We start from the raw sequence: 67,853 nt of genomic DNA, 5'->3' as shown, positions 1-67,853 counted from the left end.
TTATTTAAAAGAAAACTTTAAAAAGCATTTATAGTAGTTCAAGGGTTGAATTCAGCGATCGCGAAATGCTAAATCCAGAAAAATATCTAGTCTTCAAAATTTTAGTTTATTCAAAACCGTGTAATTTGTTTTTTAAGGAGCGAATCAACTTAATTTGTTAGCGAAAAAGTTATAAGAATTAATACAATAAACATATGACTACAAAAGTAATACAGGGTGGGGCAGAGAAACTTGCTTATTTGAAACATATATTATAACAAAATTGAATATATACAAATGAATTTTGTAATAGCATAATCAAGAACAAGTAAATTTTACAAATTGCCAGTTTTAAAGATGATATCACACAAATGACGTCTGTTATTGTCAATACATTGTGTCAGTCGTGTCCAGAAATTGGTGTCAACTCTTTCCAGCATCTCAATAGGAATGTTAGTGACAGCTTCACGAATGTTATTCTTGAGATGGTTCAGGTTGTTGGGTCTGTCATGGTACACGACAGACTTCAGATGTCCCCACAAGAAATAATCACAAGGCGCAAGATCAGGGGACCTGGCTGGCCACTGAAGATTGCCCCTCAAAGAGATCGCATGCCCAGGAAAGGCTTTGTTCAAGAAAACCATGGATGCTCTTGATGTATGCGCAGTTGCGCCATCTTGCTGGAACCAAACATCGTACAAGCCCATCTCATTCAGTTTTGGCAGGAAGAAATCCTGTAACATTGTCACGTAAGGCTCAGATATCACTGAAGCTGTCCTCTCATTTTCTTCAAAGAACCAGGGACCGATTATTCCAACTCAGGATATTGCGCACCAAACAGTCACATGTTGCTAGTGTAGAGGTCATAGGTGAAGTTCTCATGGGTTTTCAGTGCTCCAATACCGCATGTTCTGCTTGTTCACAGCCCCAGAAAGATGGAAGTGCACTTCATCATGGAAGAACACAAGCGTGTCATCAGGCAAGTTGAGAAGGACCCTACACGCAGCCTCACGAGCATCGAAGTCCCAAGGAATCAGTTACTGGGGGACAACAATTTTATAGGGATGGAACTTCAATTTCTCGTGAAGGATCCGTCTAACAGAACAAGCTGATAACCCAAGAGCTACTTTTACATGACTACTGCAAAGAAAAAGAAAAAAAAATTAATGCGGCTCATCATATAAACAAAACTTTACAGTTTGCGCTCTTGATTAAGCCTCTCCTTAAAGTTATCGTAGCAAATCACACTTCAGGAAGGCTAATAGCAATAAATAATAATAATAAATAGCAAATCACACTTCAGGAAGGCTAATTCAAATAAGCAAGTTCCTCTGCTCCACCCTGTAATACTCAAGTAACTAACTGCATTAGAAGAGTAATAACACTATAATAGTGTTATTACTTTTATAACGCACTTATAACTTTTATAATTCATTCTTTGTTCAAACAACACAAGTAATCCTAAATTTTAAGTAGAAAGCATCTAGAAAAATAGACTAGATATTCAAATAATATTTAAAACTTATTAAGGAACTTAAACAACTTTATAAAAACATGTTGATTAAAAAGTTTAGCATTAAAAAACATTATGGTTCGTAAAAATGCGCGTTAATTTTAAAATCAGTTAATAAAAACTTTTTATTGGTTGATTTTAAAATTAACGCGCGTTTTTACGGATCACTAGTAACGTTTTTCATAATGTTAAACTTTTTATAAATTACGTTTTTATAAAGTTGTTTTTGTGTATTTGTAAAAGTTTTTGAAGTTTTTAATAATATTTGAATATCCACTTTATTTTTTCTAGACGCTTATCTACTTTGATTAAAATTTGAAATTTGTTTACTAATGTTGTTTGGAAAAAGCAAACATAATATGTAGCCAAGCTCTAAGATACAATAAAATTACTTTAATTACAATCTATTAAAAGAGCTGCAGCAACTAGTACAAATTTTAGTTATATGAAGCTACCCTATTCAATCAATTAACAAAGGGTTTATAAAGCACTACGATATACATAACAAATTCGTATTTGTTAATTCATTTATAAAGCACTATTCAACAAGCGTCCCTAAACAACTTGGTAATTGTATAGTATGTATTTATATATTATTATTTCGTTATTAGGCTATTGCTGGTATGAATGGAATGCAATTAGGAGATAAAAAATTGGTTGTACAAAGAGCTAGTGTTGGTTCTAAAACTATGACTGCCCAGGTATTTATAACTTATGACTGTAACTATAAATGCTTATAATTATGTAACTATGGCTGCACAGGTATATAGGTAATTCAAATAGAAACTAAACACATTTGAATAACATCAGATTGATATGATATATGATAATTGACACTTTGTATGCACTAAACAAACTTTGTATGTACTAATTACATGAAAACCACACAAGTAAAAAAAGGGATAGTTACATTTGAAGTTCATATAATAATATATACAATATTTATATATTATTTGTAGTACTCTATTAATTTGAGTAATAAGCACAAAAGAAGCGAAAATTTACAAAAGTTTTAAAATTAGTTTTTATTTTTGAAATTTTTGTAAAATTTCGCTTCTTTTAAGTATCAGGTTGACATGGTAAGAAATTTTTTTTCATATAATTATTTTTACACCTTTACATCAAAGACTAAAATTGAAATGAAAGAGTTCAAAGCTAAAAAGTAAAATTAAAGAGAGTAAAAAAGTAAAAATAATGTCCATTCTTATTTTTTTATATCAGAAAAAGTCAATTTTTGTTATAAAAAAACTGATATCTGCAAACATGAAATGTGCTACTGCAAACATGAAATGTACTACTGCAAACATGAAATGTGCTACTGCAAACATGAAATACTAATTTCTGATTTTGCTACTGATTTTGTTGCAATGCTAACTCAAAGATATTTTCGACTTAGCAGATTTAAACAATTTTATAAAATATTTTTAATTAATGCAGTTCAAGTGAAGCACTTCATAACCATTCTTAAAGTATTATGCAAATAAAATATTTTTGTAATTATTTAATGTAGTGCTTAGAGTTGATAAATTATCAATATTTTCTGTGCAATTAGATTACTGGTAAAAACACTTGTTTAAATGTTGATATATTTTCAATTATGTAATTGTATCCAATTTATTATTTTATATTACATTTAATTTATTTAACATATTAGTTTTGACAAAGGACAATATAGATAATCAATTTTCTTAAACTTGCTGGATTTTTGAGTTTTTTTTCTTCTGTAAAATGACTGTTTCTGATTCTATGTAAAATTTTAGTTGCCAACTCCGATTGCCAAACTTTTATTGTACTGATTTCTATTGTGTTTCCTGTTGTAAAATTTCAATTCAAGTAAAAAATTTTTTCTAGCTAAACATTCCTGGTTTTGACTTAAGCAAAGAAATTACAGCAACAAATATTTTATGTCTTATGAATATGGTAGTAGCTGATGAATTAATTGACGACGAAGATTACGATGGTAAATATATAAATTATGTTGTTCTATTTATATGCGTAGGGTTGTATTTACTTTGTTTTGAATTACTTTTTTTTATTAAAGTTATGTTAATACGTAAGTTATAAAAATATTATTATATATGAAGGATTAGATTATTATCAAATGCACACCGCTTCTCACATTCTGCACTATTGCTCAACAATTTAGAAATATTAAATTTGTACCGAATAAATATATATCATCTGCTAATTTTTATGTATAAAACTAATAATAATACAATACCAAATATCTTCATACCATTATTAAATAAAATTTAACACAAATTCATTCAAGTAAAAACTTTGTTTAACCAAAAACTATATATGAGTCAACCAAGTTCTCAATAATTATTAGAGGACCTAATGTATGGAATAAGATAATTAGTAATGATATTAAAACATTTACAACTCTTGAACAGTTTAAACAAAAGCTAAAACTTTACTTTTAAATAATGAAAAAACAGAGTTTTTTTTAAATCTATCTATAAAAATGTTATATTTGAAAATTATCTATTAGTGCATGCTTTGTTTGTCTGGAAAGGTCTAAAGTCTTTAATTATATACATTATATTCAATTATATTATGAAAAAGTAATTATATAGATTTACAGCATTTATGTGCGCATGTATGTATATGTGTATATGTGTACATACGCATGTGTGCATATGTATATATGTGTGTATATATGTATGTATGTGTGTATATATGTGTGTATGTATGTGTGTATGTATGTGTGTATATATGTATGTATATATGTATGTATGTGTGTGTGTGTATATATATATGTATATATATATATGTATATATATATATATATATACATATATATATATATATATATATATATATATATATATATATATATATATATATATATATATATATATATATATATATATATATATACTTCTGATTATAAATTAACCTTTATGTTTTCATTTTTCACGTTTTCTTTTTTTGCTGTTGGTTTTGGTTTTCTTGAATGATTTATTAAAATTTTACTTTAATAAATAGCTTTGAAATTTGAATATATATAGCTTTGCATGACTATATGCTTTGCATGACTGTATGTTAATCTTCGTGTTATTGAGAATAAATTATTTCAAAGTTATTTTTTATAAAAGTTAAAGAAGTATCTTTAACTTTTATAAAAAATAACTTTGAAAGACTTAAACTATTTTGCATTTTATATAAACTTCTTTGAAACATTTTGCTTTTTTCTCTCATTTTTAATTTTTAATTTTAGTTACAATGTATTTATATAAATGTCTAGAAAAAACAAGGGACTTGGTGATAAGGCAAATCTGTTTTCTTCTCGTCCTTGCCATTTTTATATATATTATAAAACACGGAACTTGTAAATATTCGTACGGCTAAATGAAAGGGGGAGAAAAAAAAAAGGAGGTAAAGATTTCGGTTGACGGTTTCACATTTATTTAACTTTGAGAAATTTATTTTTTGATCATACGTTTTGAAACGTAATGCGTTTTAATCCAAGTCCATTTTAATACACTTAAACTTGTGAAAGTCTGACAGTTATTTAGTACAGTTTTTTTTTTTTAATTAAAAATTCATTTTCTTTTTATAGAAATCTTTGAGGATATTCGCGAAGAATGTTCGAAGTATGGGCGTATACGTAGTATGCAAATACCACGACCTAACCACGAATTTCTTGTTTCTGGGGTTGGAAAGGTAAGCGAAATAAATTTTTTAAGGCGTTATTTGATTTCTGTTGTTTGTTTTCAACATTGTGTTTTGGTTTAGGTTTTTATTGAGTATGCGACATCTGAAGAATCAAAAATTGCAAGTGAAGCACTTGCCGGAAGAAAGTTTGCTAATAGGGTTGTTGTTACTGCTTATTACGATCCAGACGCATATCATCAACACGACTTTTCTTAAAATTAGCGCGCATTATATCCGAGGTCTATATTATAAAGCGCTTTTTCAGCGCAAAATTTGTGACTAAATTACCAGTACGTTGTCCAAATCTGCTGGTGCATTGGTATCAATTTCGCTCATCGAATGAGTTAAAAAGCTCAAACAAATACTGCTGTTCCCTAAAAAGCATGTATATGTATATTTTTAGATAGTAAAGGTCTCTACCTTTCTAAATTAATGTTATTGTTGTCTTTTTTTAACTATATTACTAGTTTGATATATAATTTTGTAATTTCAGATAATATTATGAAAAAAATATTTCTTCGGGTTTTTTTAATATGTTTTCAAGTTATTCTATAAAGGTATAAATTCTGTTGTTTGTTTCTCTGAGTAAGTTGGGGCAACCGAAAAACAACAATTTTCATAAATTGCCTCAATACCACTTAGTGTATTCTATATAATAAAATAACATTAGGAATGGTAAAATTTTGATTAAAAAATTTTTTCTAAAATTCAAATAAGTGCATTTTTCAGAGTTTTTGAAAACTTTTTTTTTTTTTTTTTTTTTTGGATTTTTGTTTTTATATGTTCTCTAAAGTGCTTTTTTTTTATTTTTTTTGTTTTTTTTTTTTTCTTGAGTTATTTTATTGTATAGAATACATCTAGAGGTATTAAAATGCAATTTTTGAAAAATCTTGGTCTACTCTAATGTAAGTATATCTTGCGCTTTTAACTGTTCTCTCTCTGGAAGGGTTAGTCTTAATGAGGTTAGCAAAAATCAACTATATATTTGGTAATATCTATATAATTGCAGATATAGGTAAAATTTATATAGTAGGTTTCTTTTTTATGGTAGCTAAAGTTGTTCGTTAGCTTTGTAGTTGATATTGATTATGTATTTTTATGTTTCTGCGCATCATCTAACTTTTAAAAAGAACTCAATTTAAATTATGCCATCAAAAAGCCCCACTGAAAACGCTTTTTGAAAGGGCGCAACAACTGTTAAAAACTGACAAGATTTCATTACGTTTATATATTTCATAGCCTTCTTATTTTTTGTTTAAATTAAACTCCTTTAGCGCATCCAAAAAAAACTACTGACATCAATGACTTGCTGTTCGTTAAATAAAAGTAAAAAAAAAAAAACTGTTCTAAAGAACTTATCTAAAAACTGTTTATCAACTGATCAATTGACTAAAATAGTAAAAACGGCAACAACAAAAAAAACTGTTCTTCAACTATATGGTAGCATTCAAGTTAAAAATTTAAAAAAATAGCTTCCTAATATCAAATAATAAGCAGCTGTGGCGCAGTGGTTAGAGTTTGGCTCAGAACCCAGAAGTAAGGTTTGACGCCAGTTCCAACCTAATAAGCGACAGGTATAGAAGTGTGAACTTCCTTGTTAAATGCGGTGCTCTGTGATAAGACCAACTGCGAGCACCTTATTAACTAGAAGGAAAAAATGGCATCCAAAAAACTTGTTCTTTGACTATATAGCATTCATATTGGGATTTTCATCATGGTTAAGTAAGACTTTCAGTGAGCATAATGATAGAAAAAGTAAAATTTTGTGAATTGTTTTTATAGTTAACTATATATATATGTTATAGTTGCTAACTATAAAAAGTAAAGTTGATATAAAAAAGAAACTTTTTTTATCAACTTCTTTTTTTAAATTTAACTATTAAAAAGTCTCAAATGTTTCTTGCAGTGTTTCCAACTATATTTTGCTCTTTACACTAATCAAGAGCAATATCAAAATTCTAGCTGCACAAAATTGCATTTTAAGATTCCAACTTATTGTTGAAAAATAATTGAAAAAATACAGTTTTTTTCTTCTAAAGCAGGTTTTTTCGTATGTATCAACATCCTTTACATGTTATCCAATAAAGTAATTGTAACAAAATAGTTTGTTTTGGATTGAAGATTTAAGCTTAAAATACTTATAGATTTTAACAATTATTTTTAGGCATGTAGTCAAACGCACATAAACGTGTATGCGGATTTTGAACGCGTTAACGCTGCGCACGAAAAATATATTTATTATCAAATTTGAATTCTTTGACCCAATTCTTTTGACTTTTTGCCTGTTTTTTGATCATTCTGAGGCACAGTTTACATAGCGGTTGGAAATAATAAAAAAAAAAAGTTAATTCAAGATTTGCAAAAAATCCGATATAAAATGTTCTGATTATGAAAAAATATTGCAAATTGATCATATTTTCATATTCTGAAAGGGTTTTTTTAAAGACCATCATGCGTTTCTCCGCCGCTGCTCCAAGTTGTCATTTTTTATCGAAAAATATTTTATTTAAAAAGCGATAACTTCAAACTTTTATTTTATTTCTTAAACCACACTTGTGAACTTCCATATATTATATATCAATCGGAAGAATATTAAACAAGCTTTCAGAGTTTAATGTAAAATGTTTTATAAAATTCTATTTCTTGTTGTAAAAATGCTAAGGAAAATAATTTTTTTAAACTAAGGAATAATAGCATACTTGAATGTGACTTTTAATAAAAATCTTTTATTCAACTTTGTATGTTTCTGTAAGAATCTCAATATAGATTTCAATGCCGCCTGGACCCGCTCAAGAACTTCTATTTTCAATTTAAAAATATTTCTACTTATTATTATTTTTTTTATTATTACATAAAACAAGACAGTCATTTTTAGTCAGTGCTAAAAATCACGCTCCAATTTTATTTTTTAATAGTTTCCTTATCATTCATGAATTAAAATTATTAGATAAAAATCAAAAGGTCTTTCAGAATGAGAAAAAACATGCAAAATAGAAGAACTGTTATTATTTAATAATAATAGCTTCGAATTATTTTAGTGAAAAGTAAATTTCATTGTTATGACTAAACATTTATTCACTATCGGATAAATTGCTATCGGGTACTTTATCAACGCAATCTTATTGTCGATAAACATCAATTAGTTCGAGGAAAAGCTCATTATTAACATCTTTACTTCTTGTGGAATTTTTATTCTGTAAAAGTAAAAACACCTCTTCTGGTAGTACTGATTTTAAAGTCTGTACTACCTCTTCTGGTAGTACAGACTTTAAAACGTCTTTAAGTTGACAATTTCTGAGGTTGATCCAGACGATCTTTTCTGTGACGTTTGTAAAGACCATTTCCATCATTTTTGCCAAAAGTTCCAACTGGCAAAAATAATTCAACCATGATTTGAGCTATAACTTTATGAACACAAGTAAGAATTTTACACCATGAATATTTCTCATTAATGATTAAAAGTGTTTGTAGTAATAATTTTCAAATTTGATTGGATAAAATGGAGTTTGACAGGATAAAGATAAAACCAAAGGATAACAGGATAAAACCAAAGACATATATAAAAATATATATAAAAACATATATAAAACATATATAAAAAACAGGATAAAACCAAAGACAATAAACAAACCGAAAGTCGGAAGTAAACCAAAGTCGGTACTTGATAAATATTAATGCATATAAACACTGGTATAGGGACATGTTGCGGAGGGAGCAACATGTATATATACATGTATATGTATATATACATGTATATGTATATATAAATATATACATATATATATATATATATATATATATATATATATATATGTACATATATATATGTATATATTTATATATACATATACATATATATAAATTAGTAAAAACACTTATCTAATTTTTGATTACTTCAACACTGTGTTTCAGAATACACTATATTATTCATTAATAGACTATAAGATATATATCTAAATCCAAAATTTCAGATAATTTTGGATCAGAAAAAGCTTGCCATGCAGTATTGACATTATTAGATGAACCAGGGCCACCTGGATGGGATTTGTCTGCGTGTAAATTTTATTTTTCTCCAAATCTTTTTGTATAAGACGTTTTCAAGCTTTTCCAAAACCTTTATTTATTTTTCCTTTGCCTGCCATTGCCTAATATCCAATTTATACGACAAATGTAGGAGGTATTCTTAAAAACGGATCCAGCAATCAAGCGGTTTTTAACTTTACAACTTTATACTAAATTTAAATTCATCAACGGGTTTTAAATTTCATTAAAAAAAATTGTAAATTACAAAAATTATTATCATGCAAACTTTTCGACCCCCCCTAAATGTGGAGAATGTAAATTTGCATGGTAATAACTTTTGTAATTTACAAATTTATTATATGAAATTAAAAACCTGTAGATGAATTTAAATTTAGTATAAAATAGAAAAGTTGAAAATTTTACTACATAACTGCCCTCACCTTTTGGGGGGAGGGGGGCTAAAATTTTAGAGTATTTTTCTTCCCAGACCTCCATCTTCGCGATTATTTGCAAAGTCTCCTAATTTGTCATAGACATGAACATATTTAAGTTGGAAATTAGCACAATACGTGAAAGTGCCATATCTGAAACATTAAAAAATCCTGTGGGCGGCCCTATATATATGTATATACATATATATAAATATATATATATATATATATATATATATATATATATATATATATATATATATATATATATATATATATATATATATATATATATATATTGATAACAATTAAAATATAGGATTAACGAAAAGACTTAAAGAAAAACAAGATATATTACAATATGACGTAAAGATAAAATTAGTGTAAGATGTTAAAACTAGATGGAATTCAACATATGATATGCTTCATTCAATTTTTTCAAATAAAGATGCTTTATTATCTATGAAATATGAAAATGGTGATGAATGCATATTTTAATATGTGCCTTCACATGACGAGTTTATAATAATAAATGATTTTTGCAATATGTTAGAATCACTAAAAGATTTGACAAAAAGCTTAAGTGGTCGAAATTATTCTACAGTTTCCTTATTATTTCCAGCTGTTTATTGATAGTAAAATAACTTTTATTGAATAGTAAAATAACTAATATGGAATTCTCTACAGATCTAATAGAAGTCTTAAAATTTAAGTTACTAAATTCTTTAAAAAGTTGCCTAAATTATATTTTAACTGATGATATTTTTGTGGCAGCTACTTTTCTTGATTTTTGATATAAAAAATTTGAATTTGTAGAAGATATAACCCAACGTCTTGGTTTAATAATTCGAGCAAAAAATTTTATTAAAAGAGTATTAACACCGCAGATGCAACAAGTTAGTTTGTTATCGCAAGATGCAATTCATTTAACACCATCAATTCCATCAAACCAATTGTCAAATAATGCGAGTAATGGAAATGCACCAAGACATAAAAATATTACTTTTATTTCACAATTAACGAATAAATTTTTCATAAAGCGATGTACAAATCAACTTATGGATCAAATTCATCAAATAATCTTGTAATTCGAAAAGTATGATGGACATTTAATGATAGTTAATGAGAGAAACAAATTAGCTATAGAAGAAAATGGGTGTATGGCTTTTTATCAAACAGAAGATGACACCTATAAACTTATAACGCTAGTTTGTAAAATGATTTTGTGCTTAAGTGCAACTTCAGTTGCATCCGAAAGTTTATTTAGTGTAGCAGGAATTATACAAGATGAACAAAGAAACCGGTTACATCCCATGCTTTTGAGTATGCAGAAATATTAATTTCAACTTTCAATTAACTATTAATAATACAAATGATTTTTTTACATTGATTTTAGCAACACTTTTTATTATATTTGTCAAATAATTATCTTAATAACGAAATCATTATCTTAATAACGTAATAATTGTCTTAATAATAATTAAAAAAATAATTAAACTTTTACTAACATGTTAACATTAAATAACCAAATCTTAAATTTTAATGAAAGAGTTTTTTATTGCAAAAATTTAGCTGTTTTGAATGAGTCAGTTAAAAAAAAGAGGTCATTATCGAACTAATTTTTACTGTAAACTTGTCGTTAGTTTAACACAAAGGCAGTTTTTCTTCTGTTCCTTTCTTTATATTCATTACTTACCCGAAGTTGTAAGAGAGCAGTTAATTAGTCCCTGAGTCAGTAAGTTAATGGAAAAAAAGAGACGGCTTTATACGAATAAAATTGCGTGATTAGGAAACAATGCTTTTGTTGAAATCAAAAAAAGACATAATTTAAGTAATCAATCTTAAAAAATAACTACTACATAAAGTACGTACGCTTTAATTTTGATCCTCCCCTCCCTCGCAATTTTCAACATCCCAGCGTTATTGGGACTATACAACCGCTGAAAGTTTTAAAGCTCTTGCTATTTTGGAGAGCAGTGAAAATTTAGTTGCAAGATGTTGCAGCAAAAAAGCGGGTACGTACAATACAACCTTTTTCCAAAAATTTTACTAAGTTTTTTATATATATGAATATAAATAGTAAACCTCCATATCTGCAAAACCAAAGACAATAAACAAACCGAAAGTCGGAAGTAAACCAAAGTCGGTACTTGATAAATATTAATGCATATAAACACTGGTATAGGGACATGTTGCGGAGGGAGCAACATGTATATATACATGTATATGTATATATACATGTATATGTATATATACATGTATATGTATATATACATGTATATGTATATATACATGTATATGTATATATAAATATATACATATATATATATATATATACATATATATATATATATGTACATATATATATGTATATATTTATATATACATATACATATATATAAATTAGTAAAAACACTTATTTATAAATTTTTGATTACTTCAACACTGTGTTTCAGAATACACTAACAAAATTTTTATATATATGAAAATTTCTGACTGTCCTGATTTGAATGGTCTGTCCTGACTGTCCTGATCAGGTGCCAAAATGTCCTGATGCTAAAAAACCATAACAAAAAAGAAAAAAATATCATTTTGACAAAAACTAAAAAATAAAGCAAAGAGAAAAATGTTGACTTGGCAACTCCAACTTCTCCATTCAATTTTTACTATTTTCCTGCAATTTTAGGCAGTGCTGGCAGAAATGGCAGTGGTAGCAGACATGATAAGGCAGTACTTTACTTTTGTTTTGCTGGTTTGGTACTTTCCACTTTTACGAAGTTTCTACTTCGTATCAGAGGGTTTTTTAGTGTTAAAATTTTACTTTAACTTAAAGTAAAAAAAAGTCCCTTATTAAAGTCAAAATGTCAAAAAGAAAGTGCCATTTTAATGAAACTCTGAAGAATGAATTTCCTTTTCTGAAGAAAGTTTATAAAAGTGGTGAAAAAGTTAGATGCGGAGATTGTTTGACTGAATTTTCTGTTGCAAATGGTTTAAGGACAGACATCACCAAGCATTTAACAACGGAGAGACACAAAAATGCTTTGAAAGCATCAGCAAGTTCTGCATCAGTAACATCGTTCTTCAAGACTGATAGTTTAAGTGATAAAGATCTAGTTCTGGCAGCAAAGGAAGCTACTTTTGCTTTTTACACTGCAATTCATGATTTGAGCTTCAAAACTGCTGATTGCTCTACCAAATTAATTTCAAAACTTTTTGAACCAAAGTTTGGACTTGCAAGAACAAAATGTGAGGCTATTATTCTCAATGTTATTCTACCAATGATTTCTGAAGAAATTAAGGAGGAGTTGAAGAGCTGCTTTCATCACCATTGCAACTGATACATCTAACCGAAATGAACTGAAACTTTTTCCTGTCCTTGTTAGATATTTTGTGCCTGATCAAGGAGTAAAAGTTAAATTACTGGAATTTCAAAATGTACCTGGTGAAACATCAGAAATTTTGTGCAATGCTCTGCAATCTGCCATCAATAGCCATGATTTATCAAGGAAAGTGATTGGATTCTGTGGTGACAACTGCAATACAAACTTTGGTGGAGTAAAAAGATGAGGACAAAACAATGTTTACAGTCGGTTGAAAAAGTTTCTTGGTCGAGAGATTGTTGGGATTGGCTGTGGAGCTCACATAGTTCACAACTGCATTCAAACAGCTGTCGATGTTTTACTAATTGATGTTGAAGCTCTTGAGGTGAAAATTTACAAATATTTTCACATCAACACTGTCAGAGTTACTCAACTGCAAGAATTCTGCGAGTTTGCTGATGTTCACTACAAGAGAGTTTTGCAGCATGGAAGCACAAGATTCCTTTCTTTACTACCCGCAATTCAGAGAATTTTGGAAATCTTTGCGGGACTAAAATCTTTCTTCTGTTCTCAAGAGCAATCTCCAGTGATAAAAAGTTCTTTAGCGATGAACGTGGTGAAATGTATCTTCGGTTTGTTCATGGTCAGCTTCAGACATTCAACAAAACAATTCTGAGAATTGAAAAAACAAGAGCAAGTGCATGTGATACTGTTAATGAGATAAAAGTATTGCAGAATAATCTGAAGGAGAGATTTGAGAATAAGTTTATTCCACTGGAAGCTAAAATGATACTTGCAAAACTGTTTGAAGACGGAATTATTGACAAAATTGCTGTCAAAAAAGAATTTACTGGTTTTTACGAGAGATGTCTTTCTTATATTGACCTTTGGAAAGATTGGTTTGCTGATGCTGAAAAGTTCATGTGGATTCAAAACAGTGCAATAATATTTCCAGAGTTGGAAGAAACTGCAGAAAGAATTAACCAAAAAATTAGACGTACATCAATAAATACTGATGAACTATTTGATGAAGTTGTTTTGGTCAAGGCATACTTGTCAACTAATTCTGAAACTTGGAAATCTGATGATATGAGTTGTGAAGAAAAATGGGTCCTGACGATGAAACATTTTGGAGAAAAGGGCATTTCAGTAGCAAATTTTTCACTGGTGTTGGAATACATTTTCAGTCTTCCTGGAACTTCAGCTGCTGTGGAAAGGGTGTTTTTAATGATGAACAATATTTGGTCTCCTAAAAGAAGTTCTTTGCTAGTTTCTACTGTGAAAAGTTTGCTTTTTTGTAAGTTAAATATTGATCTCAATTGCTCACAGTTCTATGAAAAGATAAAAAATGACCAGTTGTTCCTGAAAAAAGAACACTCTAGTGAAAAATATGACTCATTTAAAATCAAAGAAAAGAAATAATTCTTGTAGTCATTACAAAAATGTAAAACAAAGCTGGTTTTTAATGTTGTATTTTTTGTCATTTTCACTTTTAGTGTGACGAGCTTTTGTCCTGATTTAGACTTTCTGCTTATTTATACTTGTCCTGATTTGTTAGGTTAAAAAAGACATGATGTCCTGATTTTTCCAAAATTTCATATGGTAGCCCTATATATATATATATATATATATATATATATATATATATATATATATATATATAATATATATATATATATATATATATATATATATATATATATATATATATATATATATATATATATATATATATATATATATATATATATATATATATATATATATAACAAACCGTTAAAAAGATAACACTAAAAAGCCAAAATATAATACAAAAAATTTTACAAATTTTTTTGTTCCAAAAAATATTTTTTGCAACAATAAAACTAAACTACCACTAAACACAAACCCTGGCGTATACCAGCTAAAATGTTCATGCGGTTCGATATACATTGGCGAAACTAAAAAGAAGGTGATATCGAGATGTATTGAACACCAGAAAAACAGCTTAAAAGAAAAATGGTCCAGTTCGGGTGCAACTGAATATTCCAAAACATGCCATGGTAAGTTTGATTGGTTGCACCCCGAAACATTATCTGTAGCCCCAAAATATCGAACTCGGAAAATCAGAGAGTCACTCGAAATAAGCAAAGCTAGGGTTCAACAGAAGTTGAGAAATGGTGATGTGGTTCTCAATCGGGATGACGGTGATAACGTGACAACTAAAACCTGGGGGCCATTTTTTAATAAAATCTGCTGACGTCAGTTATTTGAAAAAAATTTTTGTATTATATTTTGGCTTTTTAGTGTTATTTTTTTAACGGTTTGTTTTTACTATAACGATTTCTTTGTAACTATTTTATTTATAATACCTGATGACGCTGATCACGATAGATCAGCGAAATATCGAAATAATTATATATTATTAAAAATGTATATATATTTAAAAAAAGTTTATACGCAGCCGTATTTATTGAATTCTACCCATATTTTAACGTATAACAAGAAAATGACTTTCAAAGATTATATATATATATATATATATATATATATATATATATATATATATATATATATATATATATATATATATATATATATATATATATATATATATATATATATATATATATATATATATATATATTTATATATATATATATATATATATATATATATATATATATATATATATATATATATATATATATATATATATATATATATATATATATAGATAGATATATAAAAACTATTGCAGAATCATTTAACAACATTATTTTATTTAAATAATAATATTTTTTTGTATAACAGTTTAATGAATGCTTTCGAGTTTATTCCGTAAGCGCACATTACGAAACGCTCCTTCCGTAAGGAACTGTTTCGCAAGTATTTATTCGAAATGATTTGTTTCGCAAGTTTCTTTTCGCAAAGAGTTATTACGGAATAATTATTATTTATTTTTTTCGTATAACGCATTACAGAAGGTGAATTTGCGCAAGATCAACTTCTGCAATAGCTTGAAATTCAGAAGATAAATAATGCGAAATTTTTTGTTTACGGCGAACAACCCTTGTTTGTACTTTATTATTTATTTATACAATTTTAAATAAAAAAAACGATTTTTTGTAAAATTCTTTCATCTTGCGGAAGATTTTTGTTATATTGATTTAAAGGAAGTATTTTGACGTAATACTATTTTCACTTACGGGTCCATAAAGTACGTTCGCTTTTTTTTCGTCGGCCATAAGACTATGTACATAGTCTCAGCAGTAAAGGCATACTTTTATATCGAAAAAATCCTGAAGCATTAAATATGAAACAATAAATAATTAAGAAACGATAAAAGTAATAATAGCAAAAGATATTTTATTATATTGGGCATATGTCTTAATATAAGAAATTTTATTTTGTTATTATACTTTTATTGTTTCTTAATTATGTCAAATTTAATATTTATTGTTTAATATTTAATGTTTTTATTATGTGAACAATAAGTTACTTAATTAATATCGACATCTGATTATATATATAAATATATATAAATATATATATATATATATATATATATATATATATATATATATATATATATATATATATATATGTATATATATATATATATATATATATATATATATATATATATATATATATATATATATATATATATACATACATATAATTCTTTTTTTTTCTTTCAGATGGCGGTAATATGGTTTAGTGTATATACATTTTGTTGTGTCAATAGATACAAAATCAATTGACATTTGTTGATTGATTGTTGATTCGTTGACACACAAATTTAAAAAAATTTGTACAAAGGTTATGGTATTTAACTTTTTGGGAATAAAATCAATTTTTTTTATATCTGTATTTGACTATCTAGTACAAAAGACAATATTTTTTGGTGGTAAGTTCTTTAAATTGTGTTAATTATTAGCAATATAAAATGGCTAATAAACTATTTTGAATACTTTTTGTTAATATGCCCAAATTTTTAAATTTTGAATAATTATAATTTTTTATAAATTACTATAATTAACTTTCTTACACAATTTGTAACAGATTTACATTTAATTTTTATATCCTCTATCCTAAATCTTAAAAGCAAGAAAAAGTATTGAAGTCAAATAAATTTTATTTTAGTAATAATTGAAAAAAAATGATTAAAAAAAATCAAATTAAGTGGTAATGGAAAAAAAGTTATGAAGAAAAGACAATAAAATTTTTGGAAAAAAGAGCAAAGTCATTTGCCATGATATGTGTTTTTGTTATTACAAAACGTGTTTTGTATGTATAAACTGTTGAAGTATTCAATGTAAATTTTTATGTGATCAATTTTTCTTTTTTCTACCCTTGGTTCTCCATTAAGATGTGGTATATTAAGAGTTAGTCCATGAGGTTATAAGTTAACTACATCAAAACAAATATGTATAAGCTAAATTTTAAATGTGAAAAGATTTCTAAATGTGTTTCTTGTCAAATGTAATGTTCCTGTTCTTATAGACATACTCAATATAAAGTTTATATGCAGTTGTACCAGACTACTAGTAAAGTACTTAAAGTATGCAAATGTAAATTTTAGGCTGGAGCAGAGGTTGTTCTAAGCTCGTTACTGCATCTTTATACCAACTTTTTAATTGTTAATTAATTTGTAAAGAGTTAAAAGTTTAAGTTTTTTGTAAAAAGAAAATTTTTACAGCTGTTTTACAGAACTAGCTTACACATTTCATGTAATTCTATGAATTCTGAAGATGTTACTTTTTAACCTGAATTTTAAGGCTGATTAATAGTACATATAAATTTTTCATTAACTCTAATAAAACATCATTCTTTAAACACTTTGTGAAAATTTTAAAAATGTTTGGCAGGATGTTTTAACTTATATTAAGTTTTATAACTGGATGACAATTGGATTCAATAATCTATTTGAGAATAGGTTAATATTATTTTATAACAGGATGACAATTGGATATTAATAATCTATTTGAAATTTTAACAAAAGAAGTAATATTTATTTTTCTACTGAACAGTTTTTTTGTACAGTTACAAATAAGCTTTGATATTACAAGCTAGCAAAGAGTTTTAAATATTTTTATATCTTCATGCAAGAGGTTTTCACAAAAATTCAAAAAAAACACACTTGATTTTATTAGTTATACCAAAAATTACATAATGAAATTATTCATATAATTTGAAAATACAGAATACATTTTATTTAATTTTTTTTTTCATTTTTCTAGATCTTTTTTTTCTTTTAGGAGTATCTAATGTAAAATAAATTGATAGCATAATAAACATAAAACTTATCAAAATTTGTTGCTTAATTTAATATTATTTACCATCAGTTGCTATTAGTGGGTAAACATTTTTGTACCAATTATAGAGTACATTAACCAATTTTTTGTTCAAGTAAACAGCCATATATCAACAAACATGTGTTTTATATGTATGGATTCTTAAAATTGAAATAAACTGTAACATGAATTTGTATGTTTTCAATTTTTCTTGTTTCTACCTTATTACACACTTAGTTCTTCATAAAGGTGTGATAAGTTAAGAGTTATTCTTTTTGGTAATCAAATCACTATATCAAAACACACTTGCGGACATCGAAAGGTCATATTTATATTGCGGACATCGCAAGGTCAGACTTATAGTTATTTATATATATATATATATATATATATATATATATATATATATATATATATATATATATATATATATATATATATATATATATATATATATATATATATATATATATATATATATATATATATATATATATATATATATATATATATGAAGACCTCAGTGGAAAAACCGGCGTTGTCACATTTAAAAAGTATTGAGAAAGTATTTGTTGATCATTAATAAATGTCTTTATTTAAAGCAAGGAAAAAAAATTTTTGTATAAAAAATTACAAAATGTTTTGTTTTTGAATAAATTTTAAATAAAATAATTATAATATAAATTTTTTTAAATTGCTTAGTTTCATTTGCTTTAAATAAAGACTTTTATTAATGATCAATAAATACTTTCTCAATACTTTTTAAATGTGACAATGCCCGTTTTTCCACTGAGGTCTTCATATATATATATATATATATATATATATATATATATATATATATATATATATATATATATATATATATATATATATATATATATATATATATATATATATATATATATATATATATATATATATATATATATATATATATATATATATATATATATATATATATTTATATATATATATATATATATATATATATATATATATATATTTATATATATATATATATATATATATATATATATATATATATATATATATATATATATAGAGAGAGAGAGAGAGAGAGAGAGAGAGAGAGAGAGAGAGAGAGAGAGAGAGAGAGAGAGAGAGAGAGAGAGAGAGAGAGAGAGAGAGTTTGTTGTCTTTGGGAAGAGCGGAAGGAAAAAAGTGATTCTTACGCCAATACATACGTCACTTTTAACTTAATTACTTTTGACTTTCATCCAACATTTGCGTGTTGGACGAATGTAAAAACCATTAATTTAATTACAAATAAATCGTTTTTTAAAAAAACCTCAAAAACGCAAATTTAATTGACCAGAACGTTTTTAAAAACATTCTGAATGTTTTTAACAATATAAACAATGTTTTTATTTTTATTTTTTTAATAAAATGTTTTTATTTTTAATTTTTTTAATAAAATGTTTTTATTTTTATTTTTTTTACTGTAAATCATGCGCGGAGTGTTGCTACAACGACTATTTTATAGCCTGACTCGCAAGGGAGTGCTGCTACATCGACTGACAAATAGCCTGACTCGCAAGGGAGTGCTGCTACATCGACTGACAAATAGCCTGACCCGCAAGGGAGTGCTGCTACATCTACTATCTTTTAGCCTGACCCGCAAGGGAGTGCTCTACATCTACTATCTTTTAGCCTGACCCGCAAGGGAGTGCTGCTACATCGACTGAGGGTTTGGTTGGGGCAGGCAGTCTATCAATTAATAAAAAAAATAATTCCGGTCTTGCATTTTAATTTTTACTTTTTGTCAACTAAATATGGAAAAAATTTTTGGACAACATCTAAGGGTTCTATATATATATATATATATATATATATATATATATATATATATATATATATATATATATTATATATATATATATATATATATATATATATATATATATATATATATATATATATATATATATATATATATACATATATATTTAAAATGTCGACATCTTCAATAGATTTTATTTGTATAAATATTTTAAAAAAAAAGAAAAAAACCCACTTTTTATGGGTTAACTTCTATTTGTTAAAAATATATTCATTTTATATTCGAGGAAATATAGATACCCTCGTTATCAAGTATATTGAAAACCGTTATAAAAAAATATTATACAAAATCGTCTAAATTTACGAAACAATGTTCTTTGTAAGAGCTTCTTTTTGAGAGTTTTTAAGAGAGTTTTTTGTGACGTAAGAATTTGAACATGGGTTTCCAAAATGACGTCTCACATAATTGCCATCATCTCGGTTAAGACCATTGTCGCGAAAGGTACTTTTGTTGTATTTTCAACGCTTCCCTAACTTTCCTATTAAAACTATTTATATATTTTTAAGGTATTGCGACCATTCCAGTGGAAATTTCCTTGGCAAACTTTGGAATGTTCAGCTACAGCTGAATTTTTCCCTTTACCTTGTTGTGCACTTGTTTGATGCTGGCATATCCAAGACGATATCTTCAGTCCAGTTTCACCTACATAACATTTGCCACAAGAGCACTCTATTTTGTAAACACCGGGATAGGAATTAACTGGTAGTGTAGGTTTATTTTTAGAACTAAGTAGATTTTGGAGATTTTTTTGGAGACTTAAACACTGGTGCATATCCTGCTTTTTTAAAAACTCTTTGTAACTTAGGACTGATTCCAGGGATCCAGGATAAAGACACCATTCTTTTTGGAGACATTAGGAAATGTTGATTTTTCATGAGATCTTTTTTGTTGTTAGCAATTTCTTTCACAGACTTAACTAGTTTTTCCAGACTTTTCCTCTAGTAGCCGTTTTCTACAAATACATCAATAAGAAACGACAACTCATCATCAATGTGTATATATATATATATATATATATATATATATATATATATATATATATATATATATATATATATATATATATATATATATATATATATATATATATACATGCGACAATGTTTTCTTATCTTTTATTACTAAAATACCAAAGATTAAAATAATCTAAATCAGCTCTTGCTTACAGTTGCTTTTAATTTGAGAGCATTGTGAGTTGCCTGGGCTAGCTATAACAACCAATATTTTCAATATTTAAGCAATATTTTCAAACTTAAAATGGGAATAATTAGTTTAAAGTTCTGAAAAAAAAATCAGAAATAAATCATACTAAGTTATTAATATTATATTAATATTACCAGCTAAATTATGTAACTATTATGAAAAAATAGTAATAAGAATCTATCGTATGAGAATCACATTATAGTCAAGTTTCACTATCTGGTTTATATTTTGTTACAATGATTGTTTTTTTTGTCTTATAGTTATAAAAACCATCAGGAAAACAAACTACTTTTTTAAATCTTTGATTCTCATAAATATATTGTATGCTATATTTAACTCGTATAAGCATTATGGTTGTCAGATTTGAGGGCAAAATCAGTTAAAGCATACAAAGATTATAGAAAGCCTTCAAAACAAATCGCTTAAAATAGTTCATTTCCAATCTAATAAATTTGACTCTAAAATCCTCTACAATCTCTCAAAAATTATGAATCTAAAAGATCTAATATTCCTACTGAATTGAACACTTGTATGGGACAGTTTGCATAATAACTTACCAATAAGCTTCAATAGTTGTTATAAATTTGTTAATAAAAGTCATTGCCATAATCTCAAATCAACATCATGCAACAATCTTCTAATACCATTAAAGCAAACACTTAAGTATGGCATTAATTCCATTAAATATAAATCCATTAAATCATGGAGTTATCTTCCCTCTAAAGATAATTCCATGATTTAATGACAATTTGAAGACAGCGTATCGTAAAAAAAGAAGTTAGAGCTCTCTGCATCAACAAAGTCAAGGAATTTATCCAAGATAAAATAATAAGTGAAGCTTCTCAATAATTGTTTTTCATGTCGTTTTGACCTGACCCTTTGTACCTGTAAAATTCAAGTTGTTTTTGCCTCTTTTCTTAAATAATATGCTATTGCTGATGTTCTTGTTACTGTATTGTTATTGTTCTATTTAAAAAGCCTGTTATTTAATATTTGTAGCTTCTTTTTTTCAAGTGCCTTTTTTTTTTTTTAAATTATTTTTAGTGTTTTTGTTTTTGATTATAATATTATTATTATTATATTACCTGATATTATTCATGTACAAGTAATATGTTATACATTTCGCCAAATTTATAACTAATATTTGTAGGTCGTCATGTTTTTGTCAGTTAAATAACTGTTTGTGACTGATCCTAACTTTGTATTTACTTTATAAAGTGAAATAAAATAACTGATTGATTTGTTTTTAAAAAGATATTATAAAAAGTTTTGAGTTGCAAGGTTTTGTAAAAGTATAAGTACTATATTGTACAAAATTTGATAGAAATATCATACTTTTTTGGTTATTATTATCTGATTTTTTAAGCGATTATTCAATTTCATGTTAAGCTTTTTGACATTTGTTTTGTTTTAACATACGCGCTAAAGCCTCCCTTTCAAAATTAGCCAATCAAATTGCGTATATCTCTGCCCATTCTGAGCCTGTTTAGGGTTTTAAAATATGCTACCGGTATACCGCAACTACTTTTTTTAAATACCGGTAAAACCGATATTATACTGATATTAAAAACAAAATAATAATAATAAGAAAAAAAGCAATTTTTTTATTATCAATTCTTGTCAATTATTTTATCAAGTTAACATAAAGCATCAAGTGATTTATAATGCAAAATAGACTTTAATTTAGTACAAATTATGTCAACTGCGTAAAAAACCCTATCTGATTCATTACTTTTTGGTTTTATCGTTAAGAATGCTTGATAAGTTTGGTTCTCAGAAAAAATCCCGAAATTTTTTTTTGAAATTTGATAAATTGCCCGCCCAAACCAAACCCTTAGTCATTGCAGCGGCACTTCTTGCATGTTCTACCTATTTTTCAGTCTATACCTATACAGTATGTTATACCTGTTTGTCAGTCAAAAAATGTACACTCCATGCCACGGCAGTTTCGAATTGATACTTATTGGAACTTTATTCTGAGCATGCGCAGTCAACACTTGTAAAACTGAAGAAAATTTTAGGTTATTTCAATTATTTCTTTCTGAAGCTCAGCTACTCCAACTTGATTTTATTTATGTTTGATATTTCAAAATTTTTCTTAACCGAAGCGATTTGTTTCAGAGATAACTGATAAAACCTTGTTTTATAAATTTTGGTGTTGCAAATAGGATTTTCAAGGAAAACTTTAAAATTAAACGGTAAAAAATTGTTCTTATAATTTCATATTTTTTAAGCATCTATGTTATAATACTTCCATTTAAACTTAATTTTAGAGACCGATTTTTTTTTTTGGGGGGCTAATTTTTAATTTATCTTACATAATGCTATATTTAGATATTTTATAAACATGGACCATTTAACCAAGTTAAGTCTTATTTGCAGAATATGTGGAGAATATATAATGAAAGACTCAGTTGGTGTGTGTAAATATTCTGAAAGAATCGAAAATTCATTTTACATAAACATTGACATTGATAATAAAAATGTTCATCCACAAAAAATGTGTAGGAAGTGCTATATCATTATGAGGAACATTGAAAAAGGTTCTAGCACCAGTGTTAAAGTAGTTGAATGGCCATTACCATGTGCAGACAAATGTTCCTGTTTCTCTAAAGATTCTGGTAGGAAAGTTAAAAAATGTAAACCTGGTCGGCCATGTATAATAGAACAAAATCAGAAAAGATGGACCAATCGTTAATAGCTTAATTGCTAGTATACCAGAACAAACTTTGCGTTTAAATGCAATTGATATTGATCCTGTATCAAATCCTCATTTAGACTTATGTATATGCAATTTGTGCAACAACATTATGTATAAGCCACTAATACTAAAAGAGTGTCATCACTCTTTTTGCTCAGTGTGTATATTTAAGGAGATTGAAAGAAAGCTGGAAACAGAAACAAAATGCTTTATTTGTAATCAACACATTCCATTATTTACAATTGTAAATTCTGTTAATGTAACACAGTTGATAGAGTGCATTATTTTAGGTTGCAATAAGCAATGTAAATTAAAATTTGCGGTTAAAGACAACGAGATTAAAAAATTGCACGAAGAAATTTGTATTGGTGATCAATTATTACTGACTCCGATTAGCAAAAAAAATCATGTTGGACTTGATACAACTCTAGCTGATGTATTTTTATTAAAAGACAATGATGCTATACCACAGATTGTTGAAGATTCTGCATTACATGTAATAAAGCAAAAGCTAATTACCTCTGAATCAAACTTTATTGCATTTCCTTCCGGAGGACCTAGGGTAGGCGCATTTTTAATATATAGCAAAATAAAATAAACAGTATTATGTTTTGTTGTAATTAATAAAATATAATTTGATTTCACTTTTCTTTCTAGCCTTAGTACTTTACTTCCAACTCGATGGCATACAAAGAGGGCTCAGATGTTAGTAAAAGGACAATTAAAAAAAGACATCAAGTTGTTTTAAATTCTTTAAATGTGACCTCTGGTATGCCCAGCACATCACAACTTCAGCAAACCTCTGCTATTTTGAATTCATTCGAAGTAAAAGATCAAATTAAAATATTAAAGATGTCAGACATACTTTTATCAGTTATAAGTGCTGAAGAAATGATAAGTATGAAAGCTCATATGGGAATTACATATTCAAACATGAAGATACTTGCAAGGTAAATTAACTTCATATATATATATATATATATATATATATATATATATATATATATATATATATATATATATATATATATATATATATATATATATATATATATATATATATATATATATATATATAATTTTTATATATACAAACTTTAAATTTGACCAAATCAAACTAAAATGAAACTGTGAATAAATAAAAAAACAAAATGTTTAAAATTTTATTATAGATGGCTTAAAACCAAAGATATAAAATGTGGATCAAACAAAAAGCAACAAAAAGTATTTAAATCCTGGTCTGGAGAGGATTGGGTAGTTTGTAATGCTCCGTTTAACTTTCTTTTAAAAGACTCCAGTGATTTATTTGAAGTTAAAAATGCTCCTTGGGGATACATTAAAGATCTTCCATCACATATAATAAACAAACTCAATCTTCTAAAAAAGTAAAGATAGTATTTTACATAAATGTGTGTCTGCATAAAAATGTTGTCATTTTATATGCTTTTTTATTAAAAGTTTATTTATTTTCTAAAATTATTTTAAATTCAATTACAAATTAAATAGAAAAAATTTGCTACAGCATTCCAATATAAAAAATGACAAAATTCACATTAAAATTGGTGGTAATTATGGTGGTGGATCCTTTAAGATGTGTTATCAAATTGTGAATGTTGATAAGCCGAATGCCAGAAGAAACACAAATGTATTTAGTATTTTTAAAGCAAAAGAATACAAACCCAACCTTATTGTGGGTCTCTCAATGTTTACACAACAAATTAATCAATTGCAGTCACTGTGTTGGAAGTAGGTTTTATTTTATCATATTGTTTTTAATGTATTTAAATAAATAGATTTTAATCTACTTTGAAGAAATTATTTTTAGTGAGAAAAAAATAAGAGTATTTATCTTTGATGATTACAAGTTTTTATGTTCGGCATATGGAATTACTGGTGCAAATAGTATAAATTCAAATAATAAAATTGTGCAACAAACAAATCATATTTAGTGGCTTTTTAAACGCTATGTATAAAATTATATTATCATATTGGGTCGACATGCTTGCTTGTTTTGTAATATAACTCGTGCAGAGATGAAAAAGTCAGATGCTCAACAAAAAAAGTAATTGTTCCAGTCGCACGCTAGAAACGCTTGATGCAGATTTGCAAAAATTCATTCAAAAAGGTCAAATACCAAGGTTTGCAAAGTATTGTAACAATGTCATTGATTCACCACTTTTCAATATTCCTTTAACACAAGTACTTTTAATATATTACATTTTTATAGTATATTATATTTTTACTTATTTATATCATTTTAATATTGTTTTTATTGATTTAATGAATCTAGGTTGGCATTCCATCGTTGCATATCTCATTAGGAATTTATCTTAAATTTTTTAATATATTGGAAGATGGCTGTCATCTCATAGATATAAAAATTGCAGCTAAAATGTGTTTAAAAAATAAAACTGTAAACAACAAAAGTTTTGATGAGTATATTGCACTTCAGTTGAAAATATATGAACAAGAAAAAATTTTTTCTGAATATTGTGAAAAAATAACGCTAATTCATGAAGCAATGGCAACACAAGTTCTACGTTCTCGTGAAAATAAAGAATATCTCAATGAAATTTTTCAGCCCAGAGTAGTTCATTTTATGGAGAAGAAAAATGCTAAGGTATAATAAGTTAATATTTGAAATAATGAAATAAAATATTCTATAGTTTTATGTGAATGAAACATTTATCAATGTAATAGCAAATGTGTGTGTTAATGTAGTGTAAAATTTTTAACTAAAAAAACTGAAAAGTTCTAGATCCTATAAGACAGGGATAAATGTTTTTTATATATATATATTTTATTGAAAACTAGTATAACCTAATATTTAATAAAATAGAAAAATTTAATAAACTATTTTTATCAAAAAGTATTTAAAATTTAGTTGTTAAAAAAAAGTGATTTTTATGTGTTTTTTTTGCGTTCCGCAACTTTATTGAATAATTAACCAAATAAATATTTGTCAATGCGCATGCCCAGAATAAAGTTCCATTACGAAACTGCCGTGATGCATGTTCTACCTATTTGTCATTCGATTTAAGAAAAATGAACGATTAAGGTTTTGCTTGGAACATAATATATATGTATAAAATATTCTTTTTGTTAAAAACTATTATATTAATATATCGTTTATTTTTTGCACTGTAAAAAAAAAAAAAAATTCGTGAGGGATTTTTTTTATAAGGAATTTTCCGGGGAATTTTTCTGCGACCGATAAATTTCTTCAAGGCGCTTTCTTCAAGAATGTTGTTCATTAAAGCATTATAATTTTTTTTTTATTCTTGCGGTAAGACTGAGGAGTTTTTACTGATTTTTTATTTATAATATCATGCAGTTTGTCTTTCAATGATAAGATAACTTCTTGTGATGATGTCATAACAACACAACAGTCATTTTTAATTTTTTTCTCATCGAAATAGAACTCTTTCTGATGGTTTTAGACCACCAGAAGAGCGATGCATCATTATATTTTAGACCACCAGAAGAGCGATGTATCATTATATTTGAATCACAAATTAATATACATAATTTTTATGTAAACTAACAACTTTTTATTGAATAAAGATTTTTATTTGCAATAGTTGTTAAAAAAAAGTTGTTCAAAACTTTAATTCACTGGTTTTAAAACTAGTATTTGTGAATGAGGTTGTGTATTATACTTAATCCGCTTGCATATTAAAAATGAACAACGTTTTTATATAAATTATAATACATTTAACATAATACACAAACCTATAATACACACTAAAAAATAAAGGTAGAAATTTTTAGTTAAGGTAGGATATGTGATATACCCTTAGTAACGTATAATTTTCTACCTTATAAAGTAGAAAATTATACCTTTAAGTTAGAAAATTGTATAACAAATAATTGTTTTTAATATAATTTTCTACCCTAAAAGATAGAAAATTATACCTTACTAAAGGTATATCACATATCTTACCCTAAGGTAGAAATTTCTACCTTTTTTTTTAGTGTGTATTCCATAATTTAATTTAATTGATTCCATAATTAAGGTTTAAGAAAAGTGTTTTTAAAGTGTTTATCTTCATTAGCAAATACCCAGACAACACCGAATGGTCGCCCATTACCGGTCTGATAAAGTTTTTTAACGGCTATATTGGGCCATCAGAAGCCATCCCTTGGCTAGCTTGCACAGCCAATATAAGAGCCCACATATTGGCTGACTATCCTGAAAAGTGGTTGGGTCTATCTCTGCATTAACAATTTCATCAAATGAGTTTGCGATGAATGACTGCTTTAACGCATGCCCAATATGACCTAAATTTCAGCCAAAACGAAAACAATAATTTTATTACCTTCGTATGACATTTCAAGCTTATTTTATTTTTCTGACTCTCATCATCTTTATCTAAAGTAAGTACAATTCAATTAAATATTTAATTATTATCATATATTCAATTATATCTTATATTCACGTTATGTTTTTACAAAAATTAAATTAAAATCTAAAAGTAATAATAGTGCTTTAGAATCTTTTTTTCATTTTTTTCTCTTTTAAAAATTAATCCTATGTTTCTCACTGTTCACATCTTTTACGGATTCTTTCTTTCTAAAAGCAGTTTATGAGGACGTGAATTTTTAACTTTATTTCAATAATCTATATATTAAGATTTGTAATCTTCCTTACTATTTAAAAAGAAACAACTCCCAAGTTAATAATTTGTTAAAGTAATATATATATATATATATATATATATATATATATATATATATATATATATATATATATATATATATATATATATATGTATATATAATATATATTAAATATACTTGTATTACATAGAAGTTCATTTGTTATAAGTAAACATGCAGTCTTTTATACTTTCATCTAACCTCGTTGTCTGTTCTCTTCAATGGTAAGGTTCGTTGGAATACTTTTTTGTAGCCCTCTTATAAAACATATTAAAAATACATTAATTTAAGCATTATTAGTGATAATTGTGTGATTAAGTAAGTAGTTTCAAGGCAGCAAAAAAATTATGGCCATAATGGTTTTTTTTTTAAAATAACCATTTTGGCAAAAAGTTCAGAAAAAAATAAAGTTTTATAGTCCTCAAAGATATTCGTTGCACTTTTTTACTGACCCTCACCTAAGGAAGATGCAAGATAATGTACTCCGAGGAGTTAAACCTCTATCGACAATTTAACAAACTGCTAATCTGTCATTTTTAAATCCTATTTTTTTAAATTCAAACATTGTTTATTATTGAAGTAAATAATAGATGGATAATTCAAAGCTTTTAAAGAAGTTTTAACATCATCTCGTTTACTTACTAATAAAATTAATTTAGAATTCTTAGAATATTTTCTTAGAAATTTTTTAGAATAAAAAAAAAAATTCAGCAAAAAACCTACTAAACTTTAATTATTTTATACTTTAAATATTTTGTTATCTCGCAATCTGTCATAACAAATTTTTTAAAAACCACTTTAAAAATTTAATTAAAAACAAAATTTTATATGGCAAACGTATCTTTTTTGTGGGGGATTTTAATTATGTGCTTGATTACGATACAAATAAAAATATAAAATATTTTATGAACATCATATTTCAATATGGGTTCATTCTAGAGTAGTTAACCGGAATATTTCGTATAATTCCGGAAAAATAAAATTTTTTTGAAAGGATATTGAGAATCAGGAATTTTTTTTTTCGTACCGAATTTTACGAAACAAAAAAAACCGTTGATGTTCATTTCGCAAATGCTACGTACGAAATGTAGCCTTTCGCAAGTTGAATTACGAAATAAAACTATTTTGCTACATACGAATGTAGTGTTTACGGAAGTCGCACTTGCGAACCGAGCTAAACGACGTTTCGAAGTCTGTAAAAAATTTTTGTTGGCCAAACGGATATAATTGTGAAAAATAAAATTTTTATATACCAAAATGTTTATGATAAAATTTTATTTTCAGCATTGCAACATATGAACATTTTAAGGTTTTATTTTTTGAAATAATAATAAAAAACTGAATTTCTTTCGAAACGAAACTCTTTCGCACCGCAACTAGCGAAACAGTTCATATCGGAAAAAAATTTACGAAACGCGGCATAATAAATATATTTAATTACGTTTTATGAATCAAATACGTATAATTAACTAAGTAATTAAAATAATAATTTTTTATATGTTATTGATAAGTTTCAGTTTTAAACTTCTATAAAGGAATCAAGACTTTCTAAAATATACTTTTTAGAATCTCATTTAATGAATAAGAATTAATAATAAAGATAACTTGAACAACGTTAATATACGAATGCTATTGCGAAATCGGAAAACAATTCTTTTGTTGAAATCGAAAAAACACCTAATTTAAGTGATGAATGCTAAAACTTAATTATATAATAAAATGCCTAAAAATAGCTCTTACTTGTTTTCAAATAGTAAAATTTTATGTTTAGCCAGTTTCAATTTTTTTTTTTTTTTTTTTTTTGAGGAGCTCAGTTATATGCTCCTTTGCTTTTATTACTTCTATAACAACAAGTAAATTAAAAAAAATTTAAACACATCCTTTTCAATGTTTTTCTTAATAAATAAAAAAGTAAGGGTGGGAGGGTGTTAAAGGCATTTGTTGTCCCTTGTACCATTGGCCCTGGAAAATTCTTTGATTTTCAACATCCCAACGTTATTGGGACTATACAACTGCTGAAAGTTTTAAAGCTTTAGCTGATTCGAAGAGAAGAAAAAAATTAGTTGCGAGATTTTGTGACAAAAAAACGGGTACGTACAATACGACTCTTACCCGGGTCTTTGCGCCTGGAAAAAATTTTAACATAGAAGCTCACCAGGACTATACAAGCGCTGAAAGATTCAGAGCTGTAGCTAGTCTAAGAGGTTTTGATAATTTAATTGCAAGATTCAGTAAGAACTGAAAACGGTCAAACAACACTTAAAGTTCAATTAAAATTTGTAATAGAACTAAATATTTTATATATGAGAATATAGTAAACCTCCAATTCCGCTAAGCCAAAGGCAATAATTAACTGAGTAGAAAGTTAATCAAAGTCGGTACATGATAAATATAAATATATATAAACACTGGCATAAAGACATGTTGCGGTTGGAGCTTTGCCATTTCCCTCAAAACTAACTCAAAGTTTCTGTTTTTTCTGTTTAAATTTTAGCTGCGTTAGGCCCCCTTAATTTTTGTTTCATATATATATATATATATATATATATATATATATATATATATATATATATATATATATATATATATATATATATATATATATATATATATATATATATATATATATATATATATATATATATATATATAAATATACCCAGTGAGCAAGATGTACCCGGGCCGCTATCGGGCCTCTTGCAGCACACGCGCTGGCCCGACGTCGGCAAGCCAGCGTTACCTCGCTGGCTTGCTAATCGGTTATTTGTCGGTTCGCAGACGGCAAACCGATATAGGTGCAACAGTGGTCCGTTACCGGCAAGGCGATGTAGATTTAACAATGGGTTGCTGCTGGCTAGCCGCCATAAGTCCATCGACTGCCCGGTTGAAATTGCATGCAAAAATGCATAAATTTATATATATATATTTATCTGGGTAACGTTATAACGTAACCTGCATGTAACACGTATGTGCACTGAAGATTCTATTTATTTTCTTTAAAATTTTAATTTTAAACCGCTAATGGTTTGCTCTAATTTAGCTGTCGGCAGGCTGTCTTCGGCTTCCTATGTCAAAGATGCATTCGGTCTATTTTTGGCATGCTGACGTTGGCGCGACATACAAGGCCCGCTTTAGGCCCATCAATATTTAGCCAGTGTTGACGTGCCGCTAACGGGCCTTTATTACCTTGATAACATATGAATATATTATAACGCATTCATATATTATCAAGGTATTCGTATAATGTATTCATATATTATCATATAGTATTCATATATTATCATATATCAAAAATATAATTAAATACAAATAATTGTTATTTTACCTTCTTATAATCTCTTTCAAGCCATACATTAAAATTGTTCGCCTAAATTGAGTTTTTCGTTTTAATTCCTATTGACTGCCCTCATTTTCTTCCCCCATTTCTGTCTGCAGCTCCTCGTAAAAAACTTCAACCTGAAATTTGCTTTCGGTTATTGATTTTGTTGGTGGATTTTTACTGATTCCCCCTGTAATATAATATATTTATAGTCAGATTATTATAGTTATATTAAATACTGACTTTTCTGATGATTTAAATGCACATTACACATTAGTTAATCACAAAAATTACTTACTCTGCAGCGCTAAACAACAATTAAGTTTGCGAAAAGCTCTTTTAGTTTTCCTTATCTCCAGCCTGCCCAACTGTTCCAGTCCAGTTAAATTTTCGTTGTAGGTCGTTGGTTATTAATGCGTTAATGGCCCTTTTTACAAGTTCTCTGATTGATTGGCCACCCTTGCTGGCAAGAGCAATCACCTATATTTCGACAGATTATTTGTATTTAATTTAAATGGTGTCACTTTGCATATGAATCAAATAAGATAAATGATTAAATATCATAAAAAATATAACAGCTAGATTAACATCTTTAAAACACTTACCATCTTGTTGAAAATCGCCTTGACTTGCATTATCAGACTGTCAAATACATCTAAACCTTTAATATTATAAATCGGAAGATTGTATTCTTCAAGCATGCTGTCATCATTCTTGTACTTATTACAAGCAGTGCTTGAAGTAGCTGGGTGTTGATTTCCGATTGACGTTGTAATTATTTAATTGATGTTTTCATTTCAATTAATAAAGCAAACAATGTTTTATCCATAGTTCCTAAAACAATACAATAGAAATAGTAACAGTAAATAAAATTTGATTACTATGCTAAAATTGATGATTGTATACAAGTAAAAATTTTTATCCTAGGCAATTTTTTTTTCACCATGGCTAAAGAGACATGCCTGCCCAAATATATATATATATACATATATATGTATATACATATATACTTAGATATATGTTCACTTTCTACTAATCCGCTATAGTCTACTTTTCTAAAACAAAGCAAAATATCAATTTTATTAATTTAAAAAAAGATATAAAAATAGATATGCTTATATCATATGTTAACGATATGTTTCACATAAAAATACCGCTTCCTTAGGTGACTTTAATTTGCAATGCTTTTTTTGTCATTCTCTGTGAGATTAAGATCAGACTCATAACTTGCAACCTACTCTTTTTCTAAAGCCCTCTGCTAAGTTGCTATAAATAGTACAAAAACTTGATATAAGAGCATTTGGATAAAGAGCATTTGAAGAGCTGTTTTCTTAACAACGACACCATGAAAATTTCCAAATTTTTAGAATTACATGGATATGTGAAGAAATTCTCAATTTTTTCAAAAAATTTATGTAAAATAACAATTTGATCATCAGAGCATCTTGTGATATTTTGCACAACAATTATTGCCCCAGATAATAATCTAAAGCAGCTGTCACCAAAACCAACTTTAACAGAAAATTTTGAGGTATATAGCTCTTTAAACTGATTAGAAACATTCATCCCCAAATTTGAACACAATGGACCATCAAAATGTTCTTTCTTCAGCTCATGTTGTACTGTCAAAATTGAAAAAAGTATAGTATCAAGAAAATATCAAGAAGATTCTTTTTTTTTTTTTTTTTTTTTTTTTTTCTTGCTATCTCTGAGTATTTGTTATTTGAGACCATTTTTTTTTTTGGAAGTGTTAGCTTGTTTACTAATTTTTTATTTCAATTTTCATTTATTTTTAACTTTTTAACTACTTAATTACTTATTGTTCTGGATTATTATAAGTGTATTTATATTTAGTGTACTACCTTTATATTCATTTATCATACTACTTCCATGATATCTTGGTATGTATATTGGCATGATATTGTTGCTTATATGCTAAAATTACTCGTTTTTCTTTTTTAAAGTACTCTTTATTGCTATTTTTTATTATAGTTATTGCTATATACTTTTTGGTACTTTTTATTATAATTGTTGTTGTATTTAGTACTTTTTGTTGTATTTGTTGTATTACTTGTATTACTTGCTTTGTTGTATTGTTGTATTACTATTTTGCTGTATTTGTGCGTAGTTGCTAATGTTTTATGTTATGTATTATAGCTACTGTATTATTATCTCTCATCTTCTTGAGTTTATAATTATTCATTACTGTTTACAAGCTATATTTCATCTAACAAACTCCATTTTTTTCTACGATCATAAATTACTAAATATAACCAAATTGTTTTAAAATCATAATACCTTGCTATGCCATCTAAGACTATTCAATTTGGATCTCGTTCTGACCTTAAGCTTGACCAAACATTATCACACAAGAATACTAATTTACAATATTCTCTTGACACTACATCAAGTCCACAAAATTCAATTTCAGATCTAAATAATCCTCAAGATTCAATTAATTGTAAATACTATGACACCATAGATTTCAATAAAAAAGTTAATCCTAATTCAGATCTTTATATTCATCTCAACATTGCTTCTTTACCATATCACATTGATGATCTCTCCAGCTTTATTAGCACTCTTAATACATTACCTTTGGCAATAGGTACTACTGAGTCAAATTTATATGTAAATGATTCAAATATAACAAGCATATCTATAAATGGTTTTAACATTGAGCATTGTCCCACTGAGGCTAAAAAAGGGGGTGCTTTTCTATATCTAAACTCTAATTTAAACTACATAGTTCGCAACGACCTAAAGATCTACTCTTTCAAATATCTTGAACCCATTTTTGTTGAAATTATAAAGCCTCACTTAAAAAATATAATAATTGGCTGCATATATCGACATTCTATGAATCAAGACGATTTCACTAATAATTATTTAACTCCACTATTAGATAAGCTAAATATTGAAAAAAAAAGTATTTTACTTATGGGGGATTTTAATATAGATATACTAAAATATAATGAATTAAATCCTATATCTAGCTACCTTGACTCGCTTATTTCTTTTTCACTACATCCTGTTATTACTCTACCGACACGCATAACAGCTAAATCACAAACACTTATTGATAACATCTTTATAAACTTTAATTCACCTGACCAAATCTCTGGCAATCTTACTATTTCAATATCTGATCATATGGCTCAATTTATCTGCATTCCAAGAAAAACTAATCACCCTAAAAAAAGTATATTCTACAGGCGATGCTTCAAGAACTTTAACAAAAATATATTTATTGAAGATGTTTCCAACATTAACTGGGCCCTTTATATTAAAAAAGATGATGATGTAAATCAATCTATCAGTTTTCTTTTAAAGACATTTGAAAAAATATTAGACCAACATGCTCCATACAAAAAACTAACTAAGCAGCAAATTAAACTTAAATCAAAACCATGGATCACCAATGGCATACTTAAATCTATTTCTATTAAAAACAAACTATATAAAAAACACACAAAATGTAAAGATATTAGTACTAAAAATGAGCTGTTTTCTAAGTTAAACTTTTATAGAAACAGAATCAGCAATCTTCTAAAAAGTAGTAAAAAATCTTATTGCACAACCTATTTTAGTAAAAACTTAAACAATATTAGGAATACTTGGAAAGGGATAAAAGAAATCATTAATATAAAACCTTTCTACTATAGTTCAACTCTCAAACTTAAATTGAAAGAAAATATTATAACAGATCCAACTACTGTATCAAATATATTAAACAACTTTTTTGTTACTATCCAAAACAAACTTCAAAACAAAAACATACCTTCAACATCCAAATTTACTGACTATTTCAACTCTCCAAATTCTAATACGTTCTTTATTGATCATGTCACAGAGAATGAAATCTCTGGTCTTATTAAAACCACTCTTAAAACTGGAAAAAGCTTTGGTCCTAATAGCCTTCCTACATTCCTTCTTAAACTTATTCCAGACATAATTTCTAAACCTCTCAGTATTATTATAAATAACTCATTTCAAAACGGTTTATTCCTAGATGCTTTCAAAGTTGCTAAAGTCATTCCAATGTTTAAGAAAGGTTCTATGATGAATATGTCTAACTACCGACCTATCTCTCTTCTTTCAAACCTAAGCAAACTCTTCGAAAAAGCTATGCATAAGAGGCTGTATGCATTTTTGAATAAATTTAAATGCCTTTACAAACACTAGTATGGGTTTCGTGCTAATCATTCCACGACTCACTCACTTATTAAAATTAAAGAGTCAATCAGAAAAGCTCTTGATAATAAAAACTTTGCATGCAGCGTCTTTGTAGATCTACAAAAAGCTTTTGATACAGTAGATCATTCTATCCTACTCAACAAATTAGAATATTATGGAATCAGAGGAATACCTCTTAAATGGTTTACCTCCTATCATCACAACAGATCTCAGTTTGTCTCAGTCGGTGACTCAAAATCTACTCAAATAAAATGTTCCAACGGTGTTCCTCAAAGCTCAGTATTAGGACCACTACTTTTTCTTCTCTATATTAATGACCTCAATAACTCAATTAAGTATGCAACTCCTTACCACTTTGCTGATGGTACTAACTTGCTCATTATCAACAAATCTTTAAAAAAAATTAACAAATACGTTAATCATGATCTTGCCAATTTAATTTAATGGCTTCGCTCAAATAAGCTTTTCTTCAACTGTAACAAAACTAAACTGGTCATATTCAAATCTAAAAAAACAAAAATCAATAAAAATTTAAACTTTAGATTAAGTGGCCAGAAAATCATTCCTGTAAATTCAATCAAATATCTTGGAATTATAATTGATTCCAACCTATCGTTTGTATCCCACCTCAAAGACTTAGCCTTAAAATTAAGCAGATCAAATGGAATGCTGGCTAAAGTTCGCCATTATGTCAATCTGAAAGCATTATTAAACATATATCATGCCATTTTTGGCTCGCATATACGATATGCTTGTCAAATATGGGGACAATCTCAACAGCAAGAAGTTTTAAGGATATATCATCTTCAAAACAAAGCTTTAAAAATAATACATTTTCAGAATTACAAATCCAATCCTAATGTGCTTTATCTTACTTCTAAGATCCTTAAACTATGTGACCTTGTTCAATTCTTCAAGTGCCAGTTTGTCTGGAACCACCAACACAAAAACCTACCTCTTACCTTCAACAATTTCTTCCTAAAAAATGCAAATAACCGATACTATCTTCGATCAACTGATAATCTCAATCTTGCAGTCTTAAATCATCGTTCTGTTACTTATGGATATAAGTCCATAAAAAACCTTGGAAAAGTATAAAATCTTGGAATAACCTTCCCTATGACCTAAAAGCTCTCCATTCAATTTATGTTTTTAAGAGTAACCTATTCCATTCCTTCCTAATCAAATACAATTTATAAATCCAAAGATATGCATATCTATGTATAAGTGTTTGTGATAAGCGCATGTGAATAAGTGTGAGTGTATATGTATGTATGTGTATATGTATACATGGGTGTGTATGTGTGTATGTGTATGTTTGTATATATTTATATGTGTATATATATGTGTGCGTGTGTATGTAAGTATATATATTTATATATATATTTGTGTGTGTATGTATATGTATGTATATATATATATATGTATATATGTATATATATATATATATATATATGTATATATGTATGTGTGTAAGTATATATATATATATATATGTGTGTGTGTGTGTGTGTGTGTGTGTGTGTGTGTGTGTGTGTGTATATATATGTGTATGTGTATGTATATATATGTATATGTGTATGTATGTGTGTGTATATATATATGTGTGTTTATATATGTGTCTATATATGTGTGTATGTAACATAATGTGTGTATGAACATAATTTTATATTCTGATATTTTCATAATTACTGTCGTGTAAGGTTTTTATATAACCAACTTTATTAATATATTTGATTATCTATTTGAGTTTATAAATCACAGTAAAGTATAAATCACATTAATAAAATATGATAATAATATAAATCACATTAATAAAAGGTCTATGTGTGTGACTAATACTAAATGACTATTATTCTTTTTATGATTATTGTAATTATTTTTATTGTTGTCATTTTATTTTTATTATTATCATTATACTCTTATCATTGTATTGTCATTATTGTTACTACTACCACTCTTATTATTATCATTATTAGTATTTTACTCCTTTAACTTTTAATGTTTGCTTTGTTACAGCTGTGGACGATTATTACTCTTACAAGGTTTTTACTTAAGATTAGTACATGTACTATTTGTAAACTTCCGTGAATGTAACAACTATTTCAGAATATATGAATTGATTGATTGATTGATTGATTGTTGAAGTGGTAAATTTGGCCTCCGAACTAATTTCTTCATGTGCTGCAAAAAGTTCTCAAACGGAAATGCTGAAATATTATCCAGAGAACGTTTGGCATCTTGGGCTAAATAAATCAATCCATGCATATTGTATGTTAAAAATTCAGGACAATATAATTTTCCTATATCTTCAACAAAAATTACAAGCAAATTATGAGCATAATCTGCATATATGTGACACAGTGATTCACTTAATAAAATATTCATTGCAACACATAGCAGCATAAAATTTTTATATAAGCGCTCTGATAATATGTCTTTCAAGCAAACCATCCCTGTATACAGTAAAAACTGCCTAAATTCAGATGCCTTCCATTGTTCAAAATCTCTAAACGATCTTGGTTTGCGTGCAAACTCTGAACACACATGTGGTCTCAAGATGACTAACTTTTCTGATAACTGCTAAATCACACAAGGCCCGAGACGTGTATTTAAAGGTCTCTGTATCCATGCATATATCAACTTTTTCATAACACCTAGGCAAACAAGATGCATGTAACCATGAGGAACCTGAGTTATCAAACCAATAGATGTTCTATTCAACGGGCTTTCCATTATGTGGTGACTGCAATCTGACATGGTAGCAAAAGACAAATCTGCTCTTAATTTTGCATTCATTTCCGGAAATGTAACTCTTCCAATAAATTTACCACATTGCTCGCATTTGTCACAACCACTGTAAGCATTGTGAGCCTTATTACATTTTATAAATGATCTTGCCGGTGTGTTACAAATAATTGCTGAAATTTTTACTGCATAATGGTATCCATTAATCATCAATCCATGATTTTCTAGTTTATAAGGACTTAAGAAACCAAAGGATGTAGGTGCATTCCTTAAGGACTTGGTTAACTTCGTCAACCAAGTCCTTAAGGAATGCACCTACATCCTTTGGTTTACTATTATTACAATATAGTGCAATCAAGAATGGTTCTTTATTACACTGTAGAATACCATAAAATATTTCTATTAATCCTAGAATCGGCCACAACTGCATCATTGAGCTTTTAAATAGTGGCAATCCATCTACATTGACTTGAATTGATATAGTTTGATCTACTAATTGCTTAATGTGTCCACACGCCAATATTCCATTTTTTATTCCTATGTAGCAGTATGAATTGTCAATGACCAAATGTGGAAACTTTGATGTCTGAAGGACTGTTTTAGCACATTTTGGTAGATCAGGAAAAGTTTTTGTAAAAGATTTAGCAACTCATCTAACGCTGATTGTGCAATGTTATGTTTAGTAGACCAACAAGCCAAATCAGATATCAACTCTTCAGTTTCTTTGCTAATTTTATATTTGTTATTATAAAAAGATTCATCTGAATATCTATTTTCAAATTTATCTTCACTTGTATCAAAATTACAATCTTCAAAACTCTCAACAACTATCGGATTCAGCATCAAGTCATATGCGGTATCTGTACTTAATTGTAACTGATCTGGTTGAAATAAAAAAACAGAGTCAGAAATACTATCAACTGTTTCCACATCCTCACATAGTTCATGTATATTTTTTTTACTAAAGCACTCGTCAGTAATAACTGCAACCTCTGCACGGATCCTTCTCCATCTGCTCCAGTAGCTTGAGATATTTAACCTGGGAGTAATCATTAATACAATACATTGTTTAACCAATATAAATATATATTATTGTGTTTTATAATATAAATATAAATAAATATATATATATATATATATATATATATATATATATATATATATATATATATATATATGCGTGTGTGCGTGCGTGCGTGTGTGTGTGTGTGTGTATGTGTGTGTGTGTGTGTGTGTGTGTGTGTGTGTGTGTGTGTGTGTGTGTGTGTGTGTGTGTGTGTGTGTGTGTGTGTGTGTGTGTGTGTGTGTGTGTGTGATAAAACTTTATCATAGTACATTTTAATTTTAAATAATGACAATTTAAAACTGAAATTAGATTTTAAATTAGCATATCAAAATTTAAATTTATTATAGAAAAGCATAATAATCACGCAGATAAACTTTGTTTAATTAAAACTTAATTTAACTTTAACTTTAGACAATCATTATCGAAGTCAATTAATTTGACTTCGACTTAATTATTTAGGTGAAAATTAAGTAAATACCGATTTTTTTTTAAATCAGTTATTAGATAAATAAATTTTTATATTACTAATATAACAATTGAATATGCTTAAACTGTGTTCATTGTCAACATCCTAATATTATTAGCATGTTGACAATGAACACAGTTTAAGCACACTGTGTTTATTGTCAACATGCCAATATTATTAGAATGTTGACAATGAACACAGTTTAAGCATATTCATAATATTCATTCTACTATGCTTCATTAGGAAAGGAATTGATGCTTTTAAAAACGCGTGTTAACTTTTCGCGGTCCTACGCTGGTTCTCTATGTGTGGTTTGCTAATCATTCGCTGTAGGTTAGATGTAGGCACGCCTACTTCGGCTTGCCAGCTCAAAACCGCATTCGGTCCAATTTTGGTATGCCGACGTTGGCGCGCCATGTCAGGCCTGCTTTTGGCCCATCGATATTTAGCCAGCGTCGGCGCGCCGCTAACGGACCTTTGTTATATATATATATATATGTGTATATATATATATATATATATATATATATATATATATATATATATATATATATATATATATATATATATATATATTTATATATACATATACATATATATATTGATAAATGTTGTATATTGCTGGAAATACAACTCTTGTCTGTTTAAGAGTGATCAATATCTTTTTGAAAAAAATAGATCAAATAATATCATTAAAATATTTTAGATGAGAAAATACAACTTTATAATGTAACTAGAAGTTTCATGCCATTCGGCAATAATCAGCCATATTATTCCTTATAATATGAATAATATGGCTGATGGTTGCCGAAGGGCATGAAACTTCAAGTTGTATTTTCTCATTTAAAATATTTTAATAATAATAATAATAATATATATATATATATATATATATATATATATATATATATATATATATATATATATATATATATATATATATATATATATATATATATATATATATATATATATATATATATATATATATATATATATATATATATATATATATATATATATATATATATGTATGTATGTATATATAGTATCGGACAAAACAAGTGCAACCAAATAACGCTAATTTAGTTTCTTTATATAAAAGTGCTGCATTTTTTCAATTTAGAGAAATAACTATGTAACTCTTTAAAGACAAAGTGTTTCAAGTTTTATTCATCACAAAGTTCATTATTTGTACACGAAAATTAATAAATTAATCAAAAGTATTATAAAAAGTTGATTTCCTTCTAGAAAAAACAAGTGTGACAAAACAACTCAACAAAATGTTGACCAGGCTGTACTTCGCTATCAATATTTCGTGGCGAATCCTTTGTTGTCGATCACAGCCTCGCATCTTCGAGGCATAGATTCGATCAGGTGATCAATGAAACTTTGTGGAATCGCTGCCCAGGCCTTTTGGATTTGTTCAAACAGTTGATCCTTTTTACGAACACCTTCACGATTAATTCTGCGGTTGACAATCTCCCACAGGTTCTCGATAGAGTTGAGATCCGGAGATTGAGGCGGTGATCCGGAGATTGAGGCGGAGATTGAGGCGGTGATAGAGTTGAGATCCGGAGATTGAGACGGTATACCACTGCTTGACTACTTTTGCAGTGTATTTCGGATTGTTGTCTTGCTGAAAAACCCATTTTATTGGCATATTCCATTCAGCATGAGGTAACATAACATCTTTCAGGATATTTTTATACATGAAACGGTCCATTATTCCATCGTTTCGATGTATTGGACCTAGACCGTTAGCAGAAAAACACCCCGAGACCATTATATTGCCTCCACCATGCTTCACGGTCTTATGGCAGTAACGTAAATCAAGGCATTTTCCGGCCGGTCGACGTACACGGCAAATGTCATCGCTCCCAATGATGTTGCACTTCGATTCATCACTGAACAGGACAGTTCGCCATTTCTGCACATTCCAGTCAATATAAGATGTAGCAAACAGGAGTCTTTTCTTCTGGTTTTTTAGTCGTCTGATTGTTCGGTCCGATACAGGCAGCTCTAATTGCTTTTGTATCTCGACTGGTGATAGCCAGGGATCCTTCTTGACGGATCTGACAATCATAGAATTCTCTCTAGAAGTGGTGGAACGCGGTCTTCCACCTTTGTTATCTGCTGCCAACTTCCCCGTAGAACGATATTTGGAACATAGTCTTGATACGGACCATACGGTCCGCGATATCACAAATACTTTTTTGTGACATTCCACTTACGTAATCGCCAATAATTTTCTTTCTTAGTTCCAATCCAAGACTGTCGGGAGCCATTTTTGCACTTGAAGTCATAAAAATAATAAAAATAAATAATCACGCTTCTCAAGGCTTACCGTGTTACATTTACCTTGTGATGATACAATAATGCTCTGTGGAACACAACGTCTTGGTTGGATGTGGACTGTATTGATGTAATGAAACACTTGTTGTATTTCACTTCTTGTATTGATGTTCTTCGATAAAACACTTTGATAAAACTCACTTCGATAAACTGTCTTGATAATACTGACTAATTGACTTCCATATACTGACTGAATTACATGTCGATTTACATGTCTCTTATATAGTAAAATGAACCTGTGTAAACCTGTTCTGGAAGATTCTAGATGCTTCTTTTCGATGCTTCTGGAAGCTTCTGGATGCGTCTGGATGCGTCTGGATGCTTCTGTATGTTTCAGGATACTTCTGGATGTTACTGGATGCTTCCAGATGCTTCTTCTGGAAATTTCTGAAAACTTCTCGATACTTCCTTTAATTATTAAAAAACCTCCGTGACGTTGACACGGACCAGACTTAAGAAAATGAAACAAACCAAAAAGGTTGCACTTGCTTGTCAACGAAATTCTGCCTGTGTGCTGTCACCTGTCAGCTGATTGCTCATGTCATGGCATGCTATGACTCCAGACTCCTGAACTGTTTGATGTGGTAGTATAAGTCATTTCGTTTTTAAGACATGTAAAATTAGGAACACTTTTTAGCATTGTTCGATGTTGGTTGCAAATGTTTTGTCTAATACTGTATATATATATATATATATATATATATATATATATATATATATATATATATATATATATATATATATATATATATATATATATATATATATATATATATATATATATATATATATATATATATATATATATATATATATATATATATATATATATATATATATATATATATATATATATATGTATATATATATGTATGTATAAACTATTGAAGAATCATTTAACAACATCATTTTATTTAGATAATAAGTAATAACACTTTTTTGTATAACAGTTTAATGAATGCTTTCGAGTCTATTTCGTAAGCGCACATTTCGAAACGCTCCTTCCGTAAGGAACTGTTTTGCAAGTATTTTTTCGAAAGGATTTGTTTCGCAAGTTTCTTTTCGTAAATAATTATTACGGAATTATTATTATTATTTTTTTTTTGTATTTTCGGTAATTTCGCATTACCGAAGGTGACTTTGCGCAAGTACAACTTCCGCAATAACAACTTGAAATACGGAAGATAAAAATGCGAAATTTTCGTATGTTTTTGTTTTCGGCGAACAACCCTAGTTCATTCCAACAATAAATAAACCAACACGAATTACTAGGAATAGCGTAACCTCAATTGATCAAATTATAATTGATGAATATACAAAAATAAAATAAAAACTGGAATAATAATTTCTTATAAATCGAATCATTTCCCAATATTTTAATCGCACATAAAGTTGTCGAACACACCCTTAAAAAAAAAAAAAAATTGCAAATCAAATAATGACATTTCTATAGAACTTTTTAATAATTCTCTATTTTCTGAAAACTGAGAGGAAATTTTACAGATTCAAACCACAGATACTACTTTTAACAGTTTTCTTCGGATATTCAAAAAACACTTTGATAAAGCTAGATAAAAACTAAAACATTTATAAACCCTTGGATTACACCAGGAATGATAAAATCATCAAAAAATTGAATTAAGGTATAAAAAATATAAAGGTCACTTTGGAGCTGTCCATTAACTACGTCAACAAAATAGAGGGGAAGGGGGGGGGGTCTGGAGATTTTTGAGAATTTTTGACAAGGGGTGGGGGGGGGGGTGAGGTCAAGAAAAGTTACTTTTTTAAATAAATTTAGTTAGTTTGTTACTAGTCATGCATACTTACTTAGATACTAGTCATGCCTACTGACCGAGAAAAAAAATATCAAAACGAGACTAACACATGTCAAGATCAGACGGCCAGCCACTTGCAATCAAAGTTACTCATTTAGAGAGAGATCTTGGAGTTCTTATCTCAAATGATCTTAAACGTAATGCTCAAGTTTTAGCAGTTGCGGTGAACGCTAACCGCTTCTTAGAGAGGCTGAAAAAAACTTTTCGCAGCCGTAGTTTTTCAGTGTGGAAAGAAGTGTACACCACTATGTTTGTCCTCACCTTGAGTACGCTATCCAAGGGTTGTCACCTTACCAACGGGCAGACGTAGAAAAGCTAGAAAAAGGTTCAAAGCAGTGCCATAAAAACCATTTCTGAGATTAAGCATTGCACCGCCGAGCAGCGAAGAGTCATGTTAGGTCTTACGACAATTGAAGAAAGAAGAATAAGAGGTGATTTAATTCTGATGTTTAAATTCATGCGTAAATTTGATGAAATAAGCTTTCACGTATTATTCAATCGTCCTTCGTCGTCAAAGTATACTAAGCGTGGTCATAGTCAAAGACTTGCACAGCAAAGAGTACTCAACTGCATGCTATGAGAGAAATTCTTCACGAACCGTATTGTGTTGCAGTGGAATGCAACACAACCTGTCGCAAATAGTAATTGACGCGACTTCCGTCAACATTTTCAAAAATCGATTAGATGAACATTTAAATTAGTTAAATGAAAACTTTTAAACGATAATAGGAAATAAATTCTCTCCACATATGTTTCCAGTATTCTATAATGTTCTTAAAGTAAGAAACTTGTGTCGCAGATGTGCAAAAGTATCTTAAAACTGTTAGTATAGAGGTGCCTGATGCAACACATCTTTATTTGTAATTTAAACATTGCGAACATTCATGATTTTTCAAAAAACTATAAATTTACTAAGGATTTTTGTAAATATTTTAAATTATTGACCACTAAAATAAAATAAACTAAACTTAAAAAAAAGAAAACCTTTGTAGTCTTGTGTTACATACCCACCCAACTTTAAGTATTTTAATGACATTTTTTATATTCTACTTTTTTTAAACCGTGTTGTGCTTTAAAAATACCTGACACATACAGAACTAAATGAGCACTGGCGAGATGTTTACTCGTAACACTATTATTTTTTCAAAGTTTGTGTTTGTAGGCCTGATGTAAAAACAAATAAAGATTCATGTAAATACATAATCTACATTATAATATTTAAATATTTATACCAAAACCGGCAACCTGCAGCTTGCAAGCAAGTTGTCGACCCTAGTATAAACATTTGATGTTAAAATTTCAATGTTATTAGACGACTCTCTAGCTCCATGCACAAATAATATTACAATATTGAAAACAAGATGTTAGTAGCTTTTTAAAAACTAGAAAATTTTTATTAAAATTTTCTAGTTTTTAAAAAGATTGCTAACATCTAGTCTTAAAAGATTGCCAACCCTTTGTTTAAACAAATTACCAAATGCATTATTTTGTTATGCTAGACTCTATTAGAATTAGTTTGCTTTCAATGTGGAATTGGATTAGGTCTAAAGTTAAAGTAAGGAGGATTGGCACATTCACGTTTTGCGACTCTGCACTGTTCATAAATTATGATAAAAATATTATGATAATTGTTTAACATTATCTAGGAGTAGGTTCCTTTGACGGGCACGTTAGTTACTACCGTTATCCCAAATTACCTTAATGCTAACATTATCCATGCAAAAACAATATATATATATATATATATATATATATATATATATATATATATATATATATATATATATATATATATATATACATATATTTCATAACTTTCAGATTAATTATATACTTATTTTTTAAGTTTGCAGTTAGTAATCGTAATATAACAACTTAAAAATATAAATTTGTTTTGTTAAAAAAGATTTTTAGGATCTTATCAAAAATTTCAATAGTTACAATTTCTTTATCATAGTATGAATTTCGGAAAACATCGAGGAATATTCTCCTCCATCAAAGTTTTAATGTTTCTATTTGTTCTTTTAAATTCCATATCTGGAACAATTTTTTTATTATTGACATAATATCGACTTGCAGTTCTTCGATAAGTTGAGTGAATTTAATCTTTTTTACTTTTTATCGTGCACTGAAAGAAGTTTAAACCAATAGTGTTGCATGTAGTAATCACTTTTACTCCTATTCACTTTTTGTTCAGAGCAAACCTTTGTAATTTTAAATGGTTATATATATTTAAAAAATGTTTATGAGTTAAAAGTTGAATGAAGTTTTTTTTTCTAAGCATTTTACTTTTAAACACTTTTTCTTGAAGTGGTAAACTACTGCTACAACAACAATTTGAAAATGTTTAATTATTTTTCATATTTTTTAAATTTTACATGAGAAAATAGGGGGGGGGGGGGGGTAAATTAGTTGTTGACGTAATTTTATAGGGGGGTCTCTGAAAGTTTGACAAGGGAAGAGGGGGAGATGGAAATTTCGAAAAAATTTATGACGTAATTAATGGACAGCCCCTTTGAATCAATTGTAAAGTAACTTTTAAATAAGTTATACTATTCAAATAAAATAATAAAATTTAAAGGTGATACTCAAAAAATATGGCAAGTCATTAAAGAAGTAATTGGAAAAAAAAAACTTAAGCTTAAATTTAGTATCAAAAATAAAACACAGTGAGTTTAACAAAAAGAAATACTTGACTCCTAGCAAATCAGTTATGGAAAATGCTGAGTTAACTGAAAAAGAATCATTAGATGCTGTGCATTCATTAAAATTAAACAAAGCACAAGGACTTGATAATGTTAGTAGTAATGTTGTAATTAAATGTATTTTCTATATTTAAAAAGTTATTTTGCATATATTTAATCTTTCGTTTAAACTCTTTCCAAAAAAACTTAAAATTGCAAGAGTAATACCAGTTTTTAAATCTGGAGATGATACTAATATTTCTAACTATAGACCTATTTCCCATTCTTACTTGCGTCTCGAAAATACTAGAACGTATTATGTATAACAAATTATACTCATTTTTTAGAAAAAAATAATATTCTTTATAACAAACAATTTGGCTTCAAAACAGGGTACTCTACAGATCATTCAATTCTTTATCTCATTCAGATTATTTTTCAAGGTTTTGACAAAAACAAGTTCACTTTATGTGTTTTCATAGATCTTAGTAACGCGTTCGATACTGTTGATCATAGTATTATAGTTAAAAAATTAGAAAACTTCGGAATCAAAAATATAAACATAGCTTGGCTCAAAAGCTACTTATCTAATAGAAAACAATGTATTTCATGCGGCAATAAAAAAACTAACAATATGACAATTACCAGCGTTCCTCAAAGATCTATATTAGGACCACTTTTATTTTTAATCTATATTATCCCAGTTAACAATAGTACATGGGTCATATATATGACCTATGTGGGCTGTTTTATGGGTCCTATGTAGGAAGCCTATCTGAGACCCATAAAAATTTGTCCGCGGTTTATCAATGGGTCCTATATGGGCTAGTCCATATAATTAGCCCATATTGGACCCAACAAACTCCTATGTTTTTATTTTGTTTTTCTTAACACAGTTTTTCATGGCTGGCCCATATTGGACCCAACAAACTCCTATATTATTTTATTTACTTTGACCCATACATAATTTTTTATGGTTAGCCCATATTGGACTCAATAAACTCCTATTTCTTTTTATTAACTTTATTATACTTTTATTTTATGACCTAATGGCGTATTCGATGGTTAGCCCATATTGGACCCAATAAACTCCCTTTTTTTGGGACCTATATTGAACTTTTTTAAATTTATATATATTAGATAAAAACAATAACAATATGAGTATAATATATATTTCCTATTAATGTAAATATTATATTATACAAAAAAAGTTATAAATAAATTAGAGCTTGTTAGACTGTTTTCTTGCTTCGCCACGCTTAGCTCTCCATCTCGATCGCGAGCACCAATAAGCCATTTTGCAAGGGACATTTCGAAATCTTTCATCGTACATGTCGACGTCAGGTTGTTAAGCTTTAAGGCTTCTATAAAAAATAATACATTTCCAATAGTTAATGAATCTTAAATACACAATATTATTATCGTCTTTGAAAATCTAAACCATAAGGGTTTTTACTAAACATAACACAATTTTTAATACTAACCAAACAAAATTTACTTATGTTCAATTATATTTAATATCTGAAAAAATAGCAGAAAAATATTACCAAAATTTATTTAAAACTATGAATACTCATTATAAATCACTTGAAATAGCTTAGTACCCTTTAACACTCTTCTTGACTGCCCTCGCTGACAATTAAATTGCAGAACTAAGTTATTGTTTAACAACTGCTGCATCATACGGCGAATAGCTTCGTCGACTTTTCTCCCTCCGATACCGGCTAGAAAGTTAACCTTCAAAATTTAATCAAACATATTAAAATAATTTAAAAAAGATTATCTTAAACAATATAAAAATTAAAAATTTATTATATAATAGCAAAAATGCATATACAGTATATATGAATGATACATGATATTTACTAAACACCAGAATACTGGTATTGCAATATTTAAATACGATAGACTAAAAATATTATGCTAAAATTAATAAAGCTTAAATAAAGTTCATCATAAAATAGGAAAGAAATATATATAAATAGTTGCTTCTACTTATCTATATTGCTTTCCTATTTTATATTGAACTGTACATTAAACTAATATGTCCTAAGTCATAAGTATTATCTTACAATTATGTTTGCAATGTTGATATCTTTAAGCTTCGTTTCAATTGCATCAAAAGCTTTCATGGTGTCTATTGGAAATATTATCCCGTCTGGTAACCGTGAAGCTTGCACCATTACATTGCCTTGACTAAGCATAGCATTTAGCATGTTGGTGTGGATAGCCTGGGTTTGCTGAATATCCACACACACTTTCAGCAACTGTACCACCAATCCATGCATTGTTTGATCTTGGAAAAGTGTAAATAATTACTTACATTATCACATGTATAGTCATTTAATCTGAAAAAAACCAAATAATCAACAATCAATAATCACTTACTAGATATATTATTGAAAGATAATGCACTCCCAATGTTTTGTACTGTTACAACATCTAAAATAGTGCTAACTGAACTATAACACCATAAATAATAAAAATCAAATTACTAACAACTGATTCAGCTTGAGATCAAGTACATTAAAAAATATGCAAGGTACGCATTCAAAATTATAAAACTAAACATCAAGTTTTTTAAATTATGTAACTCACCAATATTTGAAACTGGTGATGTTGTTGTTACCGTCCTTGACATACAACCTGTTGTCGTGTTTGATAATTGAGTACACTGGGTCGGTGTCATCAATGCTGCTACTTCAAGAGATGAAAATATTTTCATATTTTTATTTCATAAGATATTGGCATAATGGGTAAAGTTGTTATCAATGTTGGTGAATTTGATGCCGTAACAGAAAATGGCACAGAAAATGAAGGGGGAAGAATTTGAGTTGTGGCACTAAGTTGAGTTTTCCCAACTAATTTTTTTTTCTCAAGAGGAAAATAATCAATGTCATTTTCAAATACTATTTCAGATTTAAAATCTGATGAAATTTTTTTTAGTTGCAATCCTAAACACTAAATGTAATTATCACCAAATATTTTCTAGAATAGTTTGAAAACATTTGAAATTATTCAATTAAAAACTATAAAACTAAACACCAATACACTCAACACTAGTACAATTATTGAGCAGACAGTACTTTTATTATTACCTTTTTCGCCTAATAGGTACATCTTTTTCTTCAGCCTCCTGTTCCGTAAAATTTAAGTCAGAAGTATCTTCTGCATGTTGTAGCTTTTCTCTTGCTCTTGTGTAAGTTGCTAAATAAGTTAAAATAATGATTAAGACGTTCAAAATATTTATTGGCCTGGTCATGACATTAACTGATCTAATATTGGGGATTCTAAATAATTCAAAAAATTGCCAACTTTTATAAACAACATTGGTAATAATCACAAAACAATAACAATGTCCCATACCAGCTTTTCCCAAGACACGAATTTGGAACTCATCCCATGGAGCATCAGGTGCCACTCTATTTTTTGCCATCTTTTGCGCTTTTGTTGATAATTTTTTTGTTGGCCACAAACAAAATTCTTCTTGGTCTGAAACAAACCAATTTGTAGAAATAACTTCTACTTGATTTGTCTCACAAAATTCTATTACAGCATAAGCCATAACTAAGTTTTTCGAAGTAAAATATTTGAACTAAATACAAAATTGTTTATAGATAAGTATGTAATATTAAAGTTACTTTTTAAACTAAAAGTATCGTTAAATTTAAACAAATTTAGATTATACATTAAACCATTAGTATAAAAAATAAAGGTGAAACCACTAAACAATAATTTTGCTGTTTTTAAAATTGGTTTAAATGTTCATATGATCTACTCAAATTGATGTGGTTGAATAAATATTCAACCATAATGTTTTTATACCAAAATTTGACACAAAAGCTATATAACTAAATTTTAAAACTTCAATATTTTTTTTATCATTTATGTTAATTTGATTTTAAATACACCAAAAATAAGATAATAATTTTTTTCAAATTTACATTTATATACAAACAAAAAAAAAAAAATTAATTGTATAATACATAGACAAAAAAATACAAATCTATTAACAACATATTCAATAAATTTATTGACTGCATTAAAATTCAAAGTTTCAATCAAATTTTTGCATTACTTACTTCTGATGCAATAATGGTATAGCTAAATAGCTGCTATTATCTAAAGGCATGATGACAAACTTTATTTCAAGATCTAATATATTGGCATACCTTAAAAGACCGGAAATTTTTTTTACAACAACTATTTCCAATAGAGACGACTCGAGTGGATGATCAAAAAAGGAACTGCATTCCGCAACAGAATTGTAAACAACAAGAATTTCATTATTATTTGATAGAATTATATTTTTGACAAAAGATAATATCCCATGAATTTTAAAACAACTGTCGCGTAAAGAAATTGAAACAAAATACTTTTTTCCATTGTAGTTTTTATATTGTTGATAATATCCTGAAGGCAAATTTGGAGGCATCATACCTGTTGAATGTTTTCTTTGTAAAAGTTTAGCAGCTCCTTGTTCAACAGACATTGATTTTCTATTTTGAAGTGTAGCAAACGCTTTCTCCTCACATAGATTAATAATTTGAGCTATTGGATTATGTGGTTTACAGATGAGTTTTTTAATAATACCCAATTTATTTTCGAAAGGAAAAGCTGAAACATTATCTAGTGCTCCATATATTCTGCAGTCTTGAACCAAGTGATTTAATGTGTGAACATTATACACCAGTTGATTATCACCGTATATTATACGGAAGTTTTGAACAAAATTTATCATCAACTTTTCTGCATAATCACGATAGTGTTCACATGCAGCATATCTTGGACATAACAAAAGAATCATTGCTATAGAAAGTGTCAAAAAGTTTTGATACATGAGTTGTGGCAAAACATTGTGAAGTACAACTGCTCCAGAATATAACAAAAACTGTCGAAGCTCGGTAGCTTTCCATTTTCTTGGTTGCATACAAAATGCATTACGCATTGCCTTTCTTAATGAACACAAATTTGCTAATATTCTGCGAATAGTGTTAGACGACTGCCTACATTGAAATTCACCCTTATTCCATAAACAGGTAATTTTGCCAACCACACCAAGGCAAACTCGAAGCATATAATCTAAAGGGAAATTAGAAACCATGCCAATATTAAGTTCAGTAAGCGGAGATACCATATTGGGAGTATGATGTTCTTCATCCTTTTGCGCAAGAAAATCTTCATCAGTTCTTAAAGGTGCATCTAATTTTGGGAAAGTCATTTTATTTGAACAATAAACACCTTCTTGTGTGCATCGCTCACAGGCATTATAACCGCAATGCCCTTTAATGCATTTTATAAAGGCTCTTGCGGGTGCATCACAAATAACAGCATTTATAGTTACTTTATAGTGTTTATCTATGAAATGCATACCTTCAACACCCAGTTGTTTCATTTCTGTAACAAAATCGTTTAAATAATCAAACAGTGAAGATGGTTTCGTTATACCTAAATAGAGTCCAATAATAAAAACATCATTTAAAGATACTTCAATTATAGAACCTAAAATAGGCCATAGCTGCACATTTGAGCTACGAAAAACTGGTAGACCATCAATATTGATATTTAGTCTTAGATTTAGACAATCAGCAGGCAACTTCTTTGTTTGTAGGAGCTTTCTAATGGCATTTTCAACTCCAACATGATAATACACACCGCCTGCAACTACTTTTTGTACAACACTAGATGGTGTTTTTAATAAAGTTCTAGCATCTTTCGGAACATAAACGCCCACATTTTGAAATATTTTTTACAAAGCATTAACAGCCCTATGTGAAACATTGAATTCTGTTATCCATTGTCGAAGTTCTTCTTGTATATTGTAGTCATCAGTGCTCAATGAACTTGAAATTGACTCATTATCAAAATCATTGCTAAATTCTGATAATTCATTGTAGACAAAATCATTATTTAAAGTTGAACAAGTTCCATATGATGGAATTTCTGTACATGCATTTTGTGGCATGTTACAGGATACATGTGAATCATGTGTAGATATAATTTCAATCCCATTGTTTAATATCACTTCTTCATTCATTAAATTATCTTGACTTAAATTAGTTAGCATTGTGCTTACAATTTTTTGTACTTTACGTCGCTGAGTTCTGGAACATCTTTCCATGTTATAAAAATAATTTTTTTCTAAAAAAGAGTACTTATGTTTCTTAAAAGCACAAAACTGTATTGCATTAATATATTAATGCAATAGAACATTATAAATAATGCCATTCACGAAAGTTATTAACATTAAACAAAGTAAATTTATCATTATGATAAATTTACTTTTATAAATTTATTTATAAAAGATATCTTAATAAAGCAATTTCTTAAATGATCGTTATTAATACTAAAACTGCATTGAGGCATTACACCTTAAAGAAATTATGTTTTAAATAAAATACAACAAAATAAAAATAACCTAACATCATCAATAACATCATTTTATGATTCATAAACTCTAAATTCACGAGGCGATTAGCCATTTTTAATTTTTCAATTTGACCTTTTTCATATCTGCCTCTATGTCAATTATTTTCAAATTTTAAACATAGATAAGCCCACGTTAAAACTAGACGGGTCCAGTAGAGTTTTATTATTTTGCTTTTTAACATATTTTTTGTTGTGTTTGCCCACATTGGTCCCGTAAATAAACCAACTATCAAACACACTTATGACCTATATGAGTCAGCCCATAATAGGCTCTTTGTGGACTTGCCCACTTCTAAATTTATATATAGGAAGCCCATATCAAAACCAGACGGGTCCCGTAAAGTTGTGCTCACTATTTATTAATTGTGTTTGTCCATATTGGTCCCGCAAATAAACCAAACATCAGGCGCACTTAGGACCCATATGAGGTTGCCAACAATCGGCTCTAAGTGGGCTTGCTTACAGGGATAACGATTGAAGCAAAGCTTCTAATATTCTAGATTCTGTCTTATTTGCTGATGACACAAATTTATTTTATTCTCATAGTGATATAACAACTTTATTAAAAACGGTCAACGTTGAACTTCTAAAACTAACCGAATGGTTAAATATAATAATATAATAAGTAAATATAATTAAAAAGTTAAATATAATAAGTTTTCAATTAATTTAACTAAAACTAAGTATACTATATTTCATCGACTCCATAAAAAGATAAAATCCCTCTTGCACTTCCAAAACTTATTATTGGAGAATACATCGTAAAAAGTGAATATTCAATGAAATTTCTAAGTGTAATTCTAGATGAAAACATAAATTGGAAAGACCACCTAAACGTGATTGAAAATAAAATTTCTAAAAATATCGGATTATTCTATAAAGCAAAACCATACTTAGATCAATCATGTTTGAAATACATATATTACTCATTTATTCACTCCTATCTTAATTATGCAAACATTGCTTAATGCAGCACCAATAAAATGAAGACAAAAAAGCTATTTAGCAAACAAAAACATGCAATTAGATTATTATCAAATGCACACCGCCTCTCACATTCTAGACCATTGCTCAACAATTTAGAAATATTAAATTTGTACCGAATAAATATATATCATCTGCTAATTTTTATGTATAAAACTAATAATAATAAAATACCAAATATCTTCATACCATTATTAAATAAAATTCAACATAAATTCATTCAAGTAAAAACTTTGTTTAACCCAAAACTATATATGAGTCAACCAAGTTCTCAATAACTATTAGAGGACCTAATGTATGGAATAAGATAATAAGTAATGAAATTAAAACACTTACAACTCTTGAACAGTTTAAACTAAAGCTAAAACTATTACTTTTAAATAATGAAAAACAGAGAATTATTTTTAAATCTATCTATAAAAGTATTATATTAGAAAATTATCTTTTAATCCCTACTTTGTTTGTCTGGAAAGGTCTAAAGTCTTTAATTATGTACATTATATTCAATTATATTATGAAAAAGTAATTATATAGGTTTACAGCATTTATGTACACATGTACGAGTATATGTATATGTGTACATGCGCATGTATGTATTCAATACTTTTTTAGACTATACAACATACACAAAAAGCAACAGTGTATCTGTATAGCTAATATATTCAGCTATTAAATGAATGTAATATGACGGATTTCAAAACATTAGTAACTGAGAAATAGAACAAAATTCACAAAATGGGAAAGTGATACAACCGTCCCAGACCCCTAGAGGTGATTCAAGGATTGCTATTACTGGTCTTTCCATAGGGACATTCATTTAAAGACACATTTTCAACAAATCTTTTTTATTAATAGAACAATTAAGCAAACAAGGTCTAATATATTATGTTTTTATACCCACAAGACAATACAACAAATAAAAAAAATCTATAAATCCTAAAAAATATATAAATGTGAATTATTTCACTAAACAATTAACAAAAATATTTCGAAGTCTAAAAATATTATGAAAAAAATAAATTATCGAGGCACTTAACCTATTTAAGTATTGTATCCAAAAAATAAACTGTGGCTCTCTTTATGACATTTACAAATGAAAAGCAATATCTCAAAAAATATCAAAAAAGGTAATAAAGAAAATATACAGTCAATTATAAAAACAAAAAACGACATCGAAACTTATAATTTAAGAATAAAGATTAACATTGAAATTGGCTCTACTACATTACTTACTAAATAAACAAAAATAAATCACAATGATCCCGTAACATAAAAAATATTTAGGAACTTCTCACCAAAATTACATAAAGTAACAAACTTTTATTCAGATTCACAATTTTTGCAAACATTTTATTGGTTTGATGTGCACAATCCTCATGTGCCCAATTTTTGAAGTCCATGCACTGAACCCACTTTTCGTAAGGTTTACTTTTATAGAAAGGCGTCAAACAAATAAAGCATAAACATTCGTCGCTATCGTCACCGCTGTCTATATTTTTCCTTACTTTTCTTTTTTAACTGCATGTTTTGTTTTGTTTTTATCCATTTTCATGACCTTTTCACAATTTTCCATTCCAATTTTTCCCTTTTCGGGTGTATCTGAGTACACTGCCGAATTTCTATTCTTTTTTCCTTTTGTGCTTTTCTTTCTAGGTGGAGCTTTCAAGAATGGGGGAACGCTTTCAGGATTAAAAACTGTTGACGTGGACGGTATTGGATCATCTGCAAAATTTTGTAGCCTGTTTTCTGACAATGGTGTCACTTCTGACATTTGTCTATTGTTTATCAATGGACTGTCTTCTGTAACTGGTCTGTTTTCTAGAATTGGTCTATCTTCTGGCATTGGTCTGTCCGTAACAAATAATGACGGAAAATTCAAGTCTGTAAAAACTTGTCTATTATATGGATAAAAATTTGGTACACCTAAACTCAGTTTGAATATTAGTAGACGTGAATGCTATTGGTAAAGCCGTTTAAACAATAGATGGTATGTTATGTATGGTCATAGTTTTACCTGGATTTATTTCGCATCCAAGCATCACTGGTAGAGTAAACAGCTTTTTTGAATGGGCCACATATAGAACGGTACAAAGGCTGCAATTTGTGTGAGCAATGAGGTGGGAAAGATAAAACTACTATTCCATTTTCACTACAATAATCCAATGCCCGAATTGAAATATGTGACAAATGATTATCCAAAAGGAGGAGAATTTTTCTGTCTTTTGATGACGATGTGTACTTTTGAAAGTGCTTCAAAAATATCAGGAATTCATTTTCCTGCATCCAGCCACTGCTGTTGCCAGCGCCAATACTTCCCACTGGACCGTCTCTGACAAAGTGATCCTGATATCTAATCCGAGAAAATACAAACATAGGGGGTATATAATTTCCTATAGCATTCATTGCACATGCAACGGTTAACCAGATTTCCACGTTCGGCAGAAGTTAAGGCGCTGCCCTGATGAGATCCTCTTTTCGTCACAATTTTACATGGTTTCTGTACCGTTGTGACATAGGTTACATCTACGTTGTATATGTCTTTTGGTTCAAATTTGTGTTTGTCAAGAACCTTTTCGTAATTTTTAAGAAATAAATTCACATTTGCTTCATTGAAGCTTGTAGCCCTTGCTAAGCTAGGGGCTTGGGCGCATCTTATTGACAATTCCGGTTGTCGTTTCATGAAGCCGCTGAACTAATCTTCCCCTGCACATTTGTTATTTTTCCATTGTAACGGCATATTGAGCTCATATATAGATGCCATTTCATATGCCAGTCTTCTTATTTCCCGCGGCGAAAATCCGTAATATATATCAGCTGCCATCATTATATTTCTTCATAGAAATTTCGTGGTCAGCAGTAAAAACTTTGTTCCATGCTTGGTAACCAACATTTACAGATTCGTTTGATGTTTTTCTTTTTAATATATACCTTCGTAATGACGCATAGCAAAAACCATGCTTTTGTGCAGCTTTTCTATTAGAAACTCCCTCTTTGACTACATCATTGTAGGCAGATTCGTACAAAGATTGGGGTCGGCTACCCCTATCTGTTCTTTTTACGCAGTTTTGGGGCATTCTAAAGTAGAAAAAATCCATTTTAGTTTATAACAATGAATTTAATATGTGTTCAATAAAATTTTTTTGACATTTTCTGTGCTCTTGCCAACATTTACTAAATATTTTATAAAAAAGGCTTAAATTATAAAACCTGTATACTTCGTTACCTACAAGTAAAATACAGAGGTACGAACCACTTCGAACAAAAAAATTTTTTATTTTGTCAGTTCGAATGCAAATAAGCCATAACAAAAATATATATATATATATATATATATATATATATATATATATATATATATATATATATATATATATATATATATATATATATATATATATATAATATATAGTATCTTTCAATTGTAAATTAACTTTTATGTTTTCATTTTTTCATGTTTACTTTTTTTTTGTTGTTGTTGTTGGTTTTTGTTTTCTTGAATGAATTTTTTAAATTTTCTTTTAATGAATAACTCTGAAATTTGAATATATATATAGCATTGCATGACCGTAAGTTAACCTTTATGTTATTGAGATTAAATTACTTCCTTAACTTTTATTAAAAATATCTTCGAAAGACTCTATTAAACTATTTTGCATTTTATATAAACTTCTTTGAAACATTTTGTTTTTTTCTCTCATTTTTAATTTTTGATTTTAGTTCTGCAGAAGATGCATGACTGATTGATGTTGCAAGAGCAACACTACCTCTTTAAATGTTTTAAAAAGTTGCGAATTTAATTGGCTTTATATATTTCTTTTCTTTTCTCTTTGTCTCCTGGCTTAAAGTCTAAATTACTTTCCCCGTAAGCAAGCCCACTTAGAGCCAATTGTTGGCAACCTCACTTGGGTCCTAAGTGCGTCTGATGTTTGGTTTATTTGCGAGACCAATATGGACAAACACAATTAATAAATAGTGAGCACAACTTTGCGGGACCCGTCTGGTTTTGATATGGGCTTCCTATATATAAATTTAGAAGTAGGCAAGTCCACATAGGGCCTATTATGGGCTAACTCATATAGGTCATAAGTGTGTTTGATAGTTGGTTTATTTATGGGACCAATGTGGGCAAACACAACAAAAAATATGTTAAAAAGCAAGATAATACAACTTTACTGGACCCGTCTAGTTTTAATGTGGGCTTATCTATGTTTAAAATTTGAAAATAATTGACATAGAGGCAGATATGAAAAAGGTCAAATTGAAAAATTAAAAATGGCTAATCGCCTCGTGAATTTAGAGTTTATGAATCATAAAATGATATTATTGATGATGTTAGGTTATTTTTGTTTTGTTGTATTTTATTTAAAACATAACAATTTCTTTAAGGTATAATGCCTCAATGCAGTTTTAGTATTAATATTATTAATACTAAAACTGCATTGAGGTTGCACTGATCGTTATTATTAATAATAACGATCATTTAAGAAATTGCTTTATTAAGATTATCTTAAATCATAATGATAAATTTACTTTGTGATGTGTCATTGTTTCCTGTTAATAACTTCCGTGAATGGCATTATTTATAATGTTCTATTGCATTAATATATTAATGCAATACAATTTTGTGCTTTTGAGAAACATAAGTACTTTTTTAGAATAAAATTATTTTTATAACATGGAAAGATGTTCCAGAACTCAGCGTCGTAAAGTACAAAAAATTGTTAGCACAATGCTAACTAATTTAAGTCAAGATAATTTAATGAATGAAGAAGTGATATTAAACAATGGGATTGAAATTATATCTACACATGATTCACATGTATCCTGTAATTGGGGTGATGAAATAACAGAAATCAAATTGCCACAAAATGCATGTACAGAAACTCCATCATATGGAACTTGTTCAACTTTAAATAATGATTTTGTCTACAATGAATTATCAGAATTTAGCAATGATTTTGATAATGAGTCAATTTCAAGTTCATTGAGCAATGATGACTACAATATACAAGAAGAACTTCGACAATGGATAACAGAATTCAATGTTTCACATAGGGCTGTTAATGCTTTGTTAAAAATATTTCAAAATGTGGGCGTTCATGTTCCGAAAGATGCTAGAACTTTATTAAAAACACCATCTAGTGTTGTACAAAAAGTAGTTGCAGGCGGTGTGTATCATCATGTTGGAGTTGAAAATGCCATTAGAAAGCTCCTACAAACAAAGAAGTTGCCTGCTGATTGTCTAAATCGAAGATTAAATATCAATATTGATGGGCTACCAGTTTTTCGTAGCTCAAATGTGCAGCTATGGCCTATTCTGGAGCAGTTGTACTTCACAATGTTTTGCCACAACTCATGTATCAAAACTTTTTGACACTTTCCATAGCAATGATTCTTTTGTTATGTCCAAGATATGCTGCATGTGAACACTATCGTGATTATGCAGAAAAGTTGATGATAAATTTTGTTCAAAACTTCCGTATAATATACGGTGATAATCACCTGGTGTATAATGTTCACACATTAATTCACTTGGTTCAAGACTGCAGAATATATGGAGCACTAGATAATGCTTCAGCTTTTACTTTCGAAAATAAATTGGGTATTATTAAAAAACTCATCCGTAAACCACATAATCCAATAGCTCAAATTATTAATCGATGTGAGGAGAAGGCATTTGCTACACTTCAAAATAGAAAGTCAATGTCTGTTGAACAAGGAGCTGCTAAACTTTTACAAAGAAAACATTCAACAGGTATGATGCCTCCAAATTTGCCTTCAGGATATTATCAACAATATAAAAACTACAATGGAAAAAAGTATTTTGTTTCAATTTCTTTACGCGACAGTTGTTTTAAAATTCATGGGATATTATCTTTTGTCAAAAATATAATTCTATCAAATAATAATGAAATTCTTGTTGTTTACAATTCTGTTGCGGAATGCAGTTACTTTTTTGATTATCCACTCGAGTCGTCTCTATTGGAAATAGTTGTTGTAAAAAAAATTTCCGGTCTTTTAAGGTATGCCAATATATTAGATCTTGAAAAAAAGTTTGTCATCATGCCTTTAGATAATAGCAGCTATTTAGCTATACCGTTATTGCATCAGAAATAAGTAATGCAAAAATTTGATTGAAACTTTGACTCTTTTAATGCAGTCAATAAATTTATTGAATATGTTGTTAATAGATTTGTATTTTTTTGTCTATGTATTATACAATTTAATTTTTTTTGTTTGTATATAAATGTAAATTTGAAAAAAAGTTATTATCTTATTTTTGGTGTATATAAAATCAAATTAACATAAATGATAAAAAAATACTGAAGTTTTAAAATTTAGTTATATAGCTTTTGTATCAAATTTTGGTATAAAAACATTATGGTTGAATATTTATTCAACCACATCAATTTGAGTAGATCATATGAACATTTAAACCAATTTAAAGACAGCAAAATTATTGTTTAGTGGTTTCACCTTCTATTTTTTATAATAATGGTTTAATGTATAATCTAAATTTGTTTAAATTTAACAATACTTTTAGTTTAAAAAGTAACGTTATTACATACTTATCTATAAACAATTTTGTATTTAGTTCAAATATTTTACTTCAAAAAACTTAGTTATGGCTTATGCTGTAATAGAATTTTGTGAGACAAATCAAGTAGAGGTTATTTCTACAAATTGGTTTGTTTCTGACCAAGAAGAATTTTGTTTGTGGCCACCAAAAAAATTATCAACAAAAGCGCAAAAGATGGCAAAAATTAGAGTGGCACCTGATGCTCAATGGGTTGAGTTCCAAATTCGTGTCTTGGGAAAAGCTGATATGGGACATTGTTATTGTTTTGTAATTATTGCCAATGTTGTTTATAATAGTTGGCAATTTTTTGAATTATTTAGAATCCCCAATATTAGATCAGTTAATGTCATGACCAGGCCAATAAATATTTTATACGTCTTAATTAAGACGTATTAAGTCTTAATTAAGATGTCTTAATTAAGACGTATTAAGACTTAATTAAGACGTAAAATAATGATTAATCATTATTTTAACTTATTTAGCAACTTACACAAGAGCAAGAGAAAAGCTACAACATGCAGAAGATACTTCTGATTTAAATTTTACGGAACAGGAGGCTGAAGAAAAAGATCTACCTATTAGGCGTAAAAGGTAATAATAAAAGTACTTTCTGTTCAATAATTGTACTGGTGTTGAGTGTATTCATGATATTCATATGAACTCCAAACGTCCGCAAAACTTTGTATCCGCCATGATGGGTGGCAAAAAAATGTAAACAAATATTAGATACAAAAAGCCGATCTGTTGTAATTGATTTAAATTCTTCTTTGCTTACAATTATGCGATCGCAGTATTACGAGAGTCTTAATTTGGAAGCAAAAAAGAGATACGAAGAAAAATTATCAGTTCTAGAGATTATTTTTGACCCGTATTCTTTATCAGAAAAAGACTGTGAACTAACTAATAACTTAGACGAATGGCCTAATTTAACTTTTGCTGATATATACAGCTATCTAATCAACTTTCCTAGTCAGTTTACAAGTTCTAGTTTAAAATCTTACAAAGGTCTTGAGTCTTACAACTATGTAACTACTGGTCTTGTTCACAACGTTCTTGTAAAGTTCATTCATGGTGTAAAGTCTATTTATATTGTTACCAGTCGTGTAAGACATGGTCAGAGCATTTTTTCTAAAACTCCAACAAGGGTATGGGTTAGCATTCAAGGAGATGGTGAAGTTATAAATGTACATTGCACATGTATGGCAGGTTTAGGCGAAGTCTGTTCTCATATTGGAGCATCATTATTTTATTTAATGTTAACATCTGATTATCGGAAAAGAAATAACGATGATGCTTGTACATCTCAATTATGTGCTTGGTTGCCGCCAAACCTTAAGGAAGTTACTTATTTGCCACTTTCACAAATTAATTTTACCGATCCTAAAAAAAAATTTGAAGCAAAAGTAAAGAACAAAACACGAGCAAAACCTTATATCGAAAAAGCCTCATCCGTTCCAATTCCAAGTAAATCAGAAATTGCTAACTTTTACAGTAAAATATCATATAATGCAAGAGATAGTGTAATTCTTCGTATAATTCCTGAATATAGTTATAAATATATACCTTTAGTTGCAAAACTTAATACAATCATTTTTAACTTTTACAAAAGAGAATATGAACAATTAAAGTATCATGAACTCGTGCAACTTTCAAATAAAACTTTTTTAGATATAAAAATAACTGCAGATGAAATTAAATTGATTTCAGATCATACAAAAAGTCAATCCCAATCAAGTTTATGGTTTAGAGCACGTGCTGGGGTTATAACAGCTAGTAAATTTAAAGCTTGTTGTCATTCAAATATAGCCATGCCTTCTAAAAATTTAATAATGCAAATATGTTATCCATCACAAAATAAATTTATTACCAAAGCAACAAAGTATGGTTGTGATAATGAAATTGTAGCTAAAAATTATTTAAAATCACATCTATTAACAACTCACAAAAATGTTGAAATTTTTGATTGTGGATTGCTTAGAACACCCAGATGGCCATACCTCGGAGCAACTCCTGATGGTATTATGAAATGTACATGCTGTTCTCATGAATACATAGTTGAGATAAAATGTCCATTTAAATGCACAAAAAGAAATGCCTTTGAACTGGCAAATAATGATAAAGAGTTTTGCATGGAAATAAAGGATGGAAAACACTATTTAAAAAGAAATCATCAATACTATTATCAAGTTCAGCTACAAATGTTAATTTCAAATATTCCGATTTGCTATTTTATTGTGTATAATGGTGAAGCTAGTCTAATTGAAAAAATTTATGTTGATAAAGAATTCCTCACTGAAAACTTAAACAAAGCAAGAGATTTTTTTATCTTAGCGATATTGCCTGAACTCCTAGCTAAATGGTATTCTAGAAATCATAATACTTTTGTAAATATTGGGGAATTAAAACAAAGTAACAATTTTGAAACAATATGTACTTGCGGTGAAATCAAAGAGAGTATTATAATTAAATGTTTCGATTTAACTTGCGTTATAAAAACCTATCATCTTAATTGTCTTGGACTCACAAGCAAACCAATTGGAAAATGGTTTTGCCCATATTGTTGCCACAAGAAAACCAGAATTAAAAAAAAAAAAGTTTTAAATGAATAAATAAACATAACACTACATTTATGTATTTTTTTATATATTAAAATAAAAGTCAATCAATAGGGACTACTCCACAACAAAGGTTACATAAAGCAGAACAAACAGTTAAAATATCATTTAGTTTACATATTCCATCATCTGTTCGACTGATTAGTTTATTAGGAAGTATTCCTTGCAAAATTGTGTATTTATTTCTTAAGAGCCCAATTAAACGTTCAACGTGTATTCATACACGGGCAATCTCTCGAGTCCAATCAACTTCTATTTGAGATAACTGAGACTTTCCTCGTGTAAAAGCAGGATGTTTTAATTCTGCACAATATAAACCAACGGAATCTGCAATTGTAAAACCTCTGTCTGCTAACACCTGATCTCCAATAAGTAAATTATTTAATATTCCAGAATTTTCTGTAATATAAACGTCAGATACTCTTCCACCCCAAGCTTCTGTAACAAATGATATTGAGCCTTGTGGAGTAATGCCAATTAAAACTTTAACAGTATTATGGTGCTTATATTTAGAAAAAGTTTGAGCTCTAGCTGTCAGATCTTTTGGTTTTTCAATAAAAATCTCAAAACAGTCAATAATAACAATACATTTAGGAAAAAATTCTCGAAAACAAGTTGGCATTGTTCTCCTTAATATATCTCTCTCTGGCCACTTTATTAAAAAGGATAGTCTGCGTGCCATTACAAGAAGCCATTTTTCAAAGATTCGTGATACGGTTGATTGACTTATCCCAAATCTATACGCTATATCTTGTTCCAGCAAATTAAGACGCAGTTTCATTAAAACAATACAAAATTCTTGCAACTTTGTCATAGTTGAAGCATTATTAGATGGCACGTAGTTTTCAATTAAGTTAAAAACATGTTTAAAAACATGTATATCAGGAAGACCTGTATAAAATTGAACTTTCTTTTTGTCTTTTATTAGTTTAAAAGTAGCCTCATCAATTTGATTTTTTAATTTTTTGTTTTTCTTGACGAGTGCAGTATTTACATTTTTTAATTTTTGTATAATATATTTAGATTTCATATTTTCCTTTTGAAGAAGTTCAATTTCTGCTTTACTGTCTTCTTTTAGTTTTTTAATTGAATTTTTAAACTTCTCGTTTTCTTCTCTTAACTCTCTTATAATTTTGATAGTTTCGGATTCTTCAACAATTTCTTCTTGAAAACAACTGTTAATACTATTTTCTTCAATAAGCACTTTTTCAGCATTCCTCTTCTTTAAACGATTTGATCTTTCTGAATATATTTTCTTTGATGAATGACATGACATGTCATTAAATTCAATAGGTATACCTTTATTGTTTCTGTTAACATTTTTAATGGAAGGAACAAAGTCAACATGATTTTTATCATCATTTTTTCTTCCTAAAAAATAAACATATATATGTTTATTATAAAAAATAAATAAATATATATATTGTTGTATATAAATATATATACCTATATATGCATGTATTTATATGTAAATTTATAAGTGCTCATGTGTTAATGTATTTAACATTTAATAAATTCATACAAAAAGACTTGACTTACCAGTAATAAAATGTTCACCGCAAATGTAAGCAAACTCCAAATTCGGCAAAATCTTTCTCTTTAAGAAAGCAATCCATAACCTCCTTCGCTCTACTTCTTTCGGAAACCTATGAAAAGAAATTGTGCTACCTTTAATTTTTCTGTTTCCACAGTATGGTGCGCAACAGCTTTTTACCATTTTTACTTTTGTTTACATATTTTTGCCACCCATCATGGCGGATATAAAATTTTGCGGACGTTCGGCGCTCATATGAATATCATGGATTGGTGTTTAGTTTTATAATTTTTAATTGAATAATTTCAAAGGTTTTCAAACTATTCTAGAAAATATTTGGTGATAATTACATTTATTGTTTAGGATTGCAACTAGAAATTTCATCAGATTTTGAATCTGAAATAGTATTAGAAAATGACATTGATTATTTTCCTCTTGAGAAAAAAAAATTAGCTGGGAAAACTCAACTTAGTGCCACAACTCAAATTCTTCCCCCTTCATTTTTTGTGCCATTTTCTGTTACAGCGTCAAATTCACCAACATTGTTAACAACTTTACCCATTATGTATATACCCAATATCTTATGAAACACCATTTTCATCTCTTGAAGTAGCAGCATTGATGACACCAACCCAGTGTACTCAATTATCAAACACGACAACAGGTTGTATGTCAAGGATGGTAATAACAACATCACCAGTTTCAAATATTGGTGAGTTACATAATTTAAAAAACTCAATGTTTAGTTTTATAATTTTGGATGCGTACCTTGCATATTTTTTAATGTACTTGATCTCAAGCTGAATCAGTTGTTAGTAATTTGATTTTTATTATTTATGGTGTTATAGTTCAGTTAGCACTATTTTAGATGTTGTAACAGTACAAAACATTGGGAGTGCATTATCTTGCAATAATATATCTATTAAGTGATTATTGATTGTTGATTATTTGGTTTTTTTCAGATTAAATGACTATACATGTGATAATGTAAGTAATTATTTACACTTTTCCAAGATCAAACAATGCATGGATTGGTGGTACAGTTGCTGAAAGTGTGTGTGGATATTCAGCAAACCCAGGCTATCCACACCAACATGCTAAATGCTATGCTTAGTCAAGGCAATGTAATGGTGCAAGCTTCACGGTTACCAGACGGGATAATATTTCCAATAGACACCATGAAAGCTTTTGATGCAATTGAAACGAAGCTTAAAGATATCAACATTGCAAACATAATTGTAAGATAATACTTATGACTTAGGACATATTAGTTTAATGTACAGTTCAATATAAAATAGGAAAGCAATATAGATAAGTAGAAGCAACTATTTATATATATTTCTTTCCTATTTTATGATGAACTTTATTTAAGCTTTATTAATTTTAGCATAATATTTTTAGTCTATCGTATTTAAATATTGCAATACCAGTATTCTGGTGTTTAGTAAATATCATGTATCATTCATATATACTGTATATGCATTTTTGCTATTATATAATAAATTTTTAATTTTTATATTGTTTAAGATAATCTTTTTTAAATTATTTTAATATGTTTGATTAAATTTTGAAGGTTAACTTTCTAGCTGGTATCGGAGGGAGAAAAGTCGACGAAGCTATTCGCCGTATGATGCAGCAGTTGTTAAACAATAACTTAGTTCTGCAATTTAATTGTCAGCGAGGGCAGTCAAGAAGAGTGTTAAAGGGTACTAAGCTATTTCAAGTGATTTATAATGAGTATTCATAGTTTTAAATAAATTTTGGTAATATTTTTCTGCTATTTTTTCAGATATTAAATATAATTGAACATAAGTAAATTTTGTTTGGTTAGTATTAAAAATTGTGTTATGTTTAGTAAAAACCCTTATGGTTTAGATTTTCAAAGACGATAATAATATTGTGTATTTAAGATTCATTAACTATTGGAAATGTATTATTTTTTATAGAAGCCTTAAAGCTTAACAACCTGACGTCGACATGTACGATGAAAGATTTCGAAATGTCCCTTGCAAAATGGCTTATTGGTGCTCGCGATCGAGATGGAGAGCTAAGCGTGGCGAAGCAAGAAAACAGTCTAACAAGCTCTAATTTATTTATAACTTTTTTTGTATAATATAATATTTACATTAATAGGAAATATATATTATACTCAGCATATTGTTATTGTTTTTATCTAATATCTATAAATTTAAAAAAGTTCAATATAGGTCCTAAAAAAAGGGAGTTTATTGGGTCCAATATGGGCTAACCATCGAATACGCCATATAGGTCATAAAATAAAATAAAAGTCTAATAAAGTTAAGAAAAGAAAATTGGAGTTTATTAAGTCCAATATGTAGTAACCATAAAAAATTATGTATGGGTCAAAGTAAATAAAAGAAAATAGGAGTTTGTTGGGTCCAATATGGG

General features: G+C 28.2%; 4 protein-coding genes and 1 long non-coding RNA gene across 6 annotated transcripts in view; 3 read left to right on the top strand and 2 right to left on the bottom strand.

The window, feature by feature from the left end:
* LOC100204902 (splicing factor U2AF 65 kDa subunit) overlaps positions 1-5,684 on the top strand; it is a 67,411-nt gene extending 61,727 nt beyond the window's left edge. For both annotated transcript variants that reach the window (XM_065803207.1, XM_065803208.1), the window contains exons 10-13: positions 2,104-2,193; positions 3,344-3,452; positions 5,058-5,161; positions 5,234-5,684. In XM_065803207.1, coding sequence (XP_065659279.1) covers positions 2,104-2,193; positions 3,344-3,452; positions 5,058-5,161; positions 5,234-5,368 — 438 coding nt within the window. In that variant the 3' untranslated portion in view covers positions 5,369-5,684. The remainder of the gene's footprint in view (positions 1-2,103; positions 2,194-3,343; positions 3,453-5,057; positions 5,162-5,233) is intronic.
* An 18,959-nt stretch (positions 5,685-24,643) lies between these two features.
* Positions 24,644-25,381, top strand: LOC136084212 (uncharacterized). Its single transcript, XM_065804323.1, has 2 exons — positions 24,644-24,923; positions 25,146-25,381. Exons 1-2 carry the CDS (start codon positions 24,655-24,657, stop codon positions 25,360-25,362), a joined length of 486 nt encoding a protein of 161 aa, XP_065660395.1. The 5' UTR covers positions 24,644-24,654; the 3' UTR covers positions 25,363-25,381.
* A 42-nt stretch (positions 25,382-25,423) lies between these two features.
* Positions 25,424-26,635, top strand: LOC136084211 (uncharacterized). Its single transcript, XR_010640394.1, has 3 exons — positions 25,424-25,719; positions 25,799-26,172; positions 26,264-26,635. It is a non-coding gene; the product is annotated as an uncharacterized LOC136084211 (long non-coding RNA).
* Positions 26,636-38,731: 12,096 nt separating this feature from the next.
* Positions 38,732-39,106, bottom strand: LOC136083091 (uncharacterized). Its single transcript, XM_065802496.1, has one exon. It carries the CDS (start codon positions 39,104-39,106, stop codon positions 38,732-38,734), a length of 375 nt encoding a protein of 124 aa, XP_065658568.1.
* Positions 39,107-63,921: 24,815 nt separating this feature from the next.
* LOC136083667 (uncharacterized) lies at positions 63,922-65,702 on the bottom strand. The gene is made up of 2 exons (XM_065803206.1): positions 65,450-65,702; positions 63,922-65,281 (listed from the first exon to the last, which is right to left on the bottom strand). Exons 1-2 carry the CDS (start codon positions 65,625-65,627, stop codon positions 64,128-64,130), a joined length of 1,332 nt encoding a protein of 443 aa, XP_065659278.1. The 5' UTR covers positions 65,628-65,702; the 3' UTR covers positions 63,922-64,127.
* Between the last annotated feature and the right edge of the window lie 2,151 nt (positions 65,703-67,853).

This window comes from Hydra vulgaris, chromosome 08, assembly GCF_038396675.1.
Source record: "Hydra vulgaris chromosome 08, alternate assembly HydraT2T_AEP".
In the NCBI taxonomy this organism is placed as follows: Eukaryota; Metazoa; Cnidaria; class Hydrozoa; order Anthoathecata; family Hydridae; genus Hydra; species Hydra vulgaris.
The sequence above is the reverse complement of the archived record's forward strand: the minus strand, read 5'-3'. Positions and strand labels throughout refer to the sequence as shown.

Coding starts and splice junctions, on each gene's coding strand:
- LOC136084212 (XM_065804323.1), top strand. CDS start 24,655: ATGGCATACAAAGAGGGCTCAGATGTTAGTAAAAGGACAATTAAAAAA. Junction 24,924..25,145: donor AACATGAAGATACTTGCAAG/GTAAATTAACTT, acceptor ATTTTATTATAG/ATGGCTTAAAACCAAAGATA.
- LOC136083091 (XM_065802496.1), bottom strand. CDS start 39,106: ATGATTAATGGATACCATTATGCAGTAAAAATTTCAGCAATTATTTGT.
- LOC136083667 (XM_065803206.1), bottom strand. CDS start 65,627: ATGGTAAAAAGCTGTTGCGCACCATACTGTGGAAACAGAAAAATTAAA. Junction 65,282..65,449: donor CGGTGAACATTTTATTACTG/GTAAGTCAAGTC, acceptor TTTATTTTTTAG/GAAGAAAAAATGATGATAAA.